This window comes from Colius striatus, chromosome 2 (assembly GCF_028858725.1).
Source record: "Colius striatus isolate bColStr4 chromosome 2, bColStr4.1.hap1, whole genome shotgun sequence".
Lineage (NCBI taxonomy): Eukaryota > Metazoa > Chordata > Aves > Coliiformes > Coliidae > Colius > Colius striatus.
In genome coordinates this window covers 77,845,055-77,916,422 of record NC_084760.1, presented here as the reverse complement: position 1 = coordinate 77,916,422, position 71,368 = coordinate 77,845,055, and the positions used below count along the sequence as shown (strand labels likewise).

The following is a 71,368-nucleotide window of genomic DNA, read 5'->3' as shown; positions in this document are numbered from 1 at the left end:
TCTTGGCCCCTGCTTCAAGCCAAGCAAATATTCAAGCACCTCTCACTTACAGCATCTTCAGAATACTTTGTGCCACATTGCCCACAGTGCTCTGGGTGGCCACTGTGGTCACTATTACTGAAGCTATCCTTGCCTGGCACTTCTGACCCAAAGCACCACTCTTGTGTCCTTTCCCTCAGGGAAATCCGTAAGGATGGTTAAGCTGCTTCCAAAGCACAGGCCCAGTCATTAAAGAGCTGAAGCAAAGCACTGAACCCCTAACAGGTCAGCCAGATCCGCAATACGAGGGTAGTAAGCAGTGACCACAGATGTTGTTAAAAACTGTCTAGGCATATTGTTGTTGAGCGAAGTCATTGCTGAGAAAACAGTGGGACCTAAATCTAGAAAGTTCCCACTGTCAACCCAAAAAGCAGATGGGATTTCAAGTGCTTCAAGCTGCCTGCTGGAGGCCCTTCTCCTTCAGGCCTTAGACAGTCTCTGTAGGCAGCATACCGTGGCCTCAAGCAAGTACTTTTCCTCATCCTCCCTCCAGACCCTATTGCCTAAACAGGTCCCTAAGCTGGTAAGAGTCCATCATCTCCAGGAAGACTAAAAAGCAAGATGACTATAGAAAATACAAGTGAAGTGCAAACTCCTTCCTCTCAAGCTGAAAGTACATGGTATTAGTCTACAAGCCACATTCTGGTCACTCAGCCCTCTGTGTCTCAGCACTCCTTATCAGGAGTGCAGTCTCCACCATAAACCATGCTCTGCCACCACCAACAGACAACAATCCTGGCTCACAGCCGGCCACAGCAGCACAACAGACCAGGAACAACGGCTTTTACCAAACCATTGGAAAGATGCACTGGCAACAAAGCTCAGATTTTGTGTCCTTTTTTGTCTTCCAGCCTACACCTGATGGTGTAAGAGGTAACCTCTGGAGCTGGACAGCAGCTGTGGGTTTGTTTTGCATGAGGGAATCTCTCTGCTTACTGCAGGGCCTCAGAGCCTCTGCACGCCTGCTGCAAGCCCTGCGGTAAGGCATGCGTTTGCAGGAAATCTGGCTACCAGGAAAGCTTTGCAAGCTACTCCCAGCTGCTCCTTGGCAAAGCTCTTTCTGGAGGAAGGAATTCCCCATCACTATTTGGTTGCCACAGGCCAAGGAGGACCGTACCTTCGCAACGCTCCTCCTGCTCTTCTTCCCCACTCCTGGGTGCTTGCCCTCACCCAGCCAGGAGTAATTCCTTGCTGCCCTGCTTCGGGGGCAGCAGCTCCTGGGCTGCAAGGCAAGCCCTCCCAACTGCAGAAAGGCTCTGTACAAGGCAGCTATCCCTGGCTCTGCCCTCCCTAGCCAGCCCCAGCCAGCTCCAAAAGCCCTGTTGGCAGAATGCCTCCTGGCTCCTGAGAAAGTATTCCCTCAGAGGCTGTTCCTAATTGGTGGTTTCCTCATCTTTCTCTTATGTCGCTGTGTTTTGCTTCCTAGCTCATATTTTATAAGGCTGGTTTTTAATAGGCTGTGCAGGCAGCCAGACCTGAGTCTACCTCCAAGCTTCTACTTCTGGAAGAATAAGTCCTGTCTGCAAATCAGAGGATAGCCGTGGCTTTGTGTCTGGATGCAGGCAGGGCCAGTGATGGGCACCGCAGCTCAAAGAAGACAACTTGGGAATGGTTTCCAAAGTGCACTCATGAAAACTGCTAACCCACAGTAGTGTTGGTGATAGGCAGGAAAGATTTTCATAGACTGTAAACAGGCTGAATGTTACCCTCCCATCTTTACTATATCCTCCTTCTCCAAGGGATCACCAGCTGGGACAGGGAACAGATGAACATGAAAGCAGCATTGCCTGAAACGCAGACAGATGTTATTGCTGTATACTCCAGCTGCCAAGGCAGGAGTGACTAGACACAGGTAATTTGCCAGGACATGATAACCACATAGGAGGAGCCTTCTGCTTCCTTCAGTGTGCCAGGCATAGAAGACAGAGGCTGGTAGATGCAGCATGCTCCCCTCCCACTGCTGTGGTCATTTGTGTCTCTGTTCTGCCCCTGAGAACATGCCTGTTCTCCTCTGAGGGCCAAGACACTGCTGTCTCCAAGGCTCCTTTGGCCTTTTCTTCCCATCCAGGAGCTTGTTTGGTGGCCTGGGCAGCAGAGTTGATACACTGAAGCTGAACGCACGTCTCACACCAGAGGCATCTGGGCCTGGCAGCATTTTTCTCCTTGCCCTGAAAGCAAGGCTTGGCTCTGGCAGGGCTGTCACAGCAGCAGGGCTCGCATCCACCCCTAGGTGAGCCTTCACTTGTCTGAACTGACAAACTTCATGCCCAGGAAACAAGCAAGGATGGAGGCACATGACTATGGATGATCAAAGCCACAAGCTGTTCTCCAAGAGGAAGCCCAGGCTGAATTCTGTGGTGGCAGTTGCAGTTCCAGCCCATGGAGGCAAACTGCAGTGAAGAGGAAGCCCCACACAAACACAGCTGAAATCTTCCTCCCTCCTTCCAGCAGACTGGTTCCCTTGCCACCTGCTCAGCTTCTCAACTCCAAATCCCCACCGGCTCCTGTGCCTGAGCAAATCCACAAGCTATAGAACCTCACCTGCCTCCTTGCTCAGATACAAACAAAGGATCTGTCTCACTTCCCCACTCCCAACTCTCACCCTCATCACAGTCCCTCTGCCCCTTGGAAAGGTTTCTCCTCCCTGAGAAGCCCACACACGGTGTGACTACTGAACCCCACACGTGGCTGGCAAGTCATGAGGGGCTGTTTGTGCTCCCATTCCCATTTGCAGAACTGGCCAACATACCGTGACTTACAGGTGTCAGATATCACAGGCACATCTCCAGCTGGATTTCCCATTCAGAGGGAAGCTATTGGTCTGACAAATGGCTCCAAGTGCCTCCCAAGTGTAAGAAACAGGGGTGACTGTCAGAGAAGGGTTGGGGCTCGATGCCCTTCATCTGTCTCTCCTCCTCACTCACTTCTGAGCTGAGCATGGGTTGCTCTGAAGTGCATGCCTGTCACTGCCTGCCTTTGGGTGAAGTGAATATTCAGGCAGTCTATCTCGCATCTCCCAGCCTTTGATCTTATTTGCATACAAATGTCCTTGGAGATAAGGGGCAAAGGAGGCAGACAGAGGCAGGATTGTTTCTAGAGAGAACAGTGTGCCCTCTGCTTTCCCATGGAGAATCGGGAGCGCAGCATCCCTTCCAAGCCACTGGTCTCGTTGTGCTTTGGAGATGAGTCCCACCACTAAGCCTGGGCACCACATCACCAAGAAGGAGCTCTTCATTCAACCCTGGGAATGGCAAAGCAGAGTTTTTTAAGTGTGCAGTATTACGGAAAGCTGTAGGCACTACACAGAGGTTCCAGCTGAAGTCACAGTTTGCAGGCACAAACATTCATCCACAGAAGTTCATCCTTGCCACAGAGCTTATAGTCTAAAGAGGAGCAGATGCAGGTGGAAAAGGTCACAACAGGAACCAGGCCAGAGGCCGTCTCAGCCCAAGCTGAGTGCTTGAGCTACCAGGTAACACAGGTAGGGAGGGAAAAACAGGGTCTGGAAAAAAAGGCAGGTAAAAGACATGGGAGACTCAAGCAAAGAGATTCACTGGCACAAATCCTCAGCACCATGCATTCTTGCAACCAGAAGGTGTCCTGATGAAAACATAAAATACTCACAGTGAAAAAGACAACTAGATGTTGCCGTTGTACACACAAGGGTGAATAGATATTCAGTAAGATGAAGAAGTGACTGGTTCAAACTTCATCAAAGTAAAAAATTTCCTTCGCATCATCTGTAACTGGACTAAGCCATCTCTAACACAAGTAGCTAACGAAGGCAAAAATTTAGCAAACTTTATAAAAAGATTGGACAATGGCATGGAAGGGGAAAAAAAAAAGTTAACTTTTTTTTTTTTAAAAGATGCTAAAATCTGTACTCCTGGTCTCAGTTCCATCACTAGTGGGTAGGGACCAGAAAGTGATATTGAGTGAAACAGATTATCTCCCTACTGCAAAATTCTTGCACCTTCCCCTGAAGCATCTGGCAAAAGGATCAGAGCACCAGAGACAGGATCTAAGCATAAATGGATTTTGGAGCTCACCCATTTGGCCATTTCAAGGCTTCATCATTTCCAGGGTCAAGATTACAATCTCTGTATGTATGTATACAAAGTCCTTGCAGACACCAGTGAAGTTAAGCCATTTGAAGTAGCACTGCCAGTGCTTCTGCTGGGTTGTGGCTCTCATTACACCATTCCTGTTTCTCCCTAAAGCTCCAGATCCTGATGACAGATGATGAGGTGAGAAATACGTTTTCTATCATAAGACAAGCTTCTAGTCCTCTTGATTGTGGGGAAAACCGAAAATTGAGACCTCAATGCAATATGGTTTCTACATGAGAAAATTTTCTAGTACTCTTCACTGTGGGGAAAGCTGCAAAATATGATTTTAAGGCAACTCTGAGGCTCAGAAACCAAGAGACAAAGGGAGAAAATACAGAATTTATTCTTTTACAAAATCACGATTTTAAGGTTATCACAAATTTTTGTGGGCCAGCTTGAAATGTCTGTAACCTTGGGGCTTAAAATACTGAATTTAAGGCAACATGAACTGCTTTAAGCTCCCTCATGTCTCAGTTCTTGCTAGCTTCTCTCAGTCGTAGGGCTTCTGCTCAGCAACTCTTCAGAAGCCCTCCTCTGCAGGGTCCGTCTCCCCCCGTGCTGCTGACTTCCTAGATTTCAAACATCCCGTTTGAGTCACTGTTTTTCTTAAAGCCCTAGCTCTCAGACTCATTCAATTATGTGAAAATATACATACTCTTTCCTACTCTCCATAGCTGCCAGGAAAAGCTAGCAATGGAGCCTGACTGTAACCCGAAAGCCCAATATCGCAGGCCTGAGAAAAACACCAGTATCTTCTTACACTACCGAGACATTTATGATTTGAGAGATTTGGGTTTTGGATGGTGTATCTGAACTTCTGGCGGCAACATTGCTCTCTCCACCCCTCAGTTCTGAATGGGGGTCTCTCTTGCCTCCAGCCTGCTGCTATGTCCTCCTAAATTTACACCACTATTTCCTAAAAAGGCTAAAAAGAGCTCCGCAGTAGTAAGGAATATGGATGAAAAAGGAGACTGATGTTCAGTTCTTTCCTCTGATCACCAGAGCTTTGGCAGAGTTCAGTCCAGCTCAGGTATTAAAGCATGTCCTTAGCATGGTCCTGAGCTCTGACCTAGCAAATGTCACCATTGTGCCTGTCTCCCACCCTCCAGCTGAGCTCTCTGGCTCTCTCCCTTGTCCCAGGGCACAGCATCCCCTGACGCCAGGGACACAAAGCCTCAGCCCCATTCCTGGCTCCCCAGTTGTTGAGCAGAGGTAACTCAGAACTGGTAAAAGTCACCACTTTTCCCAGTGCTGTTGTAATTTGGCTCTTGTTTCTATAGCACAGCATCCTGTTGAAGCTGGGCTTTCAGAGCCCCAAAGGCTTTCTAACTGAAGTTAGACGGAGTTGGATCTGAGGGTTAGGACATTCACAATTTGCATGGGAAGCAAGTCAGTGCTCCAACCCAGGCTCGGATCTGGGTTTAGCAAACAGTGTGGACATACCCCATACAATGTGAATGTACATACATTGTGAACAGACCCACATACTACAGGCATGTCCTGGAGCCAAGGCCTTATGGCAGCATCTTGAAGGTGAGCATATGCACCTCCTAACTTTGTGCAACCTGCTCAGAGAGGAGTTTCCAGCAGGTCACTCACCCCAGTATGCAGGTGTGTGAGATTTACATCTGTGGCTGCTGCACACAGGCGGAGTTTTCCAGGGAAAGTGTGTTCTCCAGCTCTTTCCTGTGACAGTATTGCCGCCACCTGGAGATGAGAGGAATGGAGGGCTCTCAGCCATTTCCCTACCTTCATCCCTCTGCCTTTTCTCAGCCACAAAGCACCCTCCTCTGCTTCAGATGGAGGGAGAGCTGGCCGCCTCCCAGTCCTGCGGTTGCGATGTCCCAGGCACACAGGCCCACTGCAAGCCCTGCACTGAGGACGGGGCCTTTACTCTCTTGATGAAAACACAGCTCCCGGGCATTAGGAGAGGCTTTGACAAGAACAAGCAAACCCCGCTCAGTCCAACTCTCAGTGCTACACCTTCTGGGAGCAGGCAACTTGCCCTGGGCTTTCCTGTCCTTCTTAGTTTAGAATTTAAGTTGCAGATCTGCACAAATGAATATCGGCTTGTGTGCTGGGCAAAGCTGTGCATGGGAAGCAGAAGCAGAAGGGGCTTTCTGCACATATTTTATGGCACTGTCTGGATATGGAGATGGGAGGGAGCTTATAGGCTGCATGTGCACGTGCACATTTTCATGTTGTCTGCACATGTGTGCATGCGTATGTGCATTTCCATATTGTGCCTAATAGGCTCTTTGTTTCTCCAGAGAAGAAGGAAAAGGAAATCCGCATGTAATGAATCCATTTATTTTATGGAGCTCCCCTGGAGAGGGGCAGGGGAGCACGATTTATGCAAAAAAACAGGCAGCTGCTGTTGGGAGGGGGACATCAATCTGGTTTTGATTTTCATTCGTAAGTGGAGGTGGCCACACAAGCCAAGGCCTCGTAAACTCCCTGTAGAGCAGAGTGGCCTGTTGGTGTGAGGCTGTCAGAACCTATCTGGCCTTTAGTATCGAGCCGCTCTCCTCTGCATCTGACTAATTCCCGTCCCGCTGTTCTGCCCTCCTCAGACGTGTTTCCCTGTGCTGAGGCCTCCCATTAGAAGGCAGAGGCAGAGCTGTGCTGGGGCACAGATTGAAATCTTTGTATTGAAGGGCAAAAAGCCCTTTGCAGAGCATTTGCAGTCCATGTCACAATCCAGTGTATACTGTACACTATTCGAGAATAAAAAAACCACCACCAGAGAAGCAACGGGACTTGTGTGCAACAGTCCTGTTCCTCTCTGCCATTTATAAAAACACAGGGAGTGAGAAGGGGTGGAAAGACTTCTGGCTGGAAGAAATGTCCTGGAAATTAGATACCACTCATCAGTCTTTTTTCCATCCTTGCCGTTTTGTCAGGACTGTGAGTGCAAAGGGACAGCGGAGAGGTTCCTGGTGGGAAAGATGTCTCAACAGGGGCAGAACTCTGAACAGAACTCTGGTTTATTATCTGGTTCTTCATCAGATTAAGGGCCCATGGAGTTTTTCCGTCAGTAGCGTAACGAAAACTGCCCTTAGCATACTCTTACTCACACTACGACCGTCCCATATGACAAGGAAGTCGTATTTGGCTTCTTGATGATCTGCCTGCAAGCTATCTGTGCCAGGCACAGCTTATATGCAAAAAATCAAGCTCAGAATCTAACTTGGGGTCTATATGCTTCACAATCCCTCCCCCTGCATGCCCAATAGAGGTAGCTAGGTCACTGGACAGAGAGATAATTCAGGAAACCAAGAAGGAAAACCAGCCTTTCCTGAAAACTGCCTTCATGTGCTACCAGCCGTTAATTACCGGACAAAGTTGGTAACTCTGTATTCTAGTTATTCTGTAACTCAGGTCCCTACAGAGGACACAGATCTTCTAGTTCCCAACACTGAATGGTATTTTTAGATCCCTCAGATACATGCTGTCCTCACAGAGAACAGACAGCACTTGCCTGTTGACACTGAACTTTAGAAGATTTTTTTCTTGGCAGAATTAAGGCTCAGTGATGGGTCAGTGAGAAGAATTTGGAGGAAGAGGTGTGGCTCACTTACCACTCCCTAAAATGCCCAAACCACCTTGCAGGAGAAAGATTCATTTTGAGAGCTGCAAAAAGGAAGGTAGCTCATTCACATGTAATACCTTTGTTGATTTTCCAGGTAGTCTTTCCATGGCTTTCTAAGAACTTCCTTTGCCACCAGCTTGTAAGACAAGCACATTTATGCTACGCTGCCAGAAATTCAGGCTCTGGTGTAACATTGCTCTTGCATTACCAGACATTCTGAACCTCTTGTTCCCTAGTATCTGGAAGAGGGAGGAAAAAAAAAAAAAAGTTGCTTTGAAAGTATAAAGGCCAAGTATGCACTGATGTGAAATGCTGACTTTAGAGAAGCAGCCACAAGGAATGTTTGTTTCTGAAACCAGTGGGATGAGGGCTTCTTCCTGAAGCCAAAAGTGGTAGGTCAACTGGTCCATCAGTTTTCAGGCCAAGAGAAGAAGCTGCTTTTACAGGACATGCTGGAAAAAAAAGCTCCTATAACAGAGCCTGATCTGTGGAGGAATGGATCAGGTCACAGAGCTTCCACCAGCAGAAGCTTTCAAGGATGGAGGTGGATCCAGTTCACAATGTTGTTTTGAAAGAGACCTAATTGCACACTAAGTCTGAGAACTACTGGCAGAACTACTACATCAGAGACTAACAAAGATCAGCTGAAAGTCCTTGATTTTACAGTAAAGTGCCATTATCCACACTTGCTCCTTGAGAATTCACAATTCAATGATTTTACTCTGAGAGATAAGACTGAGAACCAAAAACCAAAACACTGTGCCAGCCAAACGGGTAAGTAGCTAAAAGTAAACAGAACACCTCAAGGCTCTGCTGTTTTACATTTTCCTCCCTTATATATAAATATGGATATCTTTAGTAGCATTACAAAGGATATTTAGAATTAGGGAAATGTCATGCATATTTTCACTTCCATTTATCAACTGTGACAACAAAACTACCCATTGAAATGCATTTAAACTAATGCAACTCTATAATGTCCTCATTTCTGTCACTGAGTACACAAGGAAGGGGCTTTAAGCTGGGAAGAGAGGAGGCAGGAATGATGCCCAGTCCAGCAGAAAGACTTCTAGACATGCAGATCATGTTCTCACTAGGTGGCTCTGCCAATGTAGCTATGAATCACAGAATCACAGCACAGTAGGGGTTGGAAGGGACCTCTAGACATCATCCAGCCCAAGCCCCTGCTCAAGGAGGTTCACCTAAACCAGGTCTCACAGGAACGCATCCAGGCAGGTTTTGAAAATGCCCACAGAAAGAGACTCCACTCTCTCTCCAAGCAGTCCCAGGGCTCCCTCACCCTCACAGGAAAGAAGTTTCTCCTCATGCTCAAGTGGAACTTCCTGTGTTCCAGCTCATACCTATTACCCTTTGTCCTGTCACTGGGTGCTACAGAAAAAAAGACTCACCCCAATCTCTCAATGCCTGTCCTTTAAATATTTTAAAGGGTTGATAAGATCCCCCCTCAGTTTTCTCCAGGCTGAACGGCCCCAGTTCCCACAGCCTTTCCTCATAATAGAGATGTTCCAGTCCCCTAAACATCTTGGTAGCCTTCGACTGGACTCTCTCCAGAAGTTCTTTATCACTCTTGAACTGGGGAGCCCAAAATTGGAAACAAAAGTCTTGATTATTCAGTAACAACATATAGGTACTCTGTACTTCATGAATGGCCAGCATGCAAAAGCTCGTACTTATTAGTCTCTTGGAATTTAACTTCTGCTTCTAAAAATGTGTCATTTGACTAGTTGAAAAAATCTCTTTATGATTTGCCAAGGTCATGCAGAAAGTCTATAGCAAAGCAGAGAATTGAGCCCAAGTGGTCTGTCAGTCACCTAAGAACATGGTTCAGATGCTGCATTAGAAGCAGGAGAGCCTGGAAGTATCTCAAGAAAATTTATGCCATCATCAGGATGTAACAACCCAGAAAACAGGAAGCAAAATAATCCTGGGAGAAAGGGTAATCTGCCTTGGCAGACAGACACAAGGGCATGCTCACATGTGCTACCACGTGGCTACAGAAAACACCTCTTCTCCAAACCGATGGCTCTGAGGACGAGAGGAAAGAGTTTCCTGTAGTATCTCTAAAGACCAAGAGAAACTTCCATACAACCGGTGTAAGGACTACACAGTGAAAATCAGAGAGCACCTGTGAGCACAGAAGGTTCCAGCTTAGCCTCAGGGCATCCACAAAAAGTATACTAAATTCTGCTACTCCTTGTGAAAAAGCTCTAAGTCCACTGCTGCCTGTTTGGAAATGGTCTTAATGCACAACAAGGAGAGCTGAGAAAAACTTGAAAAGCTTAGCCTAGTTCAGATGGTCAAGTCCCTTCTACCAGCAAATAACTCAGCATGGCCCTGACTCCTTCATCTAGGAGGTGACTTTCATCCAAGAGCTCCTCACCAGGAATCAGACCTTTTCAGTCAGCTCTCTGCAGTTCCTACTGGCTTGGCCTAATGGAAATTACTCCTAATCAAGACTGGTTTAGTAAAGTTCCTACCAGGTCAAAACTGACCTCAGCTGGCTCCTGTCATTTCCAAAAAGCTCCTGCTGATTTGGCTGACTCTCTGAGCTCCAGGAAAATTGTATATAAGCCTTGTATTTGCAGAGGGTAAATTTGCCCCTTCTGGAGCACAAAGAAGACAGAAGCAAAGCCAACAGGAACAAACAGAGTCAATTTGTCTGGGTGGAAACGTTTGCAACAACCCCTGCTCTAGAGCTACTGGCACTGAGAAGGACACCAAGACATCCCGGGTCTCAGTGATACAAGCTTCCCCAGCCTCTTGGACACTTTATTTCTAGCTTTTTGACTGCTCTAGGGCTGGACACCACACACTGCATGCTGCAGCCACTTGCAGAGAGAATTGTCCTTATGAAGAGTTATTTCATCTTATAAGGGGACAATAATTCAGTCCCAAAGAGGACACTCAGAAGTACCTTGTACTTTGGAGGTGAGCCCAGTAGGACTTTCGTGCACTTTCCTTACCCCTCTCAAGCCCAAGGAAGAACCAGGATTCAAAACGATTGCTTTGATTAGAAGCTCACAGCCACTTAAGCATCCATGCATGGCCCCACCTGGCAGGGCAGGCACACCTCCCCAAAACCCACGCTGGGCCCATAATATTTGCGGGCTGTGTGGGCTGCTCTGCCTCAGGGCCGAGGAGCCTGACGCGTTCCCCTCCAGCTGCACCGTCGGCAGCGTCACGCTGACGGGTTCAAGCCGTGCAGAGAGGGTTGTTTTCATAACCCGCTCTCTTTTAACAAAACTTTCCCAAGCTTATTCCTCTATGTTATAGGCAAGATCACCTGCTGCTCAGGGGGATTCAGATTCTTAAAGCAAAATTGCAAAAAAAAAAAAAAAAACCAGGAAAGATTGACACATAGCTGCATGCAGGGAAGAAGAAAGCACTTTTGCACTAACCAGTGACTCCAAATACAGAGCTCTGCCAATATTCCTTATTCCTAACTGGCAACTCCTCCCTTTTCACTGTTGTTCCCCAGTGACATCACCACAAACCCTATGGATGTTCCTCACACTGACTTGCAGCTCTCCTACTGTTCCAGCCCTGGGACCACAACATATTGCCCATATTGTCTTTGAGTCTTGATTGATAGCTCCCAAAGCCACAGTGACATGCTGGTCTACTCACAAGTTAACCACAACTTTGCTCTGTGATACCATAACCCATCTCTGCTGGCACACCTTGGCCTTTGCTCATGACACCACGTCTGTTCTCATCCCAGATTCACAGCACAGTTCTCCCCATGTACCTCGGGTCCAGATGGACAGAAACCAGCAGATGAGTGAGTCTCTCTACTGTATCAGTCCCGGTATTTCACCTCTAGAAAAAGCCACCAGAAGAGTTGGGGGATGTAAAATCCACTTGGCAACCTGTCCACCATCCAAATTTGAACTGATACTAGTTTAAAAGTCTGAAACATGATGTTTACTCTGTCTTTCAATTATGTTATTAATAACTACAGTGACTCTCCACACACTTGCCATTCACACACTGACCAATCAAATCAATTCTCAGTAATATCACTGAGCACACTGCGAAGCATTCCTTTGGTCTTTTCCTAAACTAGAAGAATTAAATTAGAACACTTCAAGACGTCTGAGCAAACGAGTCATGCATTATCTTCTGGCATTCTGCAGGGAACTTAATTTGCCTTTTCAGTAAGCTTTGCTGGGTCTCTCTGAATTTCTTTGTAGTTCCTCTCTAGTCTCGACCAACCTAAATTTGGCTAGTGCTTGCATACTAATATTTAAAGCTCCCACAGTGCAAATTAAAACAACATGCTATAACAGGATTCTAAACAATGTCATTTGGGTTTTTTGTTTTAAATTTTTTGTATTGAATTTCATGGTTTTGAATCCACAGCCCTGGAGACCAAAGCCCCCTTCTTACCTAAAAAGAGCTGTACAGGCAAGACAAGCTTCTACGTCTCCCAGCAAGTTTAGATTGAGGAATATTTTGTCCACAACTTCTTTGATTAAACTCTCAAGGAGCGCAATGAAAATCTAATGCCTTTTTGAGACAGGAATATTCTTGCCCACTAGGAATTGGACTACAAAAAAGCCAATTTATTTCACACATGTTCTGCCAAAGAGCTGTCAAATGGAAACAGCTTATTGTGAAATGTTTTTGTCATGAGAATGAATATTCACTCAACAACAAAACAAAACCTATCAACCTCTCTGACTTTAAAAACAAAAGGCCTTCTGGCCAAGAGTTTCAAAGTTGTTCACCACCCTCAGTTGGCTTGAGGTCCAGGATCCAACAAAGTTCAAGAGCTGCTGCCCAGCAGGGCAGAGAATGAGATCCCAAACAGGTGTGGACCAGGTGTGAAAAGTAGAAGGTTAACACACCCCATCCATCACTGGGCAGCACATCTGTAAAAATGGAAATAAATATTAACCCAAGTCAAAATCTTGTCTGAAGATGAGCAGAATTCTCCCCAGTGGCAACTAAAGAATATCACGTGGTGAGGACTGCAGCTGAGCTGATTTACTGCTAAACTATGCTTGTATGGCTGCAAGAGGCTCTCATTTCCTCACTGCTGAATTGATTCTTCTCAATTCAAGAGACAAAGAGTCCTAGTGCTCTTCTGAATACCTCTCTGGTTCATTTTTCCAGTTGCAAAGCAAATGGTTTGAAGTTTCATTGTCTTGCCAGATTCATAAAAAGAAACTACCAAGCGCTAGCCAAATTGTGGAGAACAGTGTGTTTTATGAAAACCCAATTAAACTCTGGCCATCAATATCTCACTTTCATCTCTGCTGAGCAGTCTCTGCTTTCTTGTTGCATGCCAAGCTTATATTCTTCTGATTCACTCTGTGAGATTACAGTTAACGGTTTCGTTGTTGGAAAGGGGGGGGGGGGGGGGGGGTGGGAAGAGAGGAATGAAGGCACAGTCCTTTTTTATATCCTAGATCTGCAAAGTACCAGAAACTAGTATCTTGGGGGTCATGAGGGGAGATTGTTTTCATGTCTCAGATATCAAAATGGGAATTACTTGTCATTATCATTCACATAAACAGACACTGAAAGCCTTTCCCAGAAAGAATTGACATAAATTAAATGAAAAAAAGAAGCAGGGCTGTACTGCAATACACTTTAGAAATCCTCATCAGTGTAATAGCTTTTAGAGCCGTACAAGATGGCAGAGCTCCATGTAGACCCTACAGTCCAGCGTACCAGGAGAGTTGGAAAGTGTCATAGAAGTACTCCCCTGCCCTTCTTTCCACAAAGGAAATTCCCTTTTCCTTTATCTGTCTGTAAACAGATAAGGTATCCAACCAGCTGTGACTCATATTTAGGAAGCCATAAGGAATGCAAAAGCATATTGTGTTTTCACCTGACTGGCAAGGAGGCCAACACTATTATTTTCCAGCAGCTTTCAAGTCTCTTCCAGGCCACTGATTAAGGAAAGTAAAGAATTCACTAAAAAATGCAATGCAACGTATTACAAAGCAGAAGCACATAGAGTTAGGGATGAAGTAAAAGCGATTTTAATAGACCGACAACCATCATTCCAGCCTATCTTATCTTTTTTCCAACATGTCAGTCCAGAAAGCAAGTTTGACAACGACTGAAACAAAATAAACAGACATGTCCTACTGTCTTGTACTGTTATCACTCTTCTATTGTCTTCTTTCGTCTTCTATTCAGAAGGCTGTCTAATAAGGCTGTCTCCTATTGTCTATTATCCAGTCTAATTTTGGTGCTAAGTGATAAAAATGCAGTGAGGAGGGCAGGTCCTACTTTTATTTGTCACAATATTTGAGGCTTTTCATGCTGAACAACACAGGGGGCGAGGGGGGAAGTAACCTAGAGAGCAAATACGTTTTTTCCAGGTTTGCAAAATATACAGATAAATGCTCTGTTGATTAGATAAATATGCTGGGGCTCAGGGTGGTGGCAAACATAGGTGTGTACAAGAAGTGGCATGTTCTAAACTTCTAACCAGCTGGAAAACAGCAGCATCACAAAGAAATACCACTCTGAGACCTACATCAACTGCACAGTTGCCTAAGTGAGCGCTCTTCTCAGAAATACTCAGAAAGCCTCCAGAAGGGAAGGGCTTTGAGGCGAATCCAGCTGATACATTTGTTATATGGTGCCAGCATAATTTCCCCGAATGGCTAGAGAAAAGGGGAAGCATGAAAAGGGTCAGTAGGGAATATATGTGCATGTGAGGGAGGGGGGCAAAGAAAAGGCAAAACTAGCTGACAACAGGCTCCATTTAAATTGCATACAGACCTCACACAAAGCACAGAGAATTGGTCAGTAGATTGAAGCCATCTGGCTGGAGGAGCCATAACAGTAAAACCCTGCTGGAGATCTCGCCGTCACGTCCCATCATGGTCCAACATCAGAGCACAGCACGGGCTTCCCCTGCTTCAATCTCATGGAGCTAAATATGGGAAGAAGAGCAAGAAGAGGACTGCGAAGTTCATCGCTATGACAGAGCCTCTACTCTTCTTGCAAAGTATAATGCCAGCTGGCACTCTCTCCTGCAGACTATTTCAGTCTTGCCTCCGTGTTCGATTCCTGGCTGGAATGGGATGCAGAACCTGCTCTGTGCTCAAACAGCCTTAAGTGAATCTTGACCAGAGTGACCAAAGGCTGTGCTCATGGGTCCTTCCTGCACCCAGAGAGAGGGATGTGAAGCTTACGGATGTCCACACTAAATCCTTCATGAAGCAGTTTTTAGAGTGACATTGGTTTACCAGGAGGATTGGGCATCCCAGGTTTTGCATATGCTGTCTCAAGGCCTCTCTGGTAAACCAAAGGCTTTGGTGGCAACAAGACAGAAACTATAGTCAAGGGTATACGTGTTGCAGGCAACAGCACAAAACACTGACTCAGAGAGCTGGCTTCAGGCTTTCGTGACTCCCCAGCGAAAGCCAACCCCAGGGCTCTCCTTATGTGAATGAACCAGAGGACTCCGGGTCTCCTCCTGTTCATCCTCACTATTTACAAGCACGTCCACTGTTGAGGGCAAACTCAGCATTCCTTACAATGCAGCCTGGAAACAGCTGAAGGCACAACATTTTTGTTATAAAAACATTCTTTAAAATACATTAAACGTATCTTATTTTTATGTCCTAGATGAACCTTCTGGCTCTATTCAATGCAAATTAACACTGCCTGTGTTTCAGCACACCGGTATCTCAAAATTCAACAACGTGGTGGTCTTCCTGCCAACCATTCCTTACAAATTCAATGTTTCTCATTGTTTGTTTTTCTGAAGTCACTCCTTCACCTGGGTTGTGGGGCGGGGGGGAAAAAGGCACTTAACATCTGGAAAAATGAAAACTTTGGAAGTTTGCCGGTCTGATTGCCACAGTGTTGTTACAGAGGGTTTGTTCCTTATGATTCTCCCATGCAGCCCAAATATTAACTGCCAGAGATCAAATCTCAGTGCAAGTAGTTCAGTTGTTTTCCATCATTCTGACTGGCCCATATGGAACATTCCCAAAATGTCAAAAGTCATTAATAGTTTTTAAACACTGAAAATCTCAGAACTTATCATTTCTGTATCAAAAGTGATCTTCTGTGATCCTAAAGGTTTCTCCCTCCAACAAATGCCATCACGGAGGTATCTCAGCTGGTGTCAGCAACGCCACACATACTGGGTAGAAGAACAGTAGCTCGGAAAATATATAAGGAGAGGGGCAGGAGAAGAAACAGAACTGGAGTGCTCTTGAAAAGGATTAATTTTCCCACTGGATTTTTCTTGTTTACACTTCACTTGAAATCTTGTAAGGAAACATAATGAAATTATCGCTTGGTTATTTTACTTTGAAAAATAACCATATCCACTGGGAAAATTAGAAAATCTTAAAAAATATAAACAAGTTATTTTCAAGTGAGTCGCTCACTCTTCTGCCAGAGTGTTATCTCTTCCTGATCTCTTTGCAGCATTCCATTCCTAACATCTCCAGCCACCTTCTCGTCTCCTTCCACACTTTGAATCTTTCATTTCTGTCTCAGTATCATTCTCCTCCACCATTTCAGAAGCTGGTTGTGACCTCTTCAGAGAACGGGCATCTGGGCTAAACTGTTGAAGTGTGGCAGGCTTTTCCTGCTGCTGAGCATGTGGCCACTCCTGACCAGGACACCTGACTCACACAATTGAGATGAATCCTGCAGAAGCCTCCAAGCCAACAGATTCCTGGCACTGGACAACCTTCAGAAAGCTTTCTCTGCCACAAGGGCTGAGTAGGATGAACTGCATTTTTGGTGCAACACAATTGTTATTCTGTTATTCAGACTCAAGAGGGTTTTCATTACTTTTGAGGTTTTACAATTAGAAATTTAATTATAATTATCTGGATATTTTTAACTATAAAATGTTACTGTAATAGCCTCTGAGAATGGACTAAGGAACCGGATAATCCTCTGAATCCGTGTCTTTCTTGCTACAACCACGTGTCATCAGAACACTCGTTGTAGGAATCTGTGGCATTTAACATCCGGACATAGCTGACAAGTAATCTTGAAGAGCTCACTGAATTCCTTCATTTAAAGTCTTGGATCATCAATTGTTGGACATGAACACACTTCTTCTGCTTTTGATCACTTAACATCAAACTACAAGCTATAATGTAAATTCTGGTTATTTCGCAACCTACTTGTCACCAGATTTCGGTTTCCCAGTTTTTCAAGGAGGAAGGGAAGCAGGCTGTTGGATGCAAAGTGAACGCTGACCTGCACTGACCCCTTCTGGAAAGCACCAAAAATGTACCACTGGAAACAAACCTGTCCTGGTCAAGAGGGTGCGTGTGGGAACTACGTGACCTAATAGATTTTTCCATCTTGATTTCTGACTTTTAATCATGTTTGGTTGGAACAGTCTCAATCTTCATAAGCTATTTGCATGGGGAAGGCTCTGGAGCAGATATACATGTCATCCATTCACATCCAAAGGACCAGAAAAGGCCCAAAGGACCAGAAAAGTTTCTTTGTAGTTGGAAGCACAAAACGGTCATACGTTATAGGAAATAAGAAAAATGGCAAAACGTATTCCAGTTTTTCAGATGAGAACAGAACATAAATAAGTATGAAAAGAAAAACAGAGCCTTACAGAACATCTACAAGGTCTAATCCCAAAACAGCTCAACCAAGGGAATACCATCTCTTTGAGAACAGTCCCACAGAATCTCTGGAGGCCAGAAGCAATTAAGACATACGTTCCTCATCTAAAATATGGTATTTCCTTGCTCCTGACCAGACATACACTTGGGAGAGCAGGTTTCATTTTAATTCAAAAGGAAAAAGAGGCATTCCTCAATGGCCAGTGACATCCCATTCCATTCGTCCAGTTCTATCTAAACTGGATGACCCCTCTGTAGCACTGACAGATTACAGACCGTAGCTGAAGCAACTTACAGGAAGAAAATCACTTTCTTTTCTCTCTTGTGTAAACGGACACAGCATTCAGGGCTAGTTTTCTTTTCCCCTGAATACCAGAGCTTGATGAAATAAACACATTCAAAAACTATCTGCAAGAAATCAGAAATATGTCAAATTTCCAAACTTGGAAAGAGATGATGGGCTTCAACTCAAATTGGCACAAGCTTTGATTGTCTCCTTGGGACTTGATGGTCTGCATTGCTTACAGTTGTAGAAAATACTCAGAAGACAAACATCTTGGGTGAAGAGACAATTTGCTCAACCCAGAGACTGCAGGTTTTTAAGGAAGCAACTGTACTTCTTTGCATTAAATTATGTGTCACTTAAATTCCTTTAGAGACAGTATTTGTTTGAAGGTAAGGCAAGCAAGCAGAGTACTACTTTATCTCAACTACCACCATATTGCTTGTCTCTTTCTGTCCAATTAAAAGCCAAATTACCACTTAAACTTCTGCGTGGAAAGTCCTATGACATGGAGAAAGTCTTGGACAGCCCCTAACCCTGTCTCCCTGTCCTTACCATCGTAAGCTACCACTCTGCTCACCAACTGTTGACTCTCATTCCATGAAGAGAGTCACTCCTTTAGTTTTCTCCATTACAAGAGTAAAGGAAGCCAGAATTAAAAAAAAAAATGCACTTAATTTAAGCCAATGAATAAACTCCCGTGTTAGGTTGTTGCAGCCAAACTCCTTCCACTAGGATAAAACTCGCTATATAAAGAAACAAAAAACAACTCATAAAAATGTGACATCACTACAGCACTGCGCCTAGCAATGTTGTTTTCCTCATAAGGAAGTTATTCCTAGACTGGATGGCAGTAAATATTTTGTTTGGCTCTTTTTGTTTAAGCTTTTGAACGACCTAAATATCGCCTGCTTCTAGAAATCATTACATAGCATAATGTAGTGAGACAGAAGAAATCTCTTCTGGCAAGCTTCTTACTCAACCTGTACGCTGAATAACAGACATGGCTCTGGTTTGTTGCTTGGTATAGAACACAAGAGTTTGGACAAAAGCATTGCCTTCATTCCCACTTCTTCAGAAAGTTCCAGAGTTGAGTGCTTAGATCTGCTACGGAAAGAGATTTGCAAACTGGAGAGTAACAAAAAGCATGTGTGACACACAAGGAGGTGGAAGATGTCCCAAGACAAGAAGCTCAAATTTTGTCTCACATTAAAGTCTATGCTTATGTCCTAATTTATATCTCATCTGAGCTAAAAACTCGGAAAAATGTATAGAACATGAGCACTGCTCACCGCTGACAGAATAGAATGGCATGAATATCCATCACGGTACATGACTTCCAAAGGATTTTGTATCACTCCATTAGCTTGCTGTATTGTTTTAAAAAGTTGAAACGACAAAGTGAAAGCAAACAAGCACTGTGGGAAACCCCATGAATGACCTTTGCTATTGAGTAATGTCCAAGTCAACCTTATGCTTGCTCTTTGTGATGATACAGCGCTACCATCTGAGTTTGTTGGTATCTAAAGTCCCAGCTATCTGACACACCCCCTCAACTGGCACCTCTAGGCTACCATCCAGCAAAGGAAGGTGGAAGAAGGTAAGAGATGAGGCATGCTAAGAAAGATGGCAAAAAGTGATCTCTCAGTAAGCTGCCCAAGACTTGCCAAAGGCAAGTGACATCAAAATAAAATGGGAAAGCATCTAAACTGGACCAATTGGTCACAGAGTACAGTTACAACCTGGCAAGATATTGCTTCATAGGTCTGCCTAATGACATGAGCCAATGCAAGAACATGCACTGATCTCAGCATCCCTGGTAAATGCAGGTGTGAAACTGGTAGACTGGGAACAAGCCCCTTCCCTGGACCTCACAGCTGTAACACTCCCTGAGGCAGAAGTCATCCCAGAACTCATCAAAACAGAGCAGTCTCCTCACCACACTGTTTCAGACAAACCATCCCTTGCTCTTCCTCACACTGGAGAGACAGAAAAGACTGTGAATCTGTGACAGAAGGGTAGCTCAGGCCTTCATAACACAATGCCAGTATTGCCTCCACATTCACCTCCATCTAGATGAATTAAACAAAAAACTTAAAACAGACAAATGTACGTAAAAATAAGGAAAAGCACCCCAGTGGGAAGACGCTGAAGATGCTGGGCAGTAGGAGAGCACTCGCCCAGTCAGTCCGTCTTTCCCGTCAGGTGACGTGGGCGGGGGAGAGGCGTGCATCAAAATGGCGGCGGCAGAGCCCGCCTTTCCGCCGGCGGAAGCGGGAGTGACGGCAGCCGCGGCGACGGCAAGATGGCGGCGCCCACTCTGCTGCGCGGGGGGCTGAGGCGGTTGTTCACCGGGCTCTTCGGAAAGGCTTGGGCCCCGCCGCCTGCCCGAGCCCTCCGGGAGGGTGAGTCCGGGAGTGGCTTCGGGCTGCCCCGCGCCCCGTCTCACTGCGATCGGGAGAGACAGTCACGTTCATTGTATTCCACCCCGAATCCCTCACAAAATACTGTTTCTTTTAGGCTGAATCAGGCTCATTTTGTTTTCTTATGGCTTTTTTTTTTTTTTTTTGCAGTCGTGGAGGTGACTGAAGGCAACACGACCACAGTAAGTCACCCACCTCTTTCCCCCAGTTACAGCCCTAGTCGTCTCTTCCTCCTTCCGCTTCCCGGTGAGGGGGAGGTGGGGAGGAGGGGGGCGGCTAGGAAGGAGTCCAGTCCCGTCCCATCCCACTCCATCCCCCAAGGAAAATAAAAAGGCAAAAGGGTTCCTTTCCCACCTGAAAGACATCTCAGAGCGTGAAGGTGAAACCAAGGCAGCAGTGCATTGCCAGTGCAGGTAAGTGATGGAGGGCTTGGCTGCTGAAGGTCTGGATCGTCGCCCTTTTGCTTGTGACTGGTGTGACCAGTCAGAGCCACCTGTGATTTCCAAATCCTTCACCCCATGCCTGATACAACTGGAAGCTCTGACTAGAGGCACTCGGGACCCAAAACATGAGAGGCAGTTCTTCAGATGCATTCATTCATTCATTCCTTTTGGCAAGGTCTTGAATGATGGCAAGTGTGAAAGAGATTTGCACAGTGGCCTTATTACTTCACCACGGTCTGGCAGTGCAGTTTGGCATCACAGGATGTTGCTTTTGATCCGTGTTGTGTTTGTTAATCACCGTGTGTGTTGTAGTGGCTACAGGTGGTAGAAAGTTTGCATCTCGTAACGAACTTGGTGAGAAAAAGATTTCAGTGAAAGGGGTATCATTAATAGAAGACCTAAATACTAAAGGAGAACCACTCCTGAAAGTAAACTGGAAGTTCTGAAGTAAATTATAAAGAAGAACATTTTCTTAGCTACGGTTTAAGACAGGATGGAAAAAAACAAAGCAGTACAATTAGAGTTTTGCCAAACATCTTCTAATCTGTTGCACTTTTATCAGGAAACTTCCATTTTTTAGAAGCAGCACTGAAATAACTGGGGGATGAAAGGAGATTGCGTTATTCTATTCACATTATATGTGCCAGTAGCAATCTGTGCCTTACTGGAGACAGGTAGCACAGATATTTTGAAATGTGTAAATATGATGAGGAGAGTAGAACAGGAATTATTTGGGAATAGTAGAAGACAATGCAGCTAAATGCTAATCTGTGTATACATAAATAATAAAGAGCAGACAGACATTTTTACTTACTAACAAACCAGACAAAACCTGGTTGTTTATGCCTTTGAAAGTCTGAGTTTCCTTCTTGTCCTGTTTTGTTTTAGTGAACATCGTCACATTTGAAACATGAATGGAGCAGTTTACTTAGATATATAATATCAAATACAATATGGCAGCTAACAAGATCTCTAAGACTGTCAACAAAACAAGTTTAAGGCATAACAATGGGCTTGAGGGAAAGTCTTTTTTTCTTCTCTTCAAGTGGCAGACTACTAAACTTTGCCCAGACACCTGAAGAGCTTGCAAGCATGCCCTGAAATTGTTTGAACCAAAACAAGAGGGAAGTGTGCACACCATACAAAACATTCAGTGGATTGCTGTACTTCATGCTTAGTTTCAATGGCGATATAAATTATAATCACAAAATGCCAATACATTAACTGAACCTTGAAGTAGAAAAAGGATGCATTGCAGTAGCAGAGACCTTCAGGAAAATAATTCTTCCTGGCCCATTGTAGAAGCATAAGGGAGATTTGGGTATTTCTACTGTATAATATCTTAGTATCAATCTTAAGATCTGTCAGTGTCCATAGGTGAGGAAAATCTTGTAACAAATGGTGTAAATTTACTAACCAAAGGGCTGATATGTCTCTCGGCATATCCTCAGATCAATCCATTTGGGCTGCCAACTACATCAGTCTTTCCTGAATCCATCTTTCTGTGCCTTTCTTTTTCTGTGTTCTTGCTTTTATCAATATCTACGGAAGTGTTTAACATGAACCAGATGAGTGAATCCCAAAGAAATTTGGATTTCATCAGCATACTGAGAATGTGCAGCCCCTATATTTCCTCTTAGTTCTTTAACAGAATAACTGAGTGGGTTAACAATATGACAGTCCCCAGTAGTTGATAAATAATTTCCAAAAACCGAAGCCAGATTGACACGAATCAAGACCAGATATGCTGCCTTCCCAAAAAATAATTTTACTGATGAATAGGAAATTAGGCACTGATCTATATTTTGTATTCATTGTTACTTTTTTTCTTTTTGCAAAACTGGCTGATCTACTAGCGGGGAGAGGAATCTTCCTTAATAATTGACAATATTCTCTCTCTTTGAGGTACCAAGATGGTTCATTTACAAATAACATCTGGTTCGATTTTGCATCACTAGACCAGAAAAGCACAAATCCATGGTATAAAGTAGTTCTGACAGTTCAGCTGGATGCCAGTGTCCCATGCACACTTACAGAAAATTTCATACTTTTCTCATCCCAGATTTTTACACACAGAACCTGATGGTTCAGTCTAAATCAGTCAGGTTTTTAATTCTTAAAAGTGGCACTGAATTCAACCCAGAGTTTCTTTTTGAACTCTGTTGCTTGCATCATTTGAGGCTGTCAGTTGGTGTCAAAATCTGGTTTTAATAATTGACCAGATGAAACTTCCGAAATACTGTGGAAAAAAAAATAATGTAGTTTTATTGCATTTTCTGTCTGTTCAGCTGCAATTTCAGATAGTTCCTCCTTCTATTTGTGTGTCCCCCCCAAAAAAAAAAACCGAGCACATATTCACATATTCTGTATTCAAAGGCTATGAATAGATAGATTATTCCTAACATATCTGTGCTTAGAAAGTAAATTTCTCAAGTTCTTTACACATACACCTTCTACATCTCATTGCATGAGAAAACTCAGTGTTAGATGTCACCACTTTGTAGTGGTATAGAGATGATTATAAAATTATCTCCTAAAGGAGTTGTTCAGGGACTTAAACTGGATAAAATATTAATCTATTAAAGGAAAAAAAAATAAGGAAAAGAAAACCACAAATCCACAGACATCTCCTAAATTTAACTTTTGCTTAGAATTTTCCTTGTTGGGGATTTATAGTCTAGCAAGCCCCTGCATGGTTTTATCCACAACATGTATCTGCGCTTTTCTGACATTCCTGTACTCCTGGAAAAAAGGTTTTGGCCCTTAAAAGGGCACTACAATTTCAGGGCATGGTAGTGGCTCAAAGGAGCACTGCAATAAATGGAATTTAGATAAACAGGAGAACTTCACTCTTTAAGCTAGTTTACATTTAATAAAACATATACAAGAATTTACAAAATGGTTTTCTGTGCCTTTTACTCTTCTCCTCATAGTCTGTGTATATCCAAAGTGTTTGATCTATATCTATATAAAAGTGAGTTGAATGAAGTGTTCACCTTACATCTGTGCAATACTGGTCAACATGTTGTGGACTCGATGAAATGTATTCAAGGCACAGGTGCAGGTCGAGGTCTAAACTATGAATAAATATGTCCTTTGAATTGTTTCCTAGATTGAAGGGAGAATTATAGAAGATCCTGAAACACCAACTCCTCCAAACCCCTCTGGCCAGTGTCCCATCTGTCGCTGGAACCTGAAGCATAAGTATGATTATGTGGTAAGTTTGAAGGAGAGTTCCTGCATCCTTATAGCTAGATAGGTGCATAATCTGCCCCCTCATCTTTTGCTGGGTGTAGTAAAGATAGTTAAATCCATCTCTGTTCCTGGGTGCAATAAGAGCTTCCTACATGGTAATTGTTTGCCTTGGCTGGTGGTGTTGCTGGGAAAAAGAAGGATGAGCTCATATCAAATAGGAGGTTTGGAATGATACATATGGCCATCTGATTGGAGAAGGCCATGTATCTCTTCTGTGCCCAGCTGCCTTTCAGCATTGTGCTTCCAGGAGAATCAAATCAGAATGAAATGTGTGGTCAACTGATTCAGGCCTATTCTAGCTCGAGAGAGGTCAAAACACTTGATTAGATCAATTATATGTTTTCAAGCACTACAATGTCTCATTGGGTCATTGTCCACTAAGGTAATAATTGGTTTATATAACCTTTAAAGCTCTTGGTATGAAGGAGGGAATGCATGTTTACATCTCTTGCCACAGCAAAAATAGATTTGATTCAAGCTTTTTGCAGGAAATGCTAGTGAGAAATTTCTTAACCAATGACAGGATTACTAACACTAAAATGTAGAAGACAGAAGGGAAATCCTGTAATGCTTTAAAACAAAAGCAAAACAATCAAGAACACTTTAGAATAAAAAGGGTGAGATAGAAAATGCAGAACGTAGCTTCAGATGCAGAGTTTACAAAAGGACTGCATGTCACCCCCACAAGCTACAAACCCAGCACCAGAATTAGAAAAGAAAGAAAACCAGACAGGAACATGCTGTTACTAAGATAAGGCAACAGAAAACTCAGAATAAGTTACAGTCAATAGGATTAGGGTGAGCGAGGAAAAGAAATCTTTGTGAGACAGAAAGCCCATTAATGAGAAGGGGACCGAAAGCCATATTGGCTGCAGAATGACTGTGCTGCTCGTGTGCAGTCCTAGCACACACGCACATGAAAGAGAAATTATGGGAAGAAAGAGGTACCAAAAAAATTTAAGCCTTGAATTAGACACAGACCAGCAGGCCTGGATTGCATGCAGACCCAAGATCTCAAGGGAGTTAGCTAACAACCATATTACTTCACTTGCAGGATCTTTTTTAAAGCATGGAAAAAATTCTAAGGGATCACCAAATAGTTTGAAAATAGTAAGTGAAATACTAAGTGTTTGTGAGAGAAGGAGATTCCACTTGGTAAATCAGACTTTGAAAATTCCAAGTAAAATGGTATCATTTCAGAGTGAAAACAGATAACCTGTTGGATAGCACTAGTTATGAATTATGAAGAACCTGGTTACAGAAATAGTGTCAAAGTACTTGCCATTATTCCAGGCAAGTGAAACAACAGATATGAGATGTAAATAACATATCAGTTTAGCATATTTCAAAGCCTCCGTTGCAGAAATTAAGTTGTTTAGGATCTGATTTCTGACTCGGGCTGGATGCAGCATTAAACAGTGAAATAAGTTGGGGACGGGGCACAATTTAGTGTTCTCTGGTCCAGTTTCTCAACAATCTGGGAGAGCTAAAAATACAATGAATTTGCAAATTATAATCGAGAGAAATGGCAAGTACCATTAAGGTATGCAAAGCACTACAAAGGCAGATCACATTTGTTTTGTGTTGCCCACGTTTGAACACAGAAATGTCTTACAACTCTTTTCTTCTTCATGGTTGTTGAATTGTGTTGTGATCAAACCAGACCAGTCATAGTGGAAAATACTTTCTTGTGGTTAACAGTTTTGCTTGACTTTCAAATGCAAGGAGTCAACAGCATCATTACACTGGGTAGTTCTGTATATTTCTGTAGATTCTGTAGAAATTTGTAGATTTCCAGAGAGCGTTCCATGAGTCACACATTAACAACTCCAGAGAAGCTGTAAAGTGATGTTCAAAGATTAAATGAGCCATGACAGCAGATTAAATCTTGGAAATTAATACATAGACTTACTTTCTACTACTGTCTGTGACAGAAGATTCTGTTGCAACTTAGAGATAACCAGTGCCGTTGAGAACCAAAGAAGCAGTTTTAAATAATGTGATGCTCCAGAACCTGAGTTCCAGGATGGGAACTAGTCTGTTGGTCCCAACAGACGAGGTAAACCACGAGTCTCAGGTGTGTTTGTAGAGTGAACTGAGGTTAGGAGGTTTTTCCGTACTTAAGTCTTAGATCCTGATTTCTGCTGTTCGGCATGGAGGCAGGAGAAAACCAAATGTGAGGAGAGATCCTGCAGCCAGAGTCTTGAAAGTCATTGATTAGACCGTTCCTAAGAAATCATGGTCCTGAGAGACAAACTAGGAAGCTGTCCATCCTGGCTGTCACATAGTTTTGGAATGCACATGCATCTGGTGTATATAGATGTCCAGTATTCCCCCTGTAGAGCAGCAGAGGACCTGGACAAAAAGCTAAAGAGGGCAGTGTGAACTGATATTTCAGAAGTGTAGAAATTTCCTACCTCAGTATTTAGAAGCATGCCTCTGTAGGGCTGATGAGAACTATGAGAAATTTCAGTTCTGAATTAGACCACCTCTTCTGCTCGAATAAGTCCCTATACATTTGAATACTTTGTACCAGTCATGGACTTTCAGCCATTTAAATGTTAAGGTGAATAAAATCTCCCTTTTCTGCATGAAGGCACACTCTGCTGTTTTTCTTTGCTGCAGCAGCGATGAGCAGCAGAGTCTTGAAATGCTTAAATAATAAAGGGCGGGCATGTAACTGTGTGGGTAATTAAACGGTAGCACAATTTACTCACTGGTGGTTAATTGTCCTAAAAGTCTGTAAATTGAGAACGGCTATTTTCGTTAAAGATAGAGCCTGGTTCATACAGCATAACCTATAATCTGTGCTTGGTAAGAGATCAGAATAGATGGATCACAGTGGTTCCTTTGAGATTGATAAGCTGAGATCAGTCAGTTGCACAGAAGGGAAAGTGTGAGCCTTTTTGCTTGGGATGCTTGTAATTGGGCTGAATGAGGCACTGTGAAAAGGGAAGTGTTGAATTAGCCCCTGAGGGAGCTGAGTAATATGACCTCATAGGACTTTCCTTTTGTCATGTGCAACTAGCAGAGTCTAAAGTAGTGGCATAATGAGTTACTTTAGCTGTCAGAGAACTGGGGGACCAATGTCTCCAAAGTTATTAATGAACTGAACAGGCATTGTGAGCGCCAGCAGGTCATGGTCCCAACCTGCCTCAGCTGTGGGGTGGAGAGCTGCAGTTGTTTTTGCCAGTTCAGTCCTTGGTCTCTGCCGAGGCTCAGGATAACAGAATCTGAGGTAGAAACTCCCAGTTTGTGGTCTGTTTGTGTCTGTCCATTGAAACTGAGGCCTCAGTTGATTTTTTGCATGTCCATTGGGGGGGAAAAAAAAAAAAAAAAGTTTTGGTCAGTGTCACGATGCAACTGGATTGCAACCCACAACCCTGATACAAAATGCCTGGAGAATGGTGTACAGCTCCCAAGAGTAAGGGACTAGACTCATCTAACTGCAGACTGGCAGACTTGTCTGATACAGCCCAGTAGTAATTTGGCCACACAGACAGTGCTCTGCTTGCAGTAAATAAAGGTTTTAATGATTGACGTGTAAGCACCCAAGTGCCTTTCAAAGTGCCTGCAGGTACTAAAATGCAGAGATGCTTCTGCATTTTGGTTGTCAACCATTCACAAGAATGTGCTGTACATAGTGTTTCATTTAGCAAGTTTATCCAGCCCTTTTAGAGGTGGAGGCTAAACTTGTTTTTCATTTTCCCCCTTATCCCCTTCAAACATCATTAGCGTGAGCAGGCAGTAAATATGTCATTTTGCTTTGGCAGCAATTAGGGGAAACCAAGCTGCAAGCTTTGCCTGTTAGCCCTAGATTAATTCAATCCAAGTTGTTTTCATCAAATGCTACAGATTACAGGGGTGGGAATCTGGGTCCAGCCTCGTGGGAGCTGTCCAGTGATTAAAGCAGATCCGTGGTTACAGGCTTGGCTGTCCACTAGCACAAGATGTGAATTTCATGGAACATGACGGCACTAGGAGAACTTGCCAGACATATTTTTTTTCCCTTGACCGCTCCACATACTCGCTTACTTCCCTCCACAGCTGCCCCATAAAGTTGGCTGTACCTGTCTGCTTTCTCCCTGTGGTAAGATGCATCTGTGTGAGTGCTCTGGGAGAGGCACCAGGCCTGTTAACTTGCGGGGGAAAATGTTCAGAAATGGGCAAACCTTCTGTCGAGTGTGCAGTATTTTAAGCCAAACAGCATGTGATTTGGAGCTGCAGTGGCTGGGACATGGGTAATTTCAATTAAGAAATGACTGACACACAAGGGTGTTAGTCAGTTGGTGACACTGTTGGGCAGAGATGATAACAGAGAATGGATTTTCTTGATTTTGTTTTTTCCACGGGGTGCAAAAGAAAGTCTGTCTCCCTTTGCTTCCCACCTCCCTCCTTTGCATGGAAACACTTGATAACAAGCCTGTGACTCCATGAGGCGTGGTGCTAATATGAGAAATCACTTGGACCACACACACCCTTCACAAAAGAGCCCTGTGGCCTACTTCAGCTTTCGTGGCTGGAAAGACTGGAACAGCCTCAAACTTGCCATCAGCTCCCTTTTTCCTCTTCCCCACAGAATAACGCAGTAGGCTAACAGAAAAGTCTGGAAGGTTTTTCTCTTTCTAGGCACTTGGAGCTGAACAGCCCTTTTCACTTAAGGAAGTGTGATGTTTGTGCTAAATGGCAAATTGAGCTGTGGGTGATTTGGAGGATTGGATGGCTAAAGAAGATGAAAAAAAGGGGATGAGTCTACTCTGGTTTTCTGAATCCAGTCCAGGGCATTTCAGGAGTGGCTGAGAGTCATTGCCCTTGGACTGCTTGTCTGGCCTCTGTCCAGCTTCCACCAACGCAGCTGGCACCAGCTGCTCCTCTGGTTACTGTTCTCCTTGGCAAGGCCATCTGGTAGCTGGACTGGGGACACTTCGCTGCCGTTTCAGCCATAGATGGATGGCCTCTCAGGAGGTTGCTTTTAGTTGCTCAGCTGTGCTTTTCTTGTTCTTTGGATACAACATCACTCTCAATGATGGTTGGTAAGTCTTTTTTTGTCGGTGAGAAGTTGCCTAACGTGCAGTGTTTTCAAAGGAGCTGGACCTGAAAATCAGTCTGCACACATTCATCGTAGACAAGTGGAGGCAGAAAGGAAGCCAGATAAGGGAAGAAGGAGATTGTGTGCCATAATGATACTAGTCAGGGTGGCATTGAAGACAGGGAGGGGGAAGTACAAAATCAAACCACAAAAACTGGTAGCAAACAAACAAATAAGATATAAATTTTGACTGCAATGCTTGTATGACAGCATCTCTCAGAATTGGGCATCACCAGAAAGCCATCCTGAATTCCAGCAGCCCCCTTCAGAGCTGAGCTGATCTGGTGCAGTGGGCTGGATGTGAATAATCATTTTTATATCCACTACGGATTGTTTGCTTTTGAAAGGGCAGTAAATTAAGCTAGGAATGCTCGAGTGAGCAGTTTTGTAAAAGATGAAAGATAGAGGGGTGGGAGCAGGAATGGACGAGGAAGAGGCAGCATCAGGGTCATGCAATGTGAAAAACAACAAGTGCTGTTTGTTCTTGCCTGTTGCCTGAGGTGTGAAGTGCTGCCTGCCTGGTGTGGATGCTCTTCCTGTCAGGATGTTGGCTGGCAGGTCCCTTCTAGCCCGCAGGCAGCCTCCACATCGGCCAGCCTCGTCCACCAGCAACATGTTTACAATGGTAGGGGAGAAGTAAACTCTCAATCCGCAGCAAGTCTGTCAACAGATGGGGAGAAAACAAGCACAGAGTCTCCAGAGGCCCTTTGGGCCCACTTGTGCTGACGTCAGCAGGTCAAGGGGACCTGCCTGTATTGGCCTGAGGGGTACATTTGCAATGGTGCCATGTGTGGAGATGCAGAGCACGTATCTAAACAGTGGTCTGTTGTACTGTGTACAGTTAGTGGGACACCCGTGCAACAGCTGTGGCTGCTGTGTTTAAAAATTTGTCATTCCAGCCCTGTGATACTATCTGATCCTAGAGATCCCTGTAATTTTGTTTTTATTAAGAATGCTTTACATTTCTAAAACTCTCAGTTGGAAAGGTCAACAGTAGTGTAATCTTAATGAGTCTCAAATCCCTGACAAAGCCTCCGAATGCTCCTTCCATCCAGTATGGCTGAGGCAGCCACACCTAACACATGCACAGCCCGAGGACTGAGGGCAGCACTTTGTCCTATTAGGTCTTTCACATCAGCACACGTTTATTTCTCACAAAAAGCTTCTTCATGCAAGATCTTGGACCAATTCCCTGCTCTCCACCCCTCCAAAGAGACATAAGGGAAGATCCACCATGGGAAATTGGATAAAAGTTTGAGGAGTAGATAGCAGAGAACAATCCTGCTCTGAGGGAACAAGGAGGGGGCCAGAGGTGATCTAACTTATCTGTGACCTTTAGGACAGCAGCTGTGATGGCATTTCAAGTTGTGTAAACACTCTCCATCTGTAAGTCTTGTGTAACTGTGCCTGAGTACCTAGGACACATTATCTTAGCTAGAATCTTGGAGCAAGCGACAGTGAAGTAGCAGGGATTGCAGCTGACATCATGTGTTTACACTAGTGAAGTCAGGGGAAGACTCAGACCATCTGAGTGACCTTACTGAGCTAAGCTGGCAGGCAGAGTGACAGCAAACAACAAGAAAAAGCCATTTGTTGTCAAGCTGCAGCCAAAATGCGTAGGAAGGAATCATTGTTTGTCTTGCATTGTTTTGAGTTCTGTACACAGCATGAGGGTCAGAACAACACCTAACAATCACAGCAGTTAAAGTAGCTGCATCTCTGATGGTTTGCCCTTCTCTTGCTCCTTCAGGACGTCTTGCTCCTGAGTCAGTTTATCCGTTCTGATGGAGGGATGCTGCCACGAAGGATCACAGGCCTCTGCTTGGAGGAGCACAAGAAGATTACCGTCTGTGTGCAGATGGCTCACCGTGCAGGTACCCCACCACCTCCTGAGACAAGCCCTTACTGTGCAGTACCCGCAGAGCCCCTTGAGAGAGAGATCTCCTGCCCAGTCAGCATAGCTTGGTGAGATGTCATTGTACAGTCACCCAGCAAACTCAGTATGGTCTGAATGCTGGAACAGGGTGATGGACCAGAGGCTACTTGTTCCTCTATGTGTCTTGGCAGCACACATTTATCCCTGTAGATGAGTCTACTATTGCAGAAGGATCTGGGAGGTGGCTCAGTCTGTAGTAACTAGTGATTAAATACCAGCTTCTCAAGTTAATTGATTTAGCATAACTTTGACCCTAGCCATTAATAACATGCACCTGTCTACCATCTGCCATGTGAAGACTTGTTTTTTTGCTTTGCCTTGGGAGTGGGACCCAGGTTGACAACCCAGGTTGACCCAAGTATAGCCTGGTACAAGTTAAATGGGCTGAGAATTTTCTTAGATTTTCATGCTGGAGATGGAATCTAATCAGACACCAGTGCCCACTGTCCTCTCAAAAAGCCTCTTTGATGAGCCCAAGTGGCTGTCTTGGGCAGGTGTTTCCTCTCTATACCCAGCAGAACCTCCTAGCTTCTCTTTGATTGGGATGCAGGTTCAGCAGATTAGGCATTGGCTAAAGATAAGATAACCTTTCTTGAGATTTTGCTGTGCTATCCCAATAGAGACCTGGGCTGCCTGATTTACAAGGTGTAATGTAACTTCTGGATGCTACAAAGACAAGGTGGCACTGCAGAATGTTCTCACGCCTCTCTTTTCTTGTTTCAGGTTTGTTGCCAAACCACAGACCTCCACTTCCTGAAGGGCATGTTCCCAAGAAACCTCAGCTGAACAGGTGAATAGTCTTGTCTTTACACATATCTTTTTTCAGGAATAGACTGGAAAAGGAAAAGCAGTTCCTTATAACTAGGTAAAACATGCTTTAGGCAACCGGGCTCATGGAGACTACACATAGCATTTTGGAGAAGCAAGATCTGTCACGATATTTTCTTTCCAGTCTTTTAAGGACAAACTACATATCATTCAAACACATGTTGGAGCCTGTCCTCTCTTCCTCAACTGCACTTGCCTTGTCATCACTAATAGTAAGGCATCACAGGGTGAAGATTGTAAGGGGCCTTTGGAGATCATCTAACCCAAACACCCTGCTCAGGCAGGGTCACCTAGAGCAGGTTACCCAGGACTCTGTCCATTCAGTTTTTTAATACCTCCAAGGATGAACCTTCCACAGTTTCTCTGGGCAGTTTGTTCCAGAGAACCACCCTCATAGCGAGGCAGCGTTTTCTTAATCTCAGACAGAATTTCACGTGTTTCAGTTTGGGCCCATTGTCTCTTGTTGTGTCACACAGCACCACAGGGAAGAGCCTGGCTCTGTCATCTCTGCACCTTCCCTTCAGAGATCGGTGAGACCCCCGTGAGCTTTCTTTTCTCCAGTCTGAGCAGTCCCTTCTCCCTCAGACTTTTGGTGCCTGGCCCCCAACAGCAAGAGAGTGCCTTGGAGGAGTACCAGCAGTAAAAGAGGGCTGAGCAGCCAGCAAGGGCCCATTCCAAGGCTGTTCCCCTGAGCCCCATCCCCATTTCCCCCAGGCATTCCCCCTTCCTATGCAACATGGTCTCTCCCCCCTCTCCCACTTGAACAGCCCCCCCCCCCCCCTTTGGGCTGCTCTGTGCTGGGCACTCCGAGGTGCTAATCCCCTGTTTATGACCTGACACTCTGTTTCCATGGGGATGTCAGAGCGGTTTATGAACCTCGAATTAGCGAGCTGTGGGGTTACCAGAGGCCATGGGGCTTTTGCTGGGAGAGCTTAGGCTGCAGGGCTAGGGACAGCTGGAGACTCCTTCATTTCAGATCTGAGTCTGTAGTGGAGATTTGAGGCAAGTTCTTGCATGCTGACGGACTGCATACCGGGTATCAGTGAGGATCAAATTGGAGGGCTCTACATTTGATGCATCCCTGTAGCCATCAGATACTTCAACTCTGAAAACTTATTTCCTGAGTCTTACAAGACTTTGGTATTCTTTAGTAGCCGTGTCTGTCTGGCAGCTGTGGGGTGGAGCACATTATCTACTTAGCATTCACACAGCAACCCTGCCTAGCAGGTTGAGACAGGAAATGGTAAATCCTGTATCTCTCTGGAATCACACCAGGACTCCAGATCTAATGTCCTGACTCTTATAAAGTTGCTCCATAGAACTCCAGTGAGAACAAAGAATAGATACCTGCAGATACATTCTACGTGCATGTGCTACAACCTTAAAATTAAGAGATTTAAATTTGAGATTAGCATCCAAGCCCTCCCTATTGCATTGCTAGTCCCTTCCTACACCATCCTTGTTTGTCTCTTCTCAGCAAGGGAACATAGCAAACAGAGTGGAAGCAGAGTTTAGAAAAGGAGAGCAGAGCTGTTGCCGAGAAGGTGGAACAGCATTTAAATGGGTAGGCTTTGGTATCTGGGTGGAAACAAGAGAATGGGACTGAGAAGTCGGATGGGAAGTGTTAGTGATGGGTCTGGAATGAAACAAGTGAGTCCCACAGTCAGGATGGAGTGCAGGGGTACTTCAGGAGTGCTTTCCTGGTGCCTCATGATACTGTCCTCTCAGCTTGCTGGAAGGGAAAAGCTCTGCGTGTTGCAGCCTTGAGAAATTGCTCTCTGGAATGAGATCTGGTACCGCATAAAGCAGGAGATACAAACTGCTTCTTTGCTCTAGCCTGAGGAGAGGACTGAAGGGTATTCACATGCTAAAGACATTCAGACAGTACTTATATAAAGTACAGTTTCTCATATGAAGGACTCATCCAAGCTACCTTGTCTTTGCCTCAGAACTTGTTCCTAAAGCTTGCTGAAGACCTCTGGTAATTTGGGAAGCACTTAATCTGTTGTGCTTCCAAATGCAAGTGAGCTGGCAGGGGAGGACAGAGGCAGAGTTGGGCTGGGACTTCTATGCTATGAGAACATGACCAAGTCACCCTTTAAGCCAGGGCTGCACACCTAACAGCCTGTTCCTTCACTGCATTTGTGTCTGCTAGGTCTTTTAAGTGCCAGTTCAAGAGGGATCTACAGAGAGCCTATACAGCAGGCAGCATGGTGCACGCAGTCAAGTGATATATTTCCCAAATCCTTGAGCTTCAGCAGCTCTTGAGATTGATGTATTGGCTGCTGTAGTTGTCTTAAATGAGAGGCAGTGGTGCCTTTTTGCACTGCAGCTGTAGCCCTGGGAATGCCAACAAGCAGAAACTCAGGTACCTGTTTCAGAATATGCTTGGGCCCCTCATTAAAGCTCTTCGAAGCCAGGAACACAGGTAGTGCACATTCCTTAAAAGTTTAACCAGCCCTTGTGTTCTCCAGCTCTGCCTGCAGTGATGACTTTTTGCTTGCTCCACCATTAGGTCTACTCTGAGTGTGATGTTGAAATATGCTTTTCTGCACCCCATCCCCTCCAAAATAAACCCTCACCAGCCACACTTCAGGAGCAGACTGAAGTGCCTATGATGCAGATTCTGGAGCTATTGAATTGCCACCAGCTGCCTGAGGGACCTTTAACCTGCTCTGTGAAGGATCCAGAGGTCCTGGCGCAGCAGCTTGCCTGTCACTGTGCGCTGATGAAAGAGGCATCATTTTCTTGGCTCTGCAGGAGTCTAGTCCTCCTTGGTGAAAAGTAGTCATGCAGCAACAAGGCAGTGAACACAGACAAGCTTGTGTCAGGGCTACAAACTGAGATGGATAGTTCTCACAGGTGGCTAGTGACTAAGCCAGTATACCAAGAATTGAGTCCATTCCCAGCCACATGGCCTCTGTTCCTGCTGTCTCTCCCCTCTCTCGTCTGCATTTGCTCTCTTGACAGGAGAGTTGCATCGCATGTGGAAGAAAGCCATGCATACAGAAGACACAATTCCTGCTACACTGTTCTAAAAGGAAGGTGCAAGGTGAAAAGGACAGACAGAGCACTGTAAAGGCATCTAGTCTGTCTCAAGACTGACAATAAGCTTTGCCCTGCTGAAAGACAGCAATTCTCTGAGAGTCTTATCTGTGCTTTTGGGCACTCATTCTTTTTGCCCTGAAATGACTCTCATTGCCTCCCATAAGCAATCTGTTGTCTACATCTTCACTCTGAATTGAGAAATCTTTCACTTTTTTAAAGGAGAGACTTCTGAGAAGTCACTGTCTACTCCAGATGTTACCCCACATACTTCTGTGAGAACTCTTACCATCTGACGACAGAAAATACTACACTGAGCCAAATAATGTTTTGCTTATGGCAGAACTCTTGACATTAGCCTAAACCATCAGCTGCTAGAGTGACGAGACCAAGACGAATGTCTAAGATAACCTTAGGGACTGATTGCACTCACACCTCCTGAGACTGGCAGAGATTCATTGTGAGGAGTGTAGAGAGTATAGAGGCAGGAGTCAGAGCCCAGTACCTCTACCATAATACAGACCTGAGCATTCACTTAGTGTATGTAGACTCAGAGCAGCAATGGTTGCCTGGCAGAAGTCTAGCAAATTACTTCATTTGGATGAGCAATCCCTGTCATCTCTCTCCAGTCTTGCAAATCCTGGTTGATGCTCACTTTGGCCAGGCTTCTTCCGAAGTTGTGTCAGTATTTTTGAGAGAAGCTTCATCTTCTGCTGGAAGAGGGACAAACCATCCTGATGGAAAAACTGCTTTGTCTCTGCTCTTTGCTGCCGAGACAATGTGCAGACCAGCCACATGGGAGGAACCCTGTGGCTCCTGGGCAAACGTGCTAAGGAAGTACATAAAGAAGAGCTGAGGAGCTGCGTTCATGTATACTACGGAGAGCAGCAGAAGAGCTGCTCCTCAGCTTTTCTTTGGCTGCACTTGGGGCTGTCTTGGCCAGAATGTTTGGCCAATGTCAAGGTCACCCTGTTTAAAGTGAGCCTGCTTCTTATACGAAGTATCTGGCACACCCTGGCAGGTACCTGGCTGGGATTAAAATGTAACATGCCACCCTATGGAACTATCAGCAAATTCTTGTTCTAACAAGGTGCAGAGGTGCTGCCCTGAAGTTGGTCTAGTGATGTGAAGGTGTGGATTCATCATCCAGAACCCCTCTGTCTGCTCTGCCTCTGCAGAATGTGCTCTTCTGATGCTTATTCAATGACGTTTTCCAAAGAGCAGAATCCCTGCTCTGTTTTCTGAAGTGGTATTGTTGTCTCCATTGTATAAACTTTGGACATACCTTCCTACATGCCCCAGATCTCTCTGCAGAGAGGTAAGAACTTCCCTGCTTTGCACTGGGTCACTTGGAAGTTTTCTTCTCCCTACCCACCCCATCTTATCATGTTTCTACTACTGGTATGCAAGAGGAAGAGCAGAAGGCTTTGGGAAGTAGTGGCCTGCAGATCCTATCTTATTCTTGGTCGTCCAACTGTCTAGCATGGTATGGGATCATCATCCAGGGTGTATCGTAACCTAGAGAAGGAGACTGGGAACTCCAGGAGAAAGTATCACAAAAGCAAAATGGCAGTTTGAGCCAAGCTGTATGGTCCTGGCAGTGGTAGGAGATGTATGAGAACACCTTCTGGTCAGAATTCAACTGGGGAGCAGTCCATAGCTCTCTTCTACACCTTTCAGTTGAGATACTGTCCAGGTGAGACTTAGCATTTTTCTCATTTCCTGGACTTTGCCCTTTTGCTTTCTGCCTGATTCGGTTTTGATAACGATAGCTTGTGAATGTTACCACTTAACTGCTTGTCTAGCTATGGGTGCTTTTGAAGAAATACGGCCCTGTGAGTACCATAAACTCTTCAGTCTACTGTCCTCCCCTTCTCTTCTGTATCATCTGTCTGCAGAACTTGGACATGGATAACCAATGAAGTTTACCCCTGTCAATGCAGAATTACTCCCTACAGTTCATTTTCTCATGCTTGGCTGAGTCTGGGGCTTTCACTATTTCCAGGGGATGATTCCGCAGCAAAATTGTCTTGCAGCCAAGGATTGTTCCCTCATCCTCAGCCTGAATTCTCCCTTTCATAACTTCCTGCTGTTATTTCTGCATCCATTTGTGCTCCAGCCTGGCATGTTTCAGTTAAGTACTGCAGCAACAAAATATTTTCATTAGCCCACGAGGCCAAGGGAGTTCTCAGGGATTTCACCAGCACTGTGCAGTGACAGACTCTTCTCAAATTCTAGAGGTTTTTTTTTGTGTGTGTGTGTGTGTGCAGGCCACCACACACCAGAGCCATCTGGGAAATGGTCAAGCACAGCTGCAGGTCAAACTTCTTGCTTTCAGGAGTGAAAACCTGAATAGCTCAGCAGTTTTCTTTCCAGTGTGGAGGTTTTTACATGAATAGAGTGGACTGATGCTGTATGCAGAACAGTCATGGAGTTCGAGCCGCCATCTAGATGCTCACTTAATGCAAACAGAGCACTCATTTTCTTCTGGCAAGTCCAGAATGTTGGTTAAAGAACAACACTGTGAAGCTGTTTCCTTTCCAAAGGACTAAGGGATGTTGCAGGTTCCCTAAGCCTGGGCTCTGTCAGCAAGAGGTGGTGTAGATTATGGAGTACTTGATTTTGAGTGCTCAGCTGCCACTCCATTTTCAGCTTCCTACTAGAAGAGCAGAACTTGGCACAAATAAGATCCACATCAATCGCTCCTGCATCACCTGAAGAAGTTGCTATGTGTTAGGAGAAAGGCAAGTTCTATATGAACTCCTCATGAATTACAAAGTTCTCAGGCTCTGTGAACTCATCTCATCCCTGGGAGCAGAATCTTGTTTCACTGCTATCAGCGTTTAACTCCAGCAGCATGTGGTTTCTCTCACCTGCGTGGAAACTGTGCTGTTCTGTTAGCATGTGAATTCAAAAGCAAAGAGCCAGAGCGGCTGCAGGTGAGCAAAGCCAAGAGGTGTCATGGGAAGGGATGTGGCAGGGAGGAGGCAGTCTTGCCAGCACTTTGATCGAGTGCTTCCTGCAGTCTGTAGCCCTCTGGCTTCTGCTTTTAATCCAAACAAACAGCAGATTGAAAAAGTTCAGTGAGGGTTCAGAAGTTCAGCCTTGAACTGCACCAGCATGGCCTTTGCTTGGGCTGTGTGGAGGACTGCATTTGCCCCACAGGTAGGTTATTTCCCTTACCTAGCACATGGAAGCCCTGTGCCTGTCCCTAGGTGTTAGCAGCAGCCTCTGGGTGGGAAGGCTTTGGGGCCCTCCTGCCCACGGAGTAAGTCCATGGGAATGGACTTCCACATGCTACAGAGATTTTAGGTGATTGCAGTGACTACAGGTGACCAGCCACAGTGGTTTCCATCCTGTTTATGTCTTGCCTTTTCCCATCAGGGATATCCCTCCAAGGTTCCCATCATGCTGTATCCAAGCTACTCATTTGTGCAGCTGAAGTCCAGGGATTCCGGTTCTTGCTTAGGATCCTCCTGTACTCAAGGGGAAGAGTCTCGCTCCCCAACACTGGCAGTTCTGTCCTCCTTTGTCCAGAGCAAGAGCTCTGCAACCTGAGGTAACAGGTTAGGAGGCTGTGGCCCAGCTGTGTTTGGCATCCACATGGAGACTCTGAACTGACAACCCTCAGCTGGCTGAGAAAATTCAGACCATCTGCCACTGTGTGCTTGTGGGCTATTGTAAAAACTCCCCAAGTTGGATGACTTGGCTAGAAAAGGGGGTACACTACATGGATGGCAGAGTTTGCAGACGAGTCCTACATGCTAAGCTGTGAAGCTCTCACATGGGAGTTGCATGGATTGTTTTTACTCTCAGGGGGAAAAAAAAAAGAAGTAAATCTGTGAAACAGTAGGAACTGGGATTAGTCAAAGAGGAAAAGGAACTTTGTAGACTGCCTACTCCCAGGCATCAGGCTTTTGCCACTGCTGAATCAAGGTTTAAAAAAAAAGGCAGCAAACAAAATAGGACAAGTTTGAGTCTGGGACAAAGCAAGTATTAAAAGCGCTAAAAGCAAATGTGCTCCAGGAAGGGAAAGCCTCCAAATGTGTGTTTCAGCTAACAATGAAAAGCCCCAGCCTGCAGTCCCCAAAGGAAGCCAAAAGCCTGGACCAGAGCGCTGGATTAGACCTGCTCAAAAGAGAAATAACAAAAGCTTTAAAATCAGGCCATTACTAAATCCTCCTTCCTGTGCAGAACTGGGGTGTGCACTTCCAGCCCCCACACTGAAACAGAGGGATTTCTTAAAAAGCCACTGTCTGTCTAACCCTGCACACAGCATTGATGCCTGTCTCACACTCACACATTCACTTCTGGCCTAGTGAGATCATTTATTATCACGGGAGCACTTTCCAGTAAGTGTGTGGACACGTGACCAGAACTGCATTTGGTACACTGGTGCATTAAAACAATTTTGGATTGGTTTTCCCCCTTTGCTGTAAGTGCAGCCACGCGGTACCAAAAACGTGCGCTACAGGCCTCCCCCTGCAGTAAGGGCTGTATGAAAAGGAGGGCCTAGCCCCATGTGCCCATCTAACACTCCTACAGCTTCTCCCAAATGAGCTGCCTTGCCATGGTTCTGTGCCAGATTCCAAGCTGGCAACCTGTGTTTGGTCTCTGGGAACATCCCTTGCATGTGAAATCAAGGACAGAAGAGTCTCTCCTGCTTCCCATCCTGATGTTGTTCTGTAAGGGACTCTACTAATGCATCAGCGTAACTTTAAAGGTCAGGAGGGACAAACTACACACACGTAGGAGAACGAGGGGCTGGATCTTGCTCTGTGCTGCCTCCCAGATCCCTCCCACTTGCTTCTAGGTTTTTGTAACAAACTCCTCAAAGCAAAAGCAAAGCGTTTCGGAAGTGGCTTCATTTCAGTGGCAGCAACATCCAAATGCAATTAATTTTTCAGTTTGTGCTGTTCAGGATTGCTGAGGAAGAAAAGCACAAGGAAAACAGGCTACTGTTGGACAGCCTGTAGCTGCATGGCAGAGGAAGCTTGCTTTGTAGTTCTCAGGAATGTGCCAAATACCTTCAAACAAATGCATTATGTGGTCTCTGTCCAAAGTTCTTAATATCTCCAATTTGTACGATGCAAATAAAAGGTAACAAAGCTGTTTGGGGAGAGGATGACTGATTGAGGTTACATTAAGACCATGGGATTACTCAACAGAGGCATGCAAACATCACTGGACAAAGTTTATCAGTCTGTTCCAAATTCTCATTTGTTGGAGCATTGTTTGTGCAGATTATGGTGGGGTTTTACTTTGGATCTTTATTGTCTGAAAAGCCTCCTCTTTCTCTAAGGACCTCTATTCCCCTCTCTACTGGTAGCAAAAGATTTAAAGCCTAACAAAACTCCAGGCCACCCAGCCACAGGGTAAAATTTCCAGTAACTGATTCTGGATCTGAAATCCCCTGCCTGTTTGCAAAGCCAAGTCAAAAGCTTCAAATGGTAAAAGGCAAAGGATGTTCGCCAGACGTTGCTGTTCATGTAGGTTCGCAGTTGGGATGATAATTCCATTCTGGTACCTCTGAAGCTGTAGGTTCTGACTTCCTGCACCAGCAAGCTGCAGTAGCATTGTATGGAGAACACTAAAGCAGATTTTGGACATTTTGAAAACACAAACTTAGGCCAGAAACCTGTTCCATGCAAGAAAAATGACCAATTATCCACCAACAGCAAACAAAACCCTTTTTAGAGACTTACTTCTCACAGAGAATTTGTAATGAGTTTACCTTATTGAGGCCAGCTGTTGAAATAACACCTCCCATAGAGGCTGAGTGCATTCAGTCTTGGACTTGGTTGCTGTGAAGGGGTTTGGCACTCCAGCTGCAGGTGGACAACTTGGTGGCAGCCTGGGGGCTACACCTGATTTGTTTTGTGAAACTGGAAGTCCAGCAGGTGTCAGTGGGTTCAGTACAGAGGTGCAGCTTCAAAGTCCCAAAACAAAAGAAAAAATTCCTTTCCAGTGGTCCCTGGAGAACTGAGGGAGCTCTGCTCACGGTTATTCCATTTGTAAAGGGGCATGTGGAGAAGCACAGGCTATGGTGCCTGTTCCTGCTCCATTCAGAATCTTTTCTCAGTAACTAGTCTCAAACTGAAATGTTTGTGTTGTTTTGACAGGTATCTGACCCGCTGGTCCGTCAAATCTGCAAAGCCCATCTGGAAGAGGGGCCCAAAGTGGTGCAAAAAACCTTTCCCAGTCGGACACCCTTTGCTGAGGGATAATGTCAAATACACGCACAAGCCTCTGGCTTTGAACCACTAGTGGCCAGAAGTGGCATAGGCACTTAGCACAGCTGTTTGCCACTGCTCTGCTTTTTTTTGCAAGTTTGTTACTATCTCAAAATTGTCTTATTCAAAACCTGTCATTAGTACTCTCTGTTGTCTCCAGTAAATGGGCCGCCATCTGCTCCTCTAGAATACAAGACTGAGCAAAGCAAAGTTCAGTGTGCAGAATGATTTGGAGAAGGCAGGGGGCAAAGACTTTAAGCTCAAAGCCAGAAAGGATCTGAAGGCTTTGTTTCATTACAGCCACGACCGGGTTTGGAAAAGGACGTCTCCTTCTTTTTCCAGCAGCGAATGGTGATTCCCCATTAACGCGTGTTTCTACTCAGATTTGCCTCATTTGGGCTTTCGTACCCGTGCCACCAACAAAAGAAAAAGTCTCCTGCAGCACTGTTTCCTTGGCAGTAACAGAAAACGTTCATGACTACTGACATTTTTTGTTTTTCCTAATCTGTACTATCCGTAATGTACAGGAAAACACCTGTGGCAGTGATTACAGGCATGTGTGCATCTTACATGTGCCCTTAAGGAATTCCTGGGTTGTGCATCACTCCTGGATCTAGCAAATACAGAATGCCGATGTTGTTGATGACTTGGCCTGTTTTTTTACTCCTGCAAATACATTTGCTGTAAGTCTTCTGTGTCAGTGATACAGCTTCGTCCTGGGATAGGTTGGGGCCAATGGATGTGCCTAGTTTTCCATTCTGTAACACAAAGATGTCACCATTGCTGTCCCCATGCAGCACATGCACACACCTTCCACCTCCTGACCACTGCTATTTGACAGGCACTACCTATGGGCCCCATATGAGAGGATCAATACATTTACCAGGGTCGTTATTGCTTTGGCTCCATTTCTATTTATCTGGGGGTACAAATGGACACAGTCTTTTTATATACTACTACAACACTTAACCTTGGACTGCTTTCATCAGAATCATCTGCTAATACCTATGGGCACACGCAGGAGTGAAAGGTATTATTCAGGAAAACAAATCAGATTACAAGGGTTCTTTTTAGCCATACTTTGCAAAATGGAAGCACCACATTCAGCCCCTTGAGCTGGCCAAGATCTTTTTGCTCTGGGAGACAGAGCCAAGAGGCTGTTAACTATACTGAGATAAAATCTCTGGCCAACAGTCTCTGTTTTCTGGAGCTCTGAAACCTTACAGCCCTTCAGAAGGGAAAACATTTTTCTTTCTTCTCCTACATACAAAAGTTACCACATCCTTTAGCCCAGGTAGCTCTGCTCAGTGAGCTTTACGAATGAAAAAAATCACTGGATTAAACCATTGCCTTGAGATCAGCCTGAAGGAGTACATTTTACAAAAGACCAAGTGATGCCCACAGTTAATTTTTTAACTTAATTTTTTTACCATCAGTTTAGTGTCGTCAGCAGGAAAGACTCCCCCAATTTTGGTGAGACCTAACATCTGAAAAAAAGTACTCTCTTCTATATGCCTTTCTAGAATTAGGGGTTTATTTCAGATCCCTTCCGACTATGCATCAGCTTTGTACTCTGACTCACAATCTATTTTTGCTTGTCATTCATAGGTGACAGCAGGCATTCATTCATGTTGTCTCCAAATTAGTTTTCGTGTAAGCGTCGTGTCTTTGTAATCAGACAGATGGCCCAGGTTTAATTTCTGACCGCGGCTTTCGCCTGTCACAGAAGAAAATGCCATTTGTTACTATCTAAAGGATCTGCAGTGACACATTCCAGGCAGTTCAATCTGGAGTTGAGGGAGGATTGCACACAGTGAAGTCTTTAAGAGAAGTATCAAGGCCGGAGTCCAGGCACAAAAGAATCCCACTCAAACTGCAGAGGTTTGACACATTTATTAGAACAAGCAGTTAACAAAAATTCCCTAAGTATAAAATCTAAATGTTCTTGAGTCCCCTCACAGCCAGGGGAGTCACAGCATGAAGGGCAGATCGAAGTTCTTCTCACCAGTGCCAAAGTAGATGTAGCCGTATTGCTTGGTCATGGGGACATGGTAGAACGTCAGTCCCAGCCACAGCAGGCTCCGCAGCACCACCACAGTGCCTCCTTTCTCTACCTGGACAGTCCAGGAGCCTGTGAAAGAACGTGTGCTCATGAGTCGCTCGAAAGGAGAAACGGGCAGGGTTCCTGAAGCAAGGTCTTCCTGAGAGATGGGCTGCACTAGGCTCTGCCTGACCAGTTAACAGTGCACAAGGCTACAATGGAGTCTGTGACACCTGAAAAGGGAAAAGTCAGGGAGACCAGAACCCTTGATGCCCTGTTTTCTGTTGTCAGTTCAGCATTGCAGGCTGCCCTCATTTCCAGACGTCTGTGTCTAGGTTCCCACGGTAGCCTCTTCCCCTGGCTATGATGGTAATGTCATATGCATCACAGGAAAGGGACCCCTGGAGCTCCTGACTTGTATACTTGGTCCCTAGGAGAGGCTACAGCTATTCTTGGCTGCTTTTGAGTGGGCAGCAGTTACTCTAACAAGCTCTGCCACCTACTTGGTCTCGCCAACAGCTATAGAGAGCCAAGCCTAGCTGTAGCAATCCTGGCATAGATATGAAATGTCTTCTGAAAATAAATTTCTGGCATTAGTAGTGGGAAGAGGAAGGCGGCACCTTCCTGCTCCAGGGAAAACTCATTTCCCTGATGCAGCAACTAGGAAAGAGGAAGAAGAGTAAGTGAAAAGCAGGGCATTTCCTATCTCAGAAATTTGCAGAAAAGGCTTGTTCTCTTCAGTCTTTCTTGGCTCCACCATTGAAGAGGATGTGTGTGGTAGGGGCAAAGGGATTAGGTTTCCGCATTAATTTTGCTTTGGCTCTGCAGAGGAGGTTCAGAGCCAGTGTGCAAATGCAATTTCTATTGGATGCTAGGAGCTCTGAGCCACTGAGTATTTGTTTTGCATCTGACACGACAGCCTGGGAACAACGCCGAAGGAGAGGGGGCTGGAGCGTCAGCTTGGATTCAATGCTGGAGGGCAAGAAGCTGCCAGGAGAAGAAAATACCAACTTCAGCACCAAATCAGTAATGCCTAGAGGCTACAATGTAGGGAAGAAGGTTCCTGATGAATCTCCACCTAGAAACAAATGCAGCAGGCCCAAATTGAAAAAAAAAAACTGGCCTGGAGTCAAGCAGTCAGCCTGTCTGCAGGCAAAGCCAAAATCTGCCCGTTCCAGAGAAAGCAGAAAGCGCATCATGTGTTGGGCCATTTAAGACTATTCATCTTTGTAGATAATTTTAGGCTCATCAATTTATGCTGTGACTCAACGCTCACTCATGTCATGGGTTAGCCTGGTGAAGAGTTGCTCTGATTGCTGTCAGCTGCCAGTCCTTCCCCTTCACACTAACTTCTGACTCTTGGCCAATTTTAGTCCCATCCAACAAACGGCTGAAGGGCTTTAACGCCACCAGTTCCTACAACAGGTCTCCACAGGAAGTAGCCCAAGGGTTGACTGCAGCTCCTGAAGCTATTTGTTTGGCCTGCCTGCAGCTGGGAGGAAGCACTGGCTGTTTGGCTCTCCTGGCAGCCAAGAGGCAGCAGCTCACTGGGCAGTGGGTGTTGTGTAGCTTTGGGCCCTTGTGTGCTCACTCACAGCACGTGTAAGTCTCTTACATGGTTCATGGCAAACTGCAGTAGTTGAGGGGAAACCTGTATATGGCAGCTGCAGAGTTGGAGAGGAACACCACAGTTCAAAGCCTTGTAAAACTCTCTTCGATTATGTGCAAATGTGGAAATAAATGAACAGCAAGAACGACTAATTTCCACAACAGTCAACAAACTTTGACAAACGGACTCTGGCTGCAGGATAGAAGTACAAGAGAGAAACTGACAGCCCTTAAAGACTCAGGAGATTTCTGCACTCCAGAGCTCACTTCTGAGAAACTGAGAGGACTGGCTGATTCCACAGAAGGCTGTGCTGCCATTCAGTGGAATCTAGACAGGCTTGAGAGTTGGGCAGAGAGGAATCTCATGAGTTTCAACAAAGGGAAGTGCAGAGTCCTGCATCTGGGAAGAAACAGCCCCATGCACCAGTACAGGCTGGGGGTGACCTGCTGGACAGCAAGTCTGCAGAGAGAGACCTGGGAGTCCTGGTTGATAATAAACTGAATGTGAGCCAGCAATGTGCCCTCATGGCCAAGAAGGCCAATGGCATCCTAGGATGCATCAAGAAGAGTGTGGCCAGCAGGTCAAGGGAGGTTCTTCTCCCTCTCTACTCTGCCCTGGTGAGGCCTCATCTGGAGTCCTGTGTCCAGTTCTGGGCTCCTCAGCTCAAGAGGGACAGGGAAGTGCTGGAGAGAGTCCAGTGCAGGGCCACCAAGATGATCAGGGGACTGGAGCATCTTTCTTATGAGGAAAGGCTGTGGGAACTGGGGCTGTTCAGCCTGCAGAAGAGAAAACTGAAGGGAGATTTCATTAACACAAGTACCTAAAGAGTGTATGTGAAAAGGATGGGACAGTACTTTTTTCTGTAGTGTCCAGTGACAGGACAAGGGGTAATGGGATGAAGCTGGAACACAAAAAGATAACAAAAAACATGAGGAAAAACTATTTCATTGTTCAGGTATGGGAGTCCTGGCACAGGCTGCCCAGGGAGGATGTGGAGTCTCCTCTGGAGGTTTTCAAACCCCGCCCAGACACATTCCTGTGTGACTGATTGAGGTGGTCCTGCTTGAGCAGAGGGTTGGACTAGATGATCCCTAAAGGTCCCTTCCAACCCCTACCATTCTGTGATTCTGTGACTCACTCAGTTCCATGTGTCCACCAAAGACCTACAGCTGGAATCACAGTAACACAAAGCACTACTTAACATAGAGCAGGACCAGTACAGGCATGTGCCATCTTTTCACTTCCTTTGCACTGTGATGTTCTTTGTGCAGGTCCTAGTTAAAACATGAGCTAGTGTCTTCGCAAGCAGTGGTTTCTCATACAAAGCAACCCCAATCCCCCATGCAGCCTTACCAGTGCCACTCACGTGGACACAAACTGGACTGAATCTTTGTCCTGCCTGGAGTAAAAACACATACTACAGTTCAGCCACTGGGATTACAGATTCTGACTGACTGGGTTGCTGACAAAATCTGCATGTCCTTAAGAAACTTTTCTACTTGGATAGCAGCACCAAATGCACCCAGATGAACACTTCACTATAGGGCAGATCATTCAGTGGCTGAAGCACTACAGCCATCTGCTGTTGAAGGACAAGCTTTCAAACAGCTTCTTGAACTTTGCCTCTGCAAGTTTTCGGCATTTGCTAGTGGCAGCAGCTAGACTATGCATAGCGGTGTTGAGCAACAAGTGGCAAGCAAATAGGTCTGAATTGTGATAAATATTTTTTTTTCCATTTCTTTTTTGAACACCAAGCTTATTTTGCTTTCAGTGCAGGGTTCTTGCAGCTTGAATTTGCAGAAATGATCTGCAAGCCCTTCTTCCAAATACTGGTGTTTCTGGCTGCAGCTTTACACATTGGTTTGCAGATTGGACTAAACTTTTGGAAGAGTTTCTCTGACAATAAGATAATGGCATGAGGAACTCTCCTTGTCTTTGATTTAGGACCAGTCCTCTGAGAAGTACGTCTGACAAGCATAGGACTGTGCCATGCCTTGTCTTGCTGAGTGGTGAAAGCCTTTAGGGATTATCTAGTTTGCTAATGCCTCCTAATATAGTGGAAGCATGCAGCAGCCTCAGTACATGTGATAGCTTGTGTGTATATATATGTGTATATGTACACAGATGAACCCTCTGCCCCAAACTATTTACAAATAACAAAAAGAAATGCCTAGAGCATGACAAATGGGAAAGGTGAGAGGGAAAACAAAGATATTAATGCTCTCCAGAACTATATCTCATCTACAAACTTCTTTTTGTTGGACAAATTTGCAGAGAAGGTAGAGTAAATCAAGTTCAACTTAATTAAATTCCCATATCTGTGCTATAGGGCAATACAGTACATAGTTCCATGATCTCCCCAGGGCATTTACCCGTTATCTCTCAGGCTTATCAATCTCTGCAAAGTATTCATCAGCAGTTAACTCTGGTGATCAAAGGAACTTCCCATACATCTTCATACCTGGCAGAAATGGACAGATGTAATGGAAGAGAGCTCCGTTCACTTTTATGCTAGATCTGTGAAGGCTATGATGTGCAGCTCCTTCATTTCCCTACCGTCTATTCAAGCTGCAAACTCTCAAAGGGCTCAGAGCTGTCATTTCATAAATGTGAGACGTTTGGAGAATGCTAAGTTGTTATACTTTCCAGGTCTTTTCTGACTTAATTTGATGCAAATATGGACAATAACATTTTGCTGATGCTGCATAAGTCTTCCTGTGAAATAAGGACCTGAACAAAATAAGCAGGTTACTTAAGGGTAATCCCAACTGGATTGATGCAACACAGGTTGAGGACAGGAAAAAAATTACAAGAAACTGCCGGAAACTGTAATGTTATTTTCGCTCAGATCCAGTTTTCAGACAGAATGATCACAGAACTGTTTAGGTTGGAAAAGACTTTAACATCATCAAGTCCAACCACTAACCTCACACTGCCAAGCCCAGCACTGAACCATGTCCCTCAGCACCTCAGCTACACGGCTTTTAAATATCTGTCTCCAGGGACGGTGACTCCAGCACCTCCCTAGGCAGCCCATTCCAATGCTTGACAACCCTTTCAGTGAAGAAGATTTTTCTAATCTCCAATCTAAACCTCTCCTGGCACAACTTGAGCCCATTTCCTCTTGTGCTGTCACTTATAACTTAGGAAAAGAGACCAGCCCCCACCTTGCTACAACCTCCTTTCAGGTAGTTGTAGAGAGCAGTAAAATCCCCCCTCAGACTCCTTGTCTAGAGCCGCTCTTCATTCTGCAGAGAAAACAGCGTCCATAGTGCTACCTTTTACTAACCAGAGCACTGAAGACATTTTTCTAACCCAGCTATCAAAGGTAATTTTTTCAGTGTATTTTTCCAGGCTGGACTTTTGCAACACACAAAACCTGTTCAAAAACTGCATTTGATACACAGTGTTGGTGTCTCCCTTCTACATCACATTAAACATCACATTCAAGTTCTAGGACCTATCTGCTTGGTTTGGTCCTTAAAGAAAAGGAAAAAATTAGAGCCCATTATCTCAGTACATTTTTTCCCATACCTCATCACTTTGGCAGCATTTGAGGAAATGGTCCAGAAAACAAAATTAATATTTGAACACAACGAGACATGGAGAAAGTTGTTCTTGAAAGATTCAACAAAACTGTATTCTCTTCTATCACAGCCCAAATCTCACAGTCTTCAAACAAGACGGTTTTTCAAGACCACCTTTCTTGTATGAGTTTGAAATAATGATGTCATAAATCTATAAGTACTTTCATCAGTAGCTAACAAATAGTAAGAAGTAATAGCTTAAAGTGAACATGCCTTCTTTTCTCCTTCAAGGGAAAGTCTTAGAAATGCATACAGTATAAAAAAGGGATGAGAAGAATTATGAAAATTAAAGGTTTATTTTCTGCTCTTACAAATGGTTCTTGGAGGTAGGTGTAGGTCTCTACTACTATAAAAATGCAGAAGCAGTTAAAATCCTAATATTGTCTGAGAACATCCCATGGCAGTCCCTATGCTCATCATTGCCCCTGTGTTGGACAACATGCCTCTTCCTGGGAGGGTAGGAAGCTCAGAGCATCAGTCTGTAAGCTACACCCAGACTCCAAGGTAAAGCTTGCCCAGAAAAAAACCCTGAAACTATTATTATTTGCATAGGTGAGAACACAACTACAACTAGGAGACAGTAAGTAAGAGCTGGCCTTTCTGAAGTTAAATACTGATTCTAACTGAACATCTGTGCTGTAGCCTGTATTGTCCCTAAATCAGGCAGCAGAGTTAAACTCACTCATCACGCAAAGCTTGCTGAGATGCAGGGAACTGGAGGTCACTGCTGTCACGCTACAGGTTTCTCACAGTGACACTGCTCTGGTGAGGTTTCCATTCTTCAAAATACATTTATTTTAAAAGAGCAAGTTAATCTTAAACTGCACCCAGAAAACCTAAGGAAGCCAAGCACTGTCTGTGCTGAAACTATTGCCTTTTGCTGCTCCAGAAGGGAAGGGAGGGAGCTGCTGTGTGGGAGGAAAGAGCATGGGAAAAATATCCGCTGGATGAAGATCTAGAGCTTCCTATTCCCTCTTAGGATCAGGCTGCAGCCTCCACCCCTCCAAACACAGGCAGGAATTCTGAGGAGTTCCTTACATCTTTCCCAAACAAGAAAGTGCTTTGAAGATCCTGATGCTCACCCAGTGTTAAACCACTGCCTTTTTTATGGCCCTTCAAGAGCTGCCAGGACACCAGGGCTGAATTTCAAAAGTCAACCTCCTTCTCAGCTTCTTCTTCCTTTCCAGTCGCCAATAGAAATCCCTGTCTCATCCCCCGTGTCTGTCTCAGAATCTTGTAACTCACAGAGGCAATAAGGGTGCGTGAGACATTAGCTTTTAAACAAAAGCCTTTTAAGAGGGCTGTTTGCAGAAGAACTTTCCTGCCGTAACTAGTCCACTTTCAGTATGACCTCTCATAACATTGCTGCTTTGGAGGTGATTCAGCAATGCCTCTCATTTCAGTGCAAGCTTGCGAAGAAACAGCTTTAAGAGCTAGACAGCCTGGCAGAGAGGCTTCACGTCGCAAAGGCTCACAGAGGGTCATAAAAGTGACATTATCAATTCCTCTTCAAAGGGAGAAATGTCTCAAGGGAAAAGCAGCTACAGCTTGGCTGCAGTTACCATTAACACAATATACTGTCACGAGACCAGGTTATAACACATCTTGCTGCAGTCAGGCCTGAATGAGAGCAAAGTACGGTATTATAGGACCAATATTAAGACCCAGAGAGGGGTAACATAACCATTTCCCTTTGGAAAAGCAGCCGGAACTTGGCTGCACGACCCCAAGCACTTAGCTCTGACAAAGCTACACTACACCCATGGGACTTAGCTTCCATTTCCCTCCAAAAGAAAATCCTACACTGAGAAGAGCTTCCTACTTCTAATTTGCTGTCTGTAGAGAACAAAGACAAATTGCAAAGCAGAGCAGCTGTAAGGAAAGGTCACTATGCTCTGTCTCAACAAATTTCACCACACGGACATTTCACGCACAGGCTACCAGCCATAAGGACACATCCAAACACTTATGTGGGGCTCAAACTCCTTCATGCTACTTACTGGCTGCAAACTACATCTCTTTAATTTGCTTGACACACCACCTGCACCCCATATGTTAACACTGCTGTCAATATTTCCAATTCCCCATATAACTATTTAATAATAATTAAATAAAAACACAGACTGGTTGCAGGTTCAGTACTATTTTTAAAAGCCTCCAGAGCCAGGAAAGCCCAGCTTACAAACAGTCAGATGCTGCCAAGCAGCTCTTGCGTGGTCCTAATGCTTGCCATGTCTTTGACACAGAAATACAACCATGCCCAAACCTCAAAGTAAAATGATCTTATTCAGAGGCTTTTTCTCTCCGTTATCCTCTCCCACTGGGGATGCCTCTGCAGCACAAATGATTAAGACTGGCCTGGGCCTTCCATTTCCTGCTGACAAGGAAGACTCAGGGATTGCAATGTTGTCCCGCATGCACTGCATTCAGGTACCTCAAGTACTGGGTGAAATTCAGGCCATACTTAGACATTGGAAAACAATGCTGCTGAATCTAGTCAAAGCAGCCTCAGCCCTCAAACCCTTATTTCTTCCCTCATCACTCTTCAATCACAAAGATCATAAAAGCATTTATTTACTGCTCTAGTGAGTCAGGTCAGGGAAGCGATCTGTCTGAAAAATAGTCTAGCCAAAAAGAAAGTTATTTCTCCAGATGCAATCTGGCTGCACAGCCAGCGATGCCAACACAAAAGAGGGACAATAGGAAGATATAATTGAGCAGCAGAGGATGGGAAAGACTGAAAATGCTAGCACAGAAGTAATCATAGCCTCCCTTACAGCCCAGTTAGTTGGCCCTTTAGTCCTAAATCCACTTGATAATTAGAATAGAGATAGAATCCTTTTTTAATTGTTGTTGTGGCTGTTAAGCGAAAGACGCAGAGTTTGCACAGAAACCATCCAGAGCAAAGATTTGGAATGGAGTTGCCCACTAGAGGAAATAGCAAGACAATATGCAATCAAAACATAGAAGGAGTAGGAAAAACTGATTAAAATCCCTGCCATTTGGATTCTGGTGACTACAGTACAGATCCTTTTATCCTGGGTCTTCTGTAGTAAATTCAGAATCTCTCAGAGCAGCAAAGCACCCTCCTTCCAAAGCACAAGTTTACACTGGATCTCGTCACACTCCATATTTCTTGTTCAGCTGGTCGCTGTGGAAACATTTTTGGAGCGTGCCACCAGTCACGTAGCATCTACCTGGGGAGCCCCTGCATTAATCCGTCACCTTCGTGGGCTTCTGGGAGCCCATTGGTTGGTAGGAAGAAAAAGACGGAGTCTCTCACCCCTCCCTGCTCTGAATGAAAGACGCTTCCTCTAAATCTTGCTACAGGATTTCAGGCTCAATTCAGCTTCTTTGGGGCCTTTGTCACCAAACAAATGTGATGTCTTTGAAAGAAAGATTAACAGTTTGATGAAAGGATGCAATGGACAGCTTTGTTCTAGCCTGCTTCCCCCTAGAGCTTTCGGTCACTGTCACTTTCTTACCCACGGGAGAATATCTGTCTGACTCTCAGAGGAGATTATGGCCACCTTGTAAGATTTTGCCTCTCCTGATAACAAAGCACTGGCCACTTTGAGGAGGTGATAATGATGAACAGGGGCTGGATTAGGGGCAAAGAACCTCACATTGATCTCTGAATTCTGAGAGAGCACAAAGCAGTCAATGCTGGGATTCAAAACCCACGGAATGCTTAGAGCCCATCCCATTCGCACTCCTGCAGGAGAGGCAAGGCTGGAAGCCCTATCAGTCCCTCAGTTGTACGCCCTACCTCATCATTAAATTAGCAGGACTAGTTAAAAGGGTTTAGGATGGGAACAGATGGCATGGACTATAAACTGTCTGTGTTCTTGTACTAAACTAGATATAAATTCTGAGTATTTGTACCTGAAATGTTAGCCAGTTTCTGAGATGACTGTCACACTGAGCACATCCACACAACACAGTGAAGTTGTGCTGATATTTAAGCTCATTTTGAACACTACAGATGGCTAAGCATCTTCCAGTGCCTGGGACAGCCTAGTAATCTCTACACAGCACAGCTGCTGTACTAGTATACTTATAGATGAACTGCCCCTTGTCCTTTCCCTCTACACACAGCCACACACCCCTTCAGCATGCAGAATTTCAATCTGCAGGCTATTTGTGTACACTAAAACAAGACAACACCCGCTGGCTTCCTACTTGCTAAAGTTCCATGGCCAAAGGGGCAGTAAATGGTAAAGCAAAGCTATACGTGCAGGCCTGGCACCAATGCCAACCGCTGCACGGGCAAGAGCTGCCACTCCTTACATGGAGCCCTGTCAAAAACAGGCCACTCCTAGCAAAAGCTGACCTTGTTCTGACTTAGTGACACACAGACTGCCCTAGGCTTTCCCCTTGCAAGTAATTTTTCATCACTCCCTAGAGAAAGAGTTAGGCTAAGGCTGACTGATGTGGTGATAAAACTACAACTTCTGGTTCTAAGAGGCTCTACCGGCATTTCCCATCAGCTCAGCAAGAAGTTAGGTAGGCCATCACTTCTTTTAGTGAGGAGGAAAAAACTATCCCCGGAAAGTTGTTACAGACTCCGCTTCTGTCCTCATTCTTTGCAGCAGTCAGGAGGGTGAAGGACTCCACCACAGCCCTCAGTTGATGAGCAGCCCTGGTCCAGTATAAATTCGTCCAAGGCCTCTGACTAAACAAGACCCCTGAAGTGATATAGACCTAAGACGCAGACGCAGTGAATGTGCTGATTTATTATCCATAGACACGAAGCCCAAGGTAAACAGACTCTTTTCCAGAAATCAAGGTAGACCGTGGACAGCCAGTCAGAAGCTATAATACCTAGCTGGCTCAGGAGTCCTCCTGCTATGCTGCCACGTGTGAGGTTCCAGTCTGATGTTGAACTCCTGAGTGGGCAGTGTCCCAGCTGTAGGAGAGAGAACACCTTGTACCACCGATTTACTGCAGGACTGGCCTTAACAGCCTCTAAAGGCTCCCCAGTCCACACATCACTAGCAAAAATGAAGAGTGTCTCTACTTTTGAAGGATGTCAGAGACGTACTTTTGTATTTGTGTATGTCTATTGCCTGCCTGTAATTGCTGAAACGGCTCAGAAAGCTACTGAAAAGCCTGGTGACCATTCCAGAAGCTGCCTAAACTTGGAAGAGAGAATCATTTCTCCATCTCTACAATTCAAGAGCTCAGTAAACCACAAAGAGTCTGGAAACTCAGGCCATACCTTCTCCTTATTTTGATGCCGTTCTTGGTGCTTTCTCATTATACTTTTCTGCGGTTTCCTTTGCAGCCAAGCACTGACAATGCTGGCACCATAGTGCGCCCTGCTGGAAGGTAGCAGCTACGGCCATCCTCGAATTCATTCTAGTGATGGCCGACTCCAGTTTTCACAGAGAAATTCGAGTACCAGTGCTTTAACCACTAACTCACTGAGACAGCTATTCAATTTGATTCCCGCATCCGAAAGCTGACTGTTCTGATGCATGCTAACCTTCCTTCTGTAACACTATGTTATAAAGCTTGTTTGTTAAAACAACTTGTATATAGGTCAGGTAACTTCATGGAATACTGTAGCTCAGTTTCACACATGCACCAAGCTTAAGGATCACCTCTCCCAACCAGAAATGAGGGTAGCTGGTGAGCCACACTAGGTATTTTGGTCTTACATTCTGTCTACTTCTTTTTATCCTTGCTAAAATGAAGCACTGCCTTCTCATTCATTATGGGTCTTTTAGTTTGGATTTCAGTAAGACAGCTTGAAAAGCCTTGTCCCAGTGTGGCTCTTGGCAAGCTAAGAAGTAAAGTGCTCTTGCTCTCAGCTTTCACAGAGCTGGGGAGGTGCTGCTTATTGTTAAGCAATGAAAGGGGAGGGCTCAGGTCACATCTGTGAAATGTTAGCAGAGAAGGGAGGCTGGGTGAAAGTAGGTGGCCAGCATAGCATAGCACTTTGCTGGATTTTGCAAGGCCACTGGGGAGATAGGCAGCCATTTGTCTTAGAGCCCTGATAACAGGCTAACTTGCTTTCTGCTGGCTAGCTGGGGGTTGTAAATACCTCTGCAGACACAGACTCTTCAAATGGCTGGAGACAGAGGCTGATAGGGATTAATCGCCTGGGGAAGGGGGGGTGTCCGAAAGGGAGTTAATTAGCTGTGTTAATGCATCGAGATAAAGTAGGGCTCCTGGCCTCTTCCTTCCAGTACCTGGGCTTTTGGGGCAGCCAAGATGAGGCTACCAAAATGGCCCTTGTGAGTAGCCAAAGAAATCTATCTCCCAGTTAGAAATCCATCTTCAAGGGCCCATTAAGCAGTAGCTTTAGCTAAACCGATAAAAAGTGTGCTAATGAAGCTCAGAGGATGGGAGGTTGGTGTTCTAACCCAGGCTACTGCTCAGCAAGCTTACAGAAAGGCTAGTGTCCAAAGTATTCAGCCAAGGAAAGAGCCACAAATCCATTTGTCTGTAAAGTGGTGTAAGAAATGCTCCAAAACGCTGTACTTTCAGGTGAAGGAACAGAGCTACAGATGGAGTGGCTGTCACTTCCTCCACAGTCAAAATGATAAAGGAGCTGAAATGATCTTCTGTCTAGGCATTTCTCCTTCTCTTCTAGCTAATTCTTGAAACGGCAAGTAGACAAGACTTGCTATAATCCACCCTGACACTGTGTACCTGTTTAGAATTATGCTATAAAATCTCTCCCAGCATTACAGAGCCAGCTATTACATCTGAGAGGGCTCAGCTCCCCAATTTACCCTCCACAATTGACAGCAGTAAATCAGGAATCTCCTCCGTGCTTTTTTGAACCCTCATGCATCATAGTTCAAGAAGCCAACTGTACTGAGAGTCCTGCACAGGAAGCCTTTGGCATCTTTGTGTTACTGTCACTGACGATGAAGAATCCTGAGCTTCATCACCCTCCACAGCTGTCTTCAAGTTTACAGACAGGCCTACCAGGAAATGATCTGTTCTGGATTCCTATATACCACTGCCTATCAAACTCATGTAGTTAACTCATGTCTGGGACTAGCAACTTCTATTTACAATTGGATAAAATACAATTTTCAGGAAGATATCCAGTGTGATGCTAAGATACCGAGAGACAGAGGCTCATCCATGGCACTTGCTAGCTGGTAATCACTTCACTGTTAATATTCATAACTAATTTTTCATTTTAGTTTTTCTGGATATAATTTTCAGCTGCTGGTTCCTGCTCTGCCTTTCTCTGCTACACTAAATATATCTTCAGTACCCAATATTTAAACTCCATGAAGTATTTACACAGTGTAATATAGTCATTCTCATGTTTTCTTTCCATAAGATAAACAGATTGAACTGTTTATGTCTCTTACCAGTCCTTGAAACATTTTGTGGCTCTTTCCTCCAACTCTTCAGTTTCTCATTGTGCAGTAATCCAGTTCTGATTCCATTAACAATATATGCAAAAGTAAAGTGACCTCCTTGTTCCTATTTGCTATGCCCTTGTTTTTACATCTCAGATCACATTAGCCTTTTAAGTCTCAGGATCAGACTGGGATCTGATGTTCAGTAGGTTGAGCCTGGAAATCTGGCCTCCAGTTCCTGCTCTTAGATATGTGATTTTGCTACATCCAAATGTGCTTTACTTAAGTAGGCCCAGTCTACCAGATCACTGTAGCCATCTTGCCCTTGTCATGATCCTTTACTTTTAGATCATTTATAAAGGAGTTGAAGAATATCAGTACTGGCACTGGTCTCATATGAAACCCTTTCTGATCCCTTCCAGAAATCCAGTGGTTTCTGAATCACCATTAATAAGACAAATTATAGAGAATATTTCTGCAATGCTGGGATTTATTAAAAACTAGCTTTGTGAGTATGCCACAAGTTCCCTTGAGATAATGATTTTGGGAGTAACATAATCTGGCTCTGCCATTTTCATTTTTTAGCAAACAGAAACAGTTGCCTAACTCTAGCTTCCCTTAGCAAATAGTCTGAGTAGTGCCTGAAACAGCTTTTTATTGTCTTTATTTGATACAAGGCCATATTCTTTCCAAAAACAAACCAGAAAAAAATTATTCAGCATTTCTGCCTTTACACATTCTTATCAGTCTTTTTACTGTCACCATTTAGGGATAGTTTCTAGTACCATTACTATACTTTCTTTTCCTCTCAATATACTTGGAAAACATCCTCCTTACAGTTGTCATGGATTATTCCAGGTTATTGTGGCTTCCTTTGTCATCTTCTGCTCATTATCAACTCCAATTTATAGCAATCATTAATTGTTCCCAGCTTTCTGCATTGCCTTTCATATTGCTTTTTCTTTATTCTAATTCCTACTTTTACTCCATCAGTGAAGCTTTCAGCCAAAAGCAACCATTTCTTTACTAGAAGTCATGACCTTTGAATAAACTCTTCTCATAGAAATACTATTTCCACTCATATCTTTTCCATCTACAGGTTTTCTTTCCCTTTGCCTCTGACATACCTCCTGTCCTACATCAGTTTTTAACAGTGCCCTGTCGGTGTCCCTCATCTCCATATCAAAGTGATCTGGGTCAGTAATCTGTAAGAAACCTTTAGAATCAAGTTATTGCTTTTCTGAACTTTAGTTTGCAAATGCCAAAGAACCAAATTCTCTGCCGCCTGTTTTGCTTCCTCCCAAGCTTTCCATTCTACACTTAGGTCTCCTTCCATCCCCTTCCTTTATCCTTGCAGACCGTGGCATTGCCTGACCATGGTTACAGTAAAATCATCCTTCCACCTCCATTTTCACTTTCCCCAACATGCCAATGCCTCATAACTGACTACTATTTCATACCTACACACCATTATGTCATCAAGTGAAAATGATATGGGCATGCAAGGAATTACTGTTATTTGCTTAGCTATTGCATTATCTACAAATATATGTAGAACTATCAAAACGTTAGTTCCTCAAATGCTATTGCCCAGGGTGCCAAACTCCATGCACCAGAAATGACCACTCTGGCCACGTGCCAGCAGCTGAAAGGCTACATCTAATTGTGCATAAAGTTGAGCAGATTGTCTGCTTAGATTAGAGCAAACAAGCTTATCTTTAATGCAGGCATATGGCCAGCAAAACCTACAGATCGCAGCATGAACCATTCTGGCCAGCTGGCCATTGGGATCAGAATGAAGCATTACACAATCTGATGCTGTGGTGACAGAAGACCAGTATCACACCCCATCCATGTTCAAACATCATGGCTCAGGCCACTCAAACGCAGGAGTCTGCAGAGAGACAGAGAGTCGAAAGGAGATAAACAGCTTGCATTTGCTTTTGAGACAGGGTTCACATTCTCCCACTTTTCTCTATAATCATTAAAAAACGTTTTTTTTTAAATAAAAGCCAAGTCACATAGTCACTTCTCTGTCACATCTCTGGAAGCTGAGACACCAAGAAAAAACAGACAGACCCAGAATATGATTGGGGGAGGAGCAGCAGCATTTTCTGAACTCTTCAAGTGCACAGATAACCTGATAGAAAGACACAGACAGAATCTGGAACCTGTGATCACCATAGATATCACTGCTTAAGATAAGGGTGGCAGACACTTTTGTTATAAAACTCCAGGTTTTCCAATTTCGCACTAAACTCTCTGCTATTACCATTGTTTCCTTTATTCAACCCAGTTTTAACTTCCTTTCTTCCCACCTCTAAGCTGTCATATAAAATCTTCTCTCTGCCTCCATCTTTCCATTCTGTGAGACACCTCTGCTCTCCTATAATGACACACCATAGGTTTCATGACAGTTACTCCCTTGACAGCTGTCACAGATGCTCAATTAATATCAATTAATAAAACTATTCCAACAAAGTTGTTACTTTTAGACTGGTTAAATTCAGCCCTTAATCTACCAGTCCCGTTTGTTGGGTATTTTACGATGCTGGGGGAATTACAGCCAATGCAGGCTGGCAGCATCACTCAGCTATCACTCACCTCCAGTCCACTTTCCATGTATTCATTTGGTGTAGAGATAATTCTGGCTTCAGTCACAATTCTAGATGCAATACATTTAGAAATTCATACATCTGCTCTGACAGTTATTGTTTAAGAGAAGATCTAGCCAGGACAGGTAAGAAAAGCTTCAGGTCAAAATGAGGGGATTTGCCAGAGCTATGACCAATATGTCAGGAAACAGAAAAAGCACTGCCTGCTCTGGGTCAGGACCAAGATACACTGGCAGAGTGAAGGAAGGTGATCCAAGAACCAGAGCTTAAGTGCCCTGCAACAAGGAATTAGTGACTTCAGTAGAGATAAAATCAGCAGAAAGCCTGCGCCTGACCTCTGTTCTTTTTTACCCCCTACATTTTCACAATCAACCAGAACTTTAGGCAACCTGAATGCTTGTTAAAGGGGGGTGGGTTGATCTTTCTTTAATGTCAGAGCTCCTATCTGCACATAATAGAGTGCAACTAAAGGGTCTACATGCCTTACTGATCCTATAACTAGTTCCTGTCTTACTTCCTTCACCTGACAAGCTCATTCCATCAATCTCCAGGTTCAATCCAAAAAAGAGCAGGATAATACAGCCATAGCTTCCCAGGCATCATGATGAATCTTCTCATCTTCCATTAAGAAGCACTTAGCTGCACTTGAGCTCAGGTAGTCTCTGAGAGGTAACTTTTTTTGAGGAGACTGAGATATGCACTGAGACTGAGATCCCACAGCCTTCTGGGAAGGGGGCAAAGGTTCAAGCTTACACAGACCTCAGGATGCCACAGGAAGACAAATGTGGCAGTGTCACAGCTAAGCCTCACTTTCTATCTGCCACTGGGTAAAATACGGCTACAAGTCAAATTTAAAGACTCCAACAAAATCACTATCATGTCTGACACAAAGCATGACCTGAGAGTTTCCCAGTCCCTTGAAGCAGATATGAAACACTGAAGAATGATATCTGTAATCTTCCAAAGGTGCCATTCTCCATCACAGCTGGAGGTGGCTAAAACTAGACACTAGACCTGCGATGCAAAATTAGCCTTCAGGCTCTTAGCCCTTGAGGACCATTTTCTAGTGGAAACAGGGAAAGCATGGCAGATTTATGTCCTGTTCTGTGGCTTCAGGCTCCCCTAGAAAAAAGAAGTGTGTGCAGGAGTGGAATGCAGACAGTAGCAACATCTGAACTAACATACAAAACCAGAGATACAATTTTCTTAGGAGGTATCTAGGACCTAACCCTCCCTTGACCCTCCTTGCCATACCCTTTTTCAAGTCAAATGGGCCAACTCAATGAGTATGTAAAAATGTGCAGTCTTTCCAGACTGCACCTCTGAAAAATGACTGCAGCAAGGACAGTCCCAGGAAGTTGAACAGTACTTTTGATTTTAGCACTGTTTGTGTCCTGAGCAGTCAAAAATGCTCAGAATTCAGGAAGGAACTCACTAGGTTCATTTCTGAGTTCTTTTTTGCCCAAGGAAAGATTAGGAAATATGTGTATGTGTGCATGTGAATATATATATATGAGGCAAAGTTTGAAAAGCTATTTACATCACTAGCAATTCACTCTCCCCCATACAATTCCATCTGGCACAGGACGCCTACTATCCTATCCTGCTACTCTAGGATGCGAATAAAATAGCAAACCTAAGTTCTGATTGTGTCCCAAGAGTCTTTCTACATGGCAGGATGTGAAAACATTTGTCCCAATCCACAATAAGGCAACACATCAGCAGAAAGCAGTTAGAAACAAATAACAAGTCATTCACATCTCTTTGGAGAAATATCCTGCCAAAGGAATCCCTGGGAGCAGCTTTAAAAATATTAAACAGTTGTGTCCAGCATAACATTAGAGATGTGAACTGAAGAGGTATTCCAGCATGCACATCTTCCTTTCTCTTTCCATGATGTATTAATCTTGCCAGACTACAGATTATTCCACACCACTGCATTTCTAACACAGTTTCTCCCAGGAAAGTTTGAATCCAGCCTCTCAGAGATATCAGTTTAGTGTTAATGAGTCCCCATTTAGATAAGAAGAGCAATACTGGGTGGGACAAGAGGTGTGAAATACTTCAAACCACATAAATTCTCTCTATCAGGAGAGGAGTTATCTCTCTCTAAAGAGGTACCAGCTATCACAGGATTTACACAAGTCAGGATAGAACAGAGCAGAAGGGTTAGCTGCTGGTTTGGTCAGAAGATCTGTTGTGAGGATTTGACAGCCCTGGTACACTTACATCTTACCACTGTACGGATTTATAGCTGCTTAAACAAGAAATTAAGTACAAACTTAGTAAAGGATCAAGTTCCTTTACAGATATGCAGAGCTTTACCCAAGCATGCCAACTCCACAGTAACTTATGGCTTTTCCCGTCGGTGTTTCTCAGGCTACTCAGACTGCATTTCCTCATTACATCTCTTTATTCTGCTACCTTTACCTTGTGGGATATCATGCTCCAGAGAGTCTAGGAAGTCAGTGGATGGGTCCAGGTCAGCCTTTTCCAGCAGGGTTTTTTTCCTTAGGTTAACAGGCTCAGCAAAGTGGAAATAGGATGTTAACTTTTTTGCCTCCGTCAAAGAGAGACCTGCAAATAGCCATGGGTGACCATTAAAACAGTGAGCTGGGCCAACATATGTTATGCCATCAAATGTCATACTGTTCCTCTAATGCTCACAGCACAGAACAGAATCACAATCCGTCTCCAAGGGACTTGACAGAAGACCAAAGACTTGCTAGAAACGGGTGGTGGTAGGCCCTGATTCTGTGCCTTACAGACCATGCTAACAGCAGGCCCAGATCAGGAATGGGCACCAAGTTGAGGCCAACTCCCTGTGCCTGTTTGCTTACGTCCTGTATCGAGATGGAGAATTCACTGCAGCTGTAATTGCTAAACACTGACATAAACTGTACACACACAAATGAAACTGCAGGTTTAATGACTCAGAGCAGTTATTGACTTTCCTCCCACCTTCCAGAGTTGAATCATGTACCTGAACATTAGTCACATGGGATTCTGTCCTCCCTGTTCATCTTACCCAAGGGAAAAGTAAACCTCAAGTCAAAACGTCAACTGGAGAAAGTAGTCTTCATTTATAGCTTTCACGATCAAAGTGCAGTTCTAGTGGATCCTTATAAAGACGATGAGAATTTACCTTCAAAGTTTCTGTTTTCATGCACAGACCCAAGAGGAGTCTTCACAAATGCTCCCCGGGGGACGATACCAACTGCTCTGTCTATCTGTTCTATGGTAGCTACGAGGCGGGCCTCCTCCTTCATCACGGGCTTTAAAGAAAAATAGGCACATTTTAAAAGCAGGGCTTTCCTTGTTGTCATTGCTGAAAGTAAACTCAAAGTGACAATAAAAACCACAACAGACTCATCAGCTTGGAGCCTGAAGGCACTAAGAAGGAGACCACAAACTGGGCATTCTTCTCATATGACATGAAATGTATCTAGGAGCAGACCGTCTAGACTCATCAGAGGACTAACTATCCCTCCATCTGTCCTTTCCTCCCTCTCAATTAAGATGCCTGAACTATTCAATTATAAAGAATGGTACTTGCAGTTCCTACAGAAACTACAGTAAGGATCCCTATCAATAGAACAAAAGGGAGACAGAATATTTTTGAGTCATGTCTAACTCCAGAAGTAAGTGAAGTAAGAATTTAATCAAGAAGCTGGGAAGTTATGTATATTCTGCCAGAGCACAGGCTCAGGCTGCCCAGGTTGGTGGAGGAGAAGCTACCACCTGTGCAATGTGAGAGGTACAACTGTAGTGTAGAGAGTTCAAAAGTTTTGTTGCATTTACCTCCTTACCATCTTCAAACAGTCCTTCAGCATCTTCCGTGTTTACCACAGTGAGCTCGTACTCAAAAGAAGGATCCCCCTGGAAGCGGCCCACCAGCTGCATGGCCTGCGCGACCATCTCCTCAGTGGCTGGTGGCAGGAGGTACCATTCCACACAGTTGAAGCTGCCGGCGACAAGTATGACACCAGCCTGAGCCCATTGAAGAGCAGCACTCGATGCAGCTTTGCCAAGCAAGACTCCCTCCAGGAGCGCTGGGCAGTGCCTCACGGCTCCCCAGCCCCTTCTCTTCACCCCCCAGACCCCAAACCAGCCTTCCGAAGCCGTTTAGGCCTCCCCACTCCCAACGTCCTCAGGTAGGTGCCGGTCCCCAGCAGGGAATGGCGGTGAGACCCGGCCCAGCCCAGTCTCCACACCTGTAGAGGCGGCTGCGCAGAGCGGCGCAGTCTGGGCCTAGCCCCTCGGCGATGTAGTAGGTGCCGTGCAGGCCCTGGATGCAGCCCCAGAACCAGACCCGCTGGAAGCGGTAATCGCGCTGGAGGAGCGTCAGCGTGGACCCCAGCACGGCCAGCTTCTCCGGGCTCAGCCCCGAGCCGCCGCCGGCCACCAGCTCCAGCGCGGCGGGCAGCGACGCCGCCTCCATGGCGGATCCGCGTCACCGTTGCCGAGCAACCGTCACGTTGCCGCGGCGCTGGGGTCAAGGGTGACGGCGTGCTTCCGAACGGCTTGGAACGCCAATCAAAGCGGGGGGGAGAAGGGGGCCGCCGTGGCAGCGGTGGTCCCGCCTCTCCGTTGCCATGGAAACGGCGCTGAGGTGTGCAGGGGGACAATGGCAGTACCTCCCTACCACCGCAGTCCCTGGTTCCGGGCATCCAGCACAGGAGGGTGACCGGCTAGAGCTAAGGCCCCGCCGGGCAGGCCCAACAGATGAGGCAGGAGGGGAGCCGCTGAGGCGGGCATCTCACAGGGGCTTTAGTAGCTCAGCGCCTCAGCACACATGGGCTCACACCAGGCCACAGGGGTTCTCAGCAGTGTGCCATCAGTCAGTCAGGGGCTTCCTCCAGAGCAACGAAGGAGAAAGCAGGGCCCTGGAGAGCCTGCAGGCAGCTGCCTATGCCGACAGGTCCTGCCGGACCAGCCTCGTGTAAAACTAACCCTGTCCCAAGAGCTGGCAAGCGGCATCCCATTAAGAGTGCGGTTAGGAGTGGCTGACCTGCACAGGTGTGCCTCTGTTTCAAAAATTCAAGACAAGTCCGTAAAATCAGGAGGGCAAGCAATTGTATCGCACTTCAGCTGGCATACCACAAAGGCTTCATTTTCCTCATTTTTGACATGGACAGCAGTTAAAAGAATCCTGCTGAATCCCACTGCTTAGGGTGTCATTTTTGCAGATCTTATCTAGTTCATGCACATCTATAAATAAATGGCTTATTTATAAATGATAACATTTGGATCACTCTTCGGGGGCTCATTTTGCTGAATCACATACAGACAGACATCCACAAAACAGCCTCTGCCCTAAAAGTCTCCAATCTGGCTTAATACAAAATGCAATAAATAAATAATGAGATTGTGCAGCTGCTTAGACAAATAGAATTTCTGTTTGACGTCTTCAGGAAGTTTAAGCCTTTATAGATGTCCATTATATAAATATGTGTGCGTGCACTTATATTTAAATCCATTCTCACGTCATAAATTATTGGATTTCTTTTTCGCCCATTTCCTGTTCACTTCTAAGGAAAATACCAATCCTGGGACCACTGCCTGTAACAGTTGTCACCTGCTCGTCTGTCAAGTGCAATGTTTAATGAGCTGCACAGTGCACAGTCTGACCCATTAGTTTTCCTTAACACCACACAAAAAGTAACTCAGATTCCTGAAGGTTAACCACCTCTCTTGGACATGAATCAGGTAGAACGTGTAGGAGCAACTGCAAACTTTTTGTCCATACTGTCATCACTCTGTGCCATGGTTGGATTTTCTGTATGGGAATAGGTGCTCTCAGACTTTGCAAACTCATTTAATCACTGATATCTCTAAAACTATGTGTTAGTGTTTTATGTTGAGGCTATTATCTGGCCAGTGAACAGCAGAACTGCAAACCAAACTCGTTTCATACAAGTCAGAGAGGCAACCTGAGACCATAATGAATTTCTGCCACTGTCAACCACAGCTGGATTCAAACCAGATGCTAACAGCTGAGACACTCTTTTAGCCTGTTATAGAACTTCTAAGCCACCCAGCCTCCAGTCTTCACCTGTCCTGACTGAAGATTATCAGAAAGGAAATCTATAGCTTAAGGAAATTCTTCCTGGTTCTGTCCGGTGGGTAACTATGCCCTCCCTTCCTTTGTCTTGACCCCAATTACTAAACACTGATAAGGATCGGGAAGTAAGTGATTGCATTATTTAACAAATGAAGGGTCAAAAGAGCTGCTATTCAGCAAGGTCAAAGGTTACCATCACTGTTATTAAACAGTTTGAAAGCAGTTTCTCCCTTCCATGTCCATCCCAGGCTCAAACAAGGAGCCGCTCAGCAGCCAGGCAGTCAGGAGAGGCACCAGGCATCATGCAGCCAGCTCTTGGCTAGGCAGCTTTTTCTTAGAGACCTGCTTCAGGGAAGGAAGATGCCATGCTCTAGTAATGCACAGCAGCCCCAACACGAGGACTGAACTCTCCTGCCTTTGCACAGAACATGCACATACCTCTGTGCCAAACACCTTCATCTCCTCCTGGCTCCACCCTGTTAGAGCTGCCATCCGTTTAGGTGAGACATCAAACTCGAGTTCCCTTCCACTCATCTCAGGCTAGCTAGGTACTGAACCTCACTAAACTATTTGCAGCACCAGACTTAAACATCTTGAAATGCATTTAAGTTAGTGCTGAGTGCACCACGACTCCTGTATGCTTACACAGCTCTATAAGATATTTGAAAACACCTTTAGTGTGTAGTAGGCCCTGAGCTCATCTTCCTTTGTGTTCTTTAGTGTGCCTCACCTCAATAAAAAGAAAAATATTTATTAATCCGCATCACCATTTCTACTGGTACAGATTTAAGAACGCTGCTCTCAAAATACTCTTGTAGGACAACTGTTGCACTGTCCAGGGCATCCGTTAGGCTGACACTGCTCACAAGTTATACTGCTCTCTATCTTCGAGGCCACTGCTTCACATGGTGGAGACAGTCCGCAAATGGTTCTGATGCAGCAAGATATACACAGAGGTTATTGCTCCTGGGTGTGTTGAATATAAAGCCTGATTTTCCTCCCAGTTATCTCAAAAGTTCAGATTGTCTTTGCCTTCAGAAACAATGTGGCTTGGAACACTTTTATTGAGTCATTACTGTATAAGGCAAATAGGATAGTAAAAGATAGAAAACAAGAAATGAAAGTACAGAGTTTTTCTCCATAAAGAAGGCATGGCTGCTTGTCAAGAAGGGGAGGAGACGTCAAGATGGCTGCTTGACAGAAGGGGAGGAGATTGTGGATGAGAAACAGTTGAACAAGCTTTCAAGAACAGAAAAGCGAAGCCTTGAGCATTGCTGATCATAAAGTAAGGAACTGGAGCCAAGTTAACAGTTTAATAGCAACAGAAGGGACCGGAATGGCCCTACCTGGTATAATACACTTTCCTCTGATTTGGATATTGTACCAAATACGGCAAAAATCTGGGAATACTTTGACTTTGTTCAAAGAAAGAGGATGCTGGTGTTTTTGGCTTATGTGGGACCAATGTCGTTTTCTCCATTGGTGAGACCTGAGCAAGCTATGCACAGTCACAGGGAGACTCAGAGAACAAAGGGAGAAGATGCAGCGTGTGCCACGGGCTAGGCTCTTCCACATCTGGAATCCCTGCAGTAGCATTCTCAGTAACAAGTCAGCAAGAAATCAGGCTAGTAGGTCAGGATGGGAACAGCTGCACTGAGACAAAGAGGAAATCTGTGGGACTGTGACAAGCCTTCCCTGGAGATTCTTTTTGGCATAATCCTGGACAGGCAATATGCCCAAAAAAAGGCTTATCCTGCCCTACTCAGAAAAAGACAGGCCCAGGCACCAAAGAGCTTTGTCATTTTGTGACATTAAGTTTTCTATGTCTTTAAGGTTCATTTCATGCTTTTCATCCCTCCCTTAATGGCATCTATTTTCCTGACTGCTCTTGGCACAGGGAACAGGTAAAGAGTTTACTGGGGTAAGAAGTACCGACGTGCTGATTATATCATCTTGCTTGGGCATCACATGAGTCAGTGTGATTCTTCCAGCTGGCAGCTGAACACACACATCTTTCTTTGTGTGTTTCAGGTACCCAGAGGGGTGAGGTGCAGCCCTCTAACCTTGCACCCACCATGCTGCCAGTCAAACTGCCGACAGTTGGAATAGGAGGATGCTGTTAAGGAACTCTGGTAGAAAAGCACAGTGAGAAACTGCTGTGTGTGACTGTGGTTAGACTTGAGGAGGATTTAATGCATTGGTACAGATATTATCCACATTTCAGGCTGCCTATCATCTTAGTGCCTGGACATTAGGAGTTAATATATTCACAAATAACTAATACAGGGGGTTTTTTTCAGACATCCTAAGCAAGGATAGGCACTGCATGAAAGTTTGCCAAATTGCTTTGGTGATTCCCTGGAATCAACTTGCTGATGATGATCCCTAGTCTTTACAAGTTAAATTTTTAGGAGACACTCGTCTCCACAAGCTGCAGTTGCCACAGCAAAATGATAGAAGAGCATGTCTTAGAGTGGCAGGGACCTGGATGATTTCAGCTTTCAGAGCTATGACTAAGACTACATATCTCAGAGAGGGATGAATCAGCAGCCATGAGTAAGCAGAGTCTTGGTTTAACAAGGTTTAATCAACTTGTACTTGAAAGAAAGCCCAAGAAGTCTGCAGCTTGCAGGTGTTTCCAAACAGAACCTCTCTAAAGCATTTAAGCACAGGGGTAAGAGAGATCTAGGTGATTTATGAGAAAAGCTTGTGGCAATCAGATGACAAGATGAGCGCGTTTAGCCTACCACCCGAGAGCCCGGAGCAGGAAGTGAATCCAGGGGAGCTCTGGGATCAGACAAGTGACAAGGCAGATCTCATTAACTAAAGATGCCATTTTCAGAAAACATCCTTCTTCTAGTAAGCTTTACTTTTATCTCGGCTGAACTTATTCCTATTGGAGACATCTACTTCTCTCCTTTTGTGAGACAGTCAGAGACCACTTGCCTTTTCTCACATCACTTTCTATAGTGATTGCTATTTCCAACACCTCTTCCTTTTTTTTCCTTGGGAAAATACTTCCTGATCTGAAATTTCTGCTCAGTCTCAGATACCTACTTCGAACTATTAACCTTTAAAAAGGTGAAGAAGCCAGAGACCAACTCACGTGGGGTGGGTAGCTTCGGATGACTGTCACTATCTGTGGCCTCCAAGCATCAAACACCCAGTAAGGTGTTTGCATCCCTGTTTCTGGGGCACTGTCAGCAAAGCCCAGCCATCTCCACAACAAGCCTATTGTCTTTGTGTAGATTTACTCTACCCATCTGCTTTTGTTTGAGCATCCCAGCTGAATCGTGATGACATTTTTATGTGGTTTCTTTTCTGAGTAATAAAATGGAGCCGACTAGGTAAATTGTATGTGAAAAGGGGAGGAAAAGAGGGCTTCCTGCACAGCATCTGCAGCAGAGTCTGTCCCTCTGTATGCAGCATGTGGCCTTCGCTCAGCCAGCCTTTCGGTTGTACTAATAAATGAGGGTTTTCCTCATTTTGACTGCAAGACTGAAAAATATGTTCTTCCTAGTTCTGGAGAAGTTGTTACTCCTCTGAAATTTCTAGCCTTTCTTTCCCCCTTGTGCTCAGTTCTGGGCAGAGACTGAAGAAATCTGAGATGACCCAGGAGAGAGAACAGCAGAGACCTTTGCCTAAAATGTTTGAATAGCTAATACCCTTTCCAAATGCTGGCACCTGGGAATTCTTTAATGACTTGGATGGCGCTTTGAGTAGACTGAATATCTCCTTTCAAAAACATTCTTATTATTTATTTATCTGCCTTAAATCTTACAAGCAGTTAGAAAGTAACCTTTTGCTTATATTATATACCTGCCCCTGGGCTGGATACCAAAAAAAATGCGGCCAAAGTACGCTCTCATTTACCCTGATACAACAAGTGTAAGTCTATATTTGGGCAGATACTTCAGATTTACGTGAAATTTTCAAAGAGCAGAATTTGTCCCAAATTAATTTAGTAAAATGTTAAACACACTGCCAATTCAGAAGGGGCATATGTCAAAAAATCCAAATATTGAAAGGATTAGTGCCTCCAATATAGCTATTGAAAAGCTATATTACTGTTATACGTAATGATTTGTGACTGAGATGAGAAGGGTTGTCACTGAAAGAAGTAATAGACCATCCTGTAAAATTTATTTTATCCTTTGTGTTGGGAAATTGTTTTAATCAACCAAACCTTCTTTGACATTTCTTTAGCGACAGAGCTCTGTAGAAGAAATTTTTTCCTTCTTATCTGCTTAGAGACTCCTACCTGATCTAAAGAGAAAATGCAGTCTGTGGTTTCACCTGCATGCATGAAGATTCTTCTTAATAACCTGATCCAGAGTCATAATACTTGGAAATTTATTTCCTACCTCTCCCCTTCTTGCCTTGATTTGATCATCATTTTCTGCATCACTCCCAAAGGTCAATTAGCTCTACAAAATCATAATTTGTAGGCTTCGGACACATTTTTTTGCAGACTTCAGCTTTTCTTGGTTTGCTCTCTTTTCCACTTCTCCCATCTTTAAATAAGTGAAAGAGTTTATAACAAAATAATTAATGAGTAAATGCTGTAACTTTAGATATTTGTTTTACATGAGCCCATCTTATATCTGCCAACTGCAAGGGTGGACACTCACTGTAGTTTAGTTCATCACCTAGCAGAATTGATCCTCCTTGCCGTCTCTTGTGGCCTTTAGTCTGTACAGGAATACAAGTAGTGTCACATACAATAATGACAACAACTACCAGCTTGCTTTCCTGCAGTAACCATTATATTTTTCTTTGCTTCTACCAGCCTCGACCTCAGAGTTTCCTGCAGCACAGTGACTTTGCCCTTGTCCAGCAAGATCTGGAGGTCACTGCAGAACTGAGCCAGGGAAGTTTCCTCAACAAGAGAAACCATATGCCCAAATCCCCGTTGTGAGTTTGGCAATACAGCAGCACAGGGCTATGCCAATGGAAAATGGGAGTGGTCATCCTCACAGAGTCAGCTGTCCAGGCTGCCAGATGCAGGGAAATTTCATGCTCATAACAAGCTTTGAGGCATAGAGGTGCACCTGAACTGTGAGCCCAAATCTATCTCAGAGGCCCAGATGGGCACTGCAGTCACATCCTGCTTGCTTGTCAGCATGCAGCCTGGGTGTGTAACTATCTGTCCTCACTTCTTCCTCTCCTCCCTGTCATGCTTCTGGTTTTCCATTAGGGGAAAAAAAAAAGGAAGGGGGGGGGGGGGGGGAGAGATGGAAGGTATGGGAGTGAGTGCTGTGGTGGACTCTTGGTTCAGAGAGATGTCTCTCTTACAGTTCACAGTAATAACACATCACACAGCTTGATCTGGCACAGTAGAATCACTGTGAGGTGGGCTGTTGCCAACTTCAGAGCACCTGAGACCTTCTGGCTTGAACTACCTTGGTGCTTTTAAACCAAATTTCTTCCCTCAGAGAACCATCACAGGGCAACATCAAGCACTGTTTGTTTTACAGCTAGCACTGCCAACAGGGATGAGTTAAGGTGTAATTGTTTTGGGAGAGAGATGTCTGGATCAGTACTGACTGATCTGGAAGCCTATTTCTAGGACTTCAGTGAGTCACTGTTTGCAAATGCTTAATCAGTTTTAAAATACAAAACAACTTAATGTTTCCTTCTCGTTTGACCATAGCTTTATTTTCGCCCCTATTAACCCAGAATCATGTTTTGGCAGCTTGAGATCATGTGTCTTTGAAATGACAGGCCACAGCTGTATGAACTTGGCTGAGGGTAGGTGAAAGCTGCAACCTATTTCAAAACATTATTTACTTGACGTAGCAGAAATAAGAACCCAGGTAGGCTGTTAGATTGTGTGTATTGCTGAGTTGTTGGAAGAAATGTGCGGTGGAGAAAAACAAAAAAAAAGGTGAAATGAGAAACTGTATCTGGGTTAAAATACAGGTTTAGCAACAGCCAGAGGCTACTGGTTGAAGCCTAGGTCTGGCAGAAGTCAGTGGCGAAGCTTTCATTGATTTTGATGGATCAGGATCTCATCTGTGGAATGTAAAAGAGGAGTCAATAGAACATCAGTAGCACAAAAAGCACTAAATCAGTTGTTGTAAGGCTGGCTATGATGGTTGAAAGTTAGTATGAAGAAACAATTGTAAACCTGAAATATGAACTTGATGAGAAAGTTAAAGTGGTTGTGACGTGGCTACATGCTCTGTTGTGAGGTGGCATCATGCCCTGAAGAAAAGCTGCAGGATAACATCATAGGAGATGATTAGAGTATAACCTGGACTCTGGTCATTGGGAGTACCTCTATTCCAAAGAAAGCTCACAGCTGCTCCACATTAGTGACTGATGTTGACTCCTAAGGGGAGAGATGCCTCACAAATTACTTGTTGTGAGAGCACAACAGCATGGTTCAAACTCCCAGAGGACTTCTGGTTACAATTATATAACAATGCTAAAGTCCATTGAACTGATTGCTTAAGCTAGAAGTAACCTTTGCTGATGACTAGCTCCCTTGTATGTTGTAGAAATCCTGCCTTGTAAACATTCATAGACTTTGTACCCACCAGAGCAGCCCCCCTGTTCCCTCAGTAGTAAGAACATCAAGGCACTCATTCCTACCCTGTAAGAACTGTTATGGGAGAGGCAGCATGCAAGAAATATATTGCTTAGTTTAAATAGCACCTCCTTGGGTGTTATGAGTAACTCATGGTTCATAACACTATAATTTCTCCCTTCCTCCACATTTTTTTTAAACTGAGAGATTTAATGCTAATAGAACCTGAAAGTAGAAAGGGAAGATTTTACTTGTGCATTTAATAAGTAATTCTCTTTTTAAAAATAATCACATTTTGTAAGGATTCTTTCCTTGCAGGATTATCACTCTAGAAAAGTCTTGGAGTGGGTGAAAAAATTTCTCTCTCTCTTAGATGCTGTTTTCCAGAAAGAAATGTGAATTGTGTTCTATGGGCAACTCATGGTGATTGTCTTATCGTTAGAGCAGCTGGGTCAAAAAATAATAGGGCTAGTGAAGGCAGTCCAGAGAGCAGACCTGTGAAAGCAGGGAGCTGGCAAGCAGCAAATGTGAATTTTACTGAGATGATTTTGTGCAGCAAAAGCTTGGTAGACAGTGCCCTCTTTGTTCCACAAAGAAGAATGCATCCCTCTGAACTTTGCTGTTGCAAGAAGTAAGCAAAATTCTGGCTAAGAAGTTTGTTGATGAGACGCCAGCTGTTCAGCTTGGCCTGCTTAATCTTTGTATGTTT

General features: G+C 44.6%; 2 protein-coding genes across 3 annotated transcripts; one reads left to right on the top strand and one right to left on the bottom strand.

The window, feature by feature from the left end:
- Nucleotides 1–19,917: 19,917 nt before the first annotated feature.
- On the top strand, nt 19,918–41,523 carry MRPS18A (mitochondrial ribosomal protein S18A). The gene is made up of 6 exons (XM_010198135.2): nt 19,918–20,033; nt 20,202–20,233; nt 23,607–23,711; nt 30,589–30,712; nt 31,498–31,564; nt 40,770–41,523. The coding sequence occupies exons 1-6, from the start codon at nt 19,934–19,936 to the stop codon at nt 40,912–40,914; spliced, it is 573 nt and encodes a 190-aa protein (XP_010196437.2). The 5' UTR covers nt 19,918–19,933; the 3' UTR covers nt 40,915–41,523.
- A 1,235-nt stretch (nt 41,524–42,758) lies between these two features.
- RSPH9 (radial spoke head component 9) lies at nt 42,759–62,504 on the bottom strand. 2 transcript variants are annotated; one of them, XM_010198136.2, is made up of 5 exons: nt 62,278–62,504; nt 61,865–62,027; nt 61,209–61,338; nt 60,494–60,640; nt 42,759–43,011 (listed from the first exon to the last, which is right to left on the bottom strand). In XM_010198136.2, exons 1-5 carry the CDS (start codon nt 62,502–62,504, stop codon nt 42,851–42,853), a joined length of 828 nt encoding a protein of 275 aa, XP_010196438.2. In that variant the 3' UTR covers nt 42,759–42,850. The 2 variants fall into 2 exon arrangements, with proteins under 2 accessions (XP_010196438.2, XP_061845929.1); XM_061989945.1 differs by lacking the exon at nt 42,759–43,011 and adding an exon at nt 57,229–57,342.
- Nucleotides 62,505–71,368: the final 8,864 nt, after the last annotated feature.

Coding starts and splice junctions, on each gene's coding strand:
- RSPH9 (XM_010198136.2), bottom strand. CDS start 62,504: ATGGAGGCGGCGTCGCTGCCCGCCGCGCTGGAGCTGGTGGCCGGCGGC. Junction 62,028..62,277: donor CTGCGCAGCCGCCTCTACAG/GTGTGGAGACTG, acceptor TGTCGCCGGCAG/CTTCAACTGTGTGGAATGGT. Junction 61,339..61,864: donor TGTTTGAAGATGGTAAGGAG/GTAAATGCAACA, acceptor TTTTCTTTAAAG/CCCGTGATGAAGGAGGAGGC.
- MRPS18A (XM_010198135.2), top strand. CDS start 19,934: ATGGCGGCGCCCACTCTGCTGCGCGGGGGGCTGAGGCGGTTGTTCACC. Junction 23,712..30,588: donor AGCATAAGTATGATTATGTG/GTAAGTTTGAAG, acceptor TTGCTCCTTCAG/GACGTCTTGCTCCTGAGTCA. Junction 31,565..40,769: donor AAGAAACCTCAGCTGAACAG/GTGAATAGTCTT, acceptor TTGTTTTGACAG/GTATCTGACCCGCTGGTCCG.